Source organism: Mus musculus, chromosome 2, assembly GCF_000001635.26.
Source record: "Mus musculus strain C57BL/6J chromosome 2, GRCm38.p6 C57BL/6J".
NCBI classification, from domain to species: Eukaryota; Metazoa; Chordata; class Mammalia; order Rodentia; family Muridae; genus Mus; species Mus musculus.
The window spans coordinates 115,359,419-115,431,507 of record NC_000068.7 but is presented as its reverse complement, the minus strand read 5'-3'; the positions used below and the strand labels follow the sequence as shown (position 1 = coordinate 115,431,507).

The following is a 72,089-nucleotide window of genomic DNA, read 5'->3' as shown; positions in this document are numbered from 1 at the left end:
AGAACTGATTTGTCAGCTAACAAGCCAACTGGTCAACCATTATTGTATCTAGAGATTTGAGTCTAAACACAGTGTGTCTCATTTCCAAAATGTAGAAAAGAGTGCAAACATTAACTCAGCAATCCATTGCCTTAAAACAATTGGAACTCATTTTGTGCTGTAAATGAGTTGAGAGAGCTTTTGTGTTTGAACCAAATTGATTCTCATCAGCTAAGCACAGACAGTGGGTTCACACAAAGGACTGGAACAGTGGTCTTTGTCTTTTGAAAGATGGAAGAATTGTCAATAAAGTTTTTCCTCATCTGTAACTCAGAAAGGTCAGCTAAAGTCCCAAGCCATGCAATGCCAATGTAGGTGTCAAAAAACATACTCCTCAACAATTAAAGACATTTTCCAGATAATTGAATATTTATGGGGCAGTGAGGGAGTATTTCCATATTTAAAATGCCATTGTAGAAGTAGGCATCTTTGATTAAAGCAGTCACTACTGTTTTAAAGAATTTTAGTGTTTAATTTTGTTAAAAGTTTTCCATTTACTCACGTTGGAGCCAATAGAGCAAGTTCCCATTTTTACCTGTATGGCATAAAGGTTCATTGTCAAATTATATTGACCTGAATAGTCAGTTGCTTTTGGTTAAGTGAAGCAAAGGTATATAAAAATAGCTTCTCTCCACAAGAGTGTATTTAAATAATGCCAGCAGGGGAAAACCAACATTCTGAAGTTGATTCCAAAGGTCATTGACTTTCTGTCTTCAAAACTTAGGGTATATTCAAAGCAGAAGGCAGAGGACAAAATAGTGATGTGATGGATGAGATTTCTCTGTTATTTAATTAATCTGTTTATTTCACTCATCTATATGACTTAAAGTGCTATACGTAAAAGAAAAGGAGATTTTAAGGTAAGGACATTGCTGCCATTTGAGTAATAAGTTAATGAAAATCAGGAAGATTTATTATTATTTTTTAAATATTTCTTTATTTCATGTGCATTTGTGTGTATGTGTGTGGGCTGCCAAGTGCCACAGCATGGCTCATGGAGGTCAGAGAACAATGTGCCCTAGTTGGCTTCTCTGTAAACTCTGGGACTATGGGGGAAGAACTTCATGTGTTCAGACTTGAGGGAAAACAGGCTTATTTGCTACCAGGCTTTAATTTATTTTTGTTTTTTAAATTAACTTTAAAAAAATCTGAGGCTTTTGCTGGTTAATTTTAATTTGTTAACTTGACATAAAGTCATGTTGCAAGAGGGAATCTTAAGTGAGAAACACCTCCATAGTTCTGGCCTGTGGGCAAATCTATAGGGCATTTTCTTGATTGATGTTTGATATGGAGCTGCTCCATTCATTATGGAAAAAGCCACCCTTGTGCAGTCTGTCCTGGGTCTCGGCTCATTCAGTTCCTACCTCCAGGTTCTTGCCTTGAGTTCCTGCCCTGACTTCTCTTTGTGATGGGCTGTGATAGAAATGTGCAATTCAAAATCAAACCTTTCTTCCCCAAGTACCTTTTGGTCATGATGTTTTACCACAATAATAGTAACTCTAACCAAGACAGATGCTTTGTCTATGTACCATGTGTATGCCTAGTGTCCATTGAGGCAAAATGGAAGATTAAGATAATTTACATTGATTTAGGATAGTGGTTCTTTACTTCATTGCTTAAAGATAAGGGATGCTGGAAAGATTGCCTTAGCAGCCCTCTCTAATAGGACTTGTTTTGAATTTGGAAATGTTTACTCTTGTTTTCAATGCTGCCTCTAGGGAAGAACTGGACTTGACAATCTGTGTAATACTGAGCAGGAGAACTCTTTCCTTTTAGAGTCTTTAGTTAATATTTAGCTGATGGTGGCAAATTGTTTCTTTTGTTTTACTGTTTACTGAACTCAAGAAGAAAACATGGGGTTATTTATTGCCCATGTCAAGTGTACAAATAACCTATTTGGAAGGCAATAAGAGATTGCGCAAATAAAATAAGAATGCTATTTTAAAATGTAATATTCTGAAACATACCTGATTACATACTTATGATCCTGGATAGATTGAACCAATAAAGTCCAAGAAGCATTTTATTTGTACTGTGTATGTGTGCAGCAAACCCTGAGCGATCATTTTAAGAGGCATGTGGTATACTGCCAGTTTTACTCTTATCTCTGGGGTTCTCCGGAGGAGATGTGGCAATAAAAGACACTCCTCCTCAGATTTGTATTCATAATTCCATGATGTTTGTGCCTTTGAGGGAATTTATTGCTTGCTTCAGAAAACCCATCTTATTTCTCTGTCCACACTCCTTTGTGATAGGGTCTTACTGTATAGCCTTTGCTAGTTTGGAATTCTCTATGTAGACCAGGCTGGCCAACCCATTTCTGCCTCCTGAGTGCTTGGGATTAAAGGTGTGTGCCACCACACTCTGCTGACTTGTTTTTTTAATTAAAAAATATTACAAGTTGTTTGTGTGTGTGTGTGTGTTATCTGTTACATCTACAGATTCATGTATTTTCTCCTTTTTTTTCTAGTTTCCCTCTTTCTTCAACTGGTCTTCTAGGGAACTTCAGTTATAGATGAACTTTCCTGTTTTATCTTCCCTCTACTCTTTATCTGTATAAGGTAAATATGATGGAAGGTTTAAGCCAGCAGTGAGTGTATGTATTTCTCCATTTCTCTCCTCTTTGATGTCTCCATTTCAAAGCCATCATTGGGAGTCTTTGTGACTGTGTGCAAGTGGATGTATGCATGGGTGCATGCTTGTGCAAGCATATGTGTTCCCAAGTGTTGTGTGTACCATGGTGCTTGTGGGCAGTCTAAGAACAACCTCAGGGTGCGTCCTCTGGTTTCACTTTGTTTGGGACAAATCTCCTGTGCTGCCTGTCCCAGGTTAAATGGCCCTGGGCTTGACTGATCATGCCTCTAGCTTCTGTCTTCCCACTGCGGACTCTAGGATTACAGGCACATGAACTGCCCCTGGCTTCCAGTGTAGGTTCTGAGCATCTGAACTTGGCTCATCAGGCTTACAAGGCAAGCAGTTACCTACCAAACCATCTCACCAGCCCTAAAGCCATAGTTTTTTGAGCTATTTGTCTTGTGACTAATAGTTGACTCTGGAACATATATGGTGATTTGCCTTCATTTGTCCAGTGTAAAGTGGCACTTGGTATGGCTTTTGTGAGCTGTGCCTGAGCATATTTCAAATTTTTAGCTGGTGAACTAAGGGGCCAATTTTCTCTGCATGAATTTGAGATCTGTTTCTGTTCAAAGGTAAAGTGATAGATAGTTGAATTTCACTCTATTCCTGTTAACTCCCTGGCTTTGATATAGAAATGAGATATCTCTGGACTTCTGCTTGGGGTGGAAAAGATATGCAGCTCTTCTAGGAGAGCAGTGTTCAACATTACGATTTTCCCTTCTCATTCTTGGTCTTTGCTTCTGTAGCTCCTCATTCACAGAGACACTATGCCTAAGGACCTTGGTTTTCTAAATGCACAGTGGCCTTTCCTTCTACCACATCAAGTGTTTATATGATAATAATATTCTTAACTATGACTCTACTAGTTTACAGATCTTTTGTTTGTTTGTTTGTTTGTTTTTTAGACAGGGCTTCCCTGTGTAGCCCTGGCTGTCCTGGAACTCACTCTGTAGACCAGGCTGGCCTTGAACTCAGAAATTTGCCCGCCTCTGCCTCCCAAGTGCTTGAATTAAAGGCATGTACCACCATGCCCGGCTTCGTTTATAGATCTTTATTTGTGAACCATGATGACCATGATTTGGTTTTTCCTATAGTGGTCAGTGGTATGGCCAGAATCCAGAATCAGCTGGGAGATGAGCCTCTGGAGATGCCTAAGGGATTATTTTGATTATGCTAGTTGATGTAAGAAATAATGGCTATCTTGTCTTAATTCTATCTATCTATCTATCTATCTATCATCTATCTATCTATCTATCTATCTATCTATCTATCTATCTATTCATCCATCTTCTATCATCGATCTAAGTATTTCTCCTATACTATCTTCCTATCACCTATATCTATCATCTGTCTATTTATTTAGGGTGTGTGCAGTGTGTGCGTGTTCATATGTGTCAACACATATGACAGCACAAATGGATGTTAGAGGCCAATTTCAGTTGTTGCTTCTCTATTTACGCCTTTTGAATCTTGATTACGGAAAGAAGAGTATCAGTCTTGGTACCTTTATAGACTGAGATACCTCAATGGCCTACAACATCCATCTCAATTGCAGATGGGCACTCCCTGGCAGGTCATCCTGGACAGTGTAAAATGAAGAAAGCATATTGGACACTCACATTCATTTACTGCTCTTTATTTCTATTAGTGGATGTGAAATGGTTGGATGCTTCAGTCTCCTGCTTTATTTTCTTTCCTGCCATGATAGACTGTACTCTTGACCTGGGAGCTAAAACCAACCTTTCTCCCAGAACTGTTTTTGTCAAGCAACTGAAAAAGGAACTGAAATAAACTAAGATATTTGCTAAGTTCTAAACATCATTGTAAATGCTATACATATGTATGTATTTAAATCAATCTTCAAAATAATCATAAAAAATAGGTATCCCTATCTTCTAGACTTGCAGAAGAAACTCCACTCAGATGCATGTAACAGTATCTATATACAATATAGTGACAATCATGATCACTTACTGAATTCCAATAGATAGTAGGAATTATCTAGGAGCTATTCTACTGCTCACTTTTATGTGACTATTTACTGGCTTGTTTGAAACTGGATTTAAGGAAGCTTAGCTTAAGTGCTGTCTGATTTTCATAGCCTCTGAAAATGGAACTCTTGTTTAAAGAGTGAAATCTCTTTATAAAATTTTATTTCTCCATTTAAAATCTCTCTGTATAAACCATCCAGGAAATCCTTGTCCACCTATGGGGAAGTCCTTTTTCTGCCTATCTTTGCCTTATTTGGTTTACCATAATTCCTCATCATTGCCAGAAACCGATCTTTGTTGTATCTGCTTCATTTATATATTTACTTGTTTAGTAAATGTTATTCTCTGAACAAAACTAGAAAACACAGTTGCTAGACTTTCGATTTCTCTCTCTTGCCTTATGATTCCTGGAGGGAGACTACATTTTATGTTTTCCCAGTTCTGTGCCATTTGTGTTTGCTTTGTTTTTGTTTATTTCTGTTGTTGTTGTTTTCTTCTAAAGCATTGATGCCTTTGTTAAGGTTTCTATTGCTCTGATGAAACACCATGGCCAAAAAAGCAAGTTGGGAAGGAAAGGGTTTATTTGGCTTATACTTTCGTCCAGATCATAGTTCTTTATTGACAGAAGTCAGGGTAGGAAGTCAAATAGGGCAGGAACCTAAACAGGAGCTGATGCAGAGGTCATGGAGGGATGCTGCTTACTTGGTTTGCTCAGCTTGCCTTCTTATAGAAACCAGGACCACCAGCCCAGGGATGGCACCATGGGCTGGATCCTTCTTCACTGATCACCAATTGAAAAAATGCCCTCTAGCTGGATCTAATGGAGCTTTTCCTCTCTGATGACTCTGGCTTGTCTAAATGTGATATAAAGCCGTCAATTGACAGGTTTTGACTACAATAAAAAGGACTTGTTTAAAGAAATAAGTTCCTTAATCAGAAGAGTTTTGTCTTCACTTCCTAAGTACTAGACAGTATACTTGTCTTTGAGTAGATTGGCCAGTCATGTAGACCAAGAAATGGCTATTTTCATCTCAGAACAAGGTTTGTGAAGACAGCCTGCCTGTCTAAGGTATTTCCCCCTCCAGCCTTAGAACCTAAATCTCTTGTTTTGACTACATATATGCGGCACGTCTATAAGAGTGAGAGTGAGGCAGCTGTGAGGAAACTAACAGGAAAAGTCATAATAGGTGAGTGCAGAAAGTGGTGTTGTGACTTCAAATTGTGTCAAATCAAATACAAACACATGTGATGAGATACATTCGGTCTCTCCTAAGCCTTGTATGTTGATTGACAGCTCTGTTCCATGGGATGACACACTGATTTGTATTTGTTGATTTATTGATAAATCAGCAAAGTTAAATTACACTTATACAAATAGACATGTAATATTGTACCTTTTTTTGTTACAAGGCACTTAGATATAATGTCATCACATTGAGCACCTGAATCTAGCCATCACCTCCTAAAATTGAAGTGGGGTTTTGTTTATTACCTCATAAATATTGCAAAAGGATACATGGATTAATATAAGAAAGTGAAATAATGGTGGACTTATTTTTTTCCAGAATTAGCAAACCCAGGTCACTGACCTAATTTGTCCACTAATTCTTTTGTTTGTTTGTTTGTTTTTTGTTTTTGTTTTTTGTTTTTTGTTTTTTTGTTTTTTTTTTGAAACAGGGTTTCTCTGTATAGCCCTGGCTTCCCTGGAACTCACTTTGTAGACCAGGCTGGCTTCGAATTCAGAAATCTGCCTGCCTCTGCCTTCCCGAGTGCTGGGATTAAAGGCGTGAGCCACCACACCCAGCAAATTTTTATTTATTTTTTTATATATTTGATTATATCTAAATACACTGTAGCTCTTTGCAGAGGCACCAGGAAAGGGTGTCAGATCTCATTATGGATGGTTGTGAGTCACCATGTGGTTGCTGGGATTTGAACTCAGGACCCTCAGAAGAGTAGTCAGTGCTCTTAACTGCTGAACCATCTCTCCAGCCCTAGTCCACTAATTCTTATTCTTCTCAGCCATGTCTCTGTGGCTCTGAAATCTTTGTTCTTTTTAGAACATGTGATTTTTTTTCTTCCTTCTTTCTGCCTTGCCTTAGTCCTTTTTTCTTCTGTATCTAAATGGATCATTAGGAATTAAAAGGAAATTCATAGCAAAAAACCCTAAATATAAACTATAAAGGCAAGGCAGTGCTTGCTTCAAAATGTTGATGCTAAATAATGCTAACTAGAATTAATAAAAGTATAGTACATTAACATGAAAAGTAGGTTATACATGTAATGAGACCAGAAACTCTTTCAAATAAAGGTATTCCTTTCAAACCCAAAATGTCCTAGAAGTTGTGTTCTGGTGACAAGGGAAGCAAACAAAAAGATATGAGTAGACAGATGGATAGAGAGCTGTGAGCAGGCAGGGAACAGGAGCAGAGGTTGTACACGAAGGAAGAAGGTCATAAGAGGATCCTGTGCAGACATGGTCCAAGGAGAGAGATGGAGCAACAGGACATCAGTGGACCAGAGTAAAACCAAGGCCAGGCAGCTGAGACTACCTTTACCCAGGCAGCAACCCTCTTTACTGTGGTGTATCATGGAACTTTTGAGTCAATACTTAACTTTAAAAATATTTTATGGTACTTAAAAGCACTTCTGAAAGCATTGGTCTAGTGGACATAGTATTTGGTAGTGCGGGTCCTAAATTCTACCACCTGTCCCAGTCCAATCTGTAGGACTTGGGAGGGGGGGGGGACCTTGAAGTCTTCTGTCTTTATTTTCTTATCTGTCAAGCTGAGACTAACACACCTCTATTTTTTTTAAGATTTATTTATTTATTTCATGTATGTGAGTACACTGTTGCTATCTTTTGACACACCAGAAGAAGATATCAGATGCCTATTAAAGATGGTTGTGAGCCAATATGTGGTTGCTGGGAATTGAACTCAGGACCTCTGGAAGAGCAATCAGTGCTCTTAACCACTGAGCCATCTCTCTAGCTCACACACCTCTATTAGTGCTTGTTTCTCTAGATCATTCTGATAAAGATAGTGGGAGATGATCCTTTGGATTACAGCTGTGATCACAAAGTCAAACCCTATGCTTTTGCCCAGAAATTCCTTAGTGGCACCTGGAATAACCTGAGAACCCTACAAAATCACCTGGATCAAGGCTTAGAAATAGGTCTGAACTTACCCACTGCTGTGGCTTACCTCAAGAGAGTTGTGGTGTGTAGTCCTCAGATGCTGTGCAGCTCAGAGCATAGAAGCCAGACGAGGCTAGGTTCCCCTAGGACAGAGTGAGCAGCGTTGCTTAGAAAATGTCTTGTGTCTATTATATCCCTTCCAGTCTTCTGATTTATCCCTTTAATTAATCCAGTGTTCCTCATGCTTTTTGGTCCCAGAGACATTTTACACTCTTGAAAATTGCTGAAAACCCATGGAGCTTTGACTTTTGTAGGTTATAGCTATTGATGTTTACTGTATCAGATATTAAAACTGAGAAATTAAAGATATTTATTCATTAAGTCGTTTAAAAATAACACTAACAAGTTTATTGTAGTTAAAATAAGTATTTCTCAAAAGGAAGGATTATGTTCCCAAGTGAATGTTTTATAAAACAACAAAAAAGAAGGATACTTAGGTTTTTATAGTTTGGGAAATCGTTTTCCATTCTTTATGACTGTTTCCCAAAGAGTCTGTTGAGAAAAATGTTGAGGCACCAAGTTTTATCTCAGAGCACTTTATAGCACAGAATATATGACTTTCACATTTGGAAATTGGACTAATACCAAATCTTTACCAGCCATGTCTTTGATGTAGTAATGTGTTATATTTTAAGCTTGATGAAGAAAGCCAGGAAAATTTGACTTTGACATATTTGTCTCACCAATGACTTTCTAAGGAGCATGAACTCTGTCTAGAGTAACCCCAGGCTGAACTGTAGAGTTGGGGATACTTGATCACTTTGCTCACCCTGTGAAAATAGAAATTTCAACAATTTTCTCTCAGTATCATGGATAGCTGTAAAAATAAAATAAAAATTTTTAATAAGGAAGCTTTACCTTTGCCATGGAATAATTTAGGTTGTACTCCAAGAAAAATAGTTACATAGCTTTGGGATAGGTTTCTAAAAGTGTTCAGTGTTTGTCAAAACTGTAAGTGGAATATTCTAGAAGTTTATGATAAAGCTATCAAAATTTAAATCTCTGAAAGCATTTTTTTCATGGGAGCTGATTTTATTTTTGAATCCAAAGTAATAGAGATCTTAAAGCTATGTATCTTTATTATTGTGAAATTGTCTTAATATAGTATGAGTATAGAAAAGTATACTTTTGAATAATAAACAAGAATATATTTATGATTATCATTTCAGAGCACTTATTGTGTTATACATAATATTTAATCTTATAAATATATATTCATGTAGTGAGAGGTTTTTTACTACAATGTATTTCTTTTAAAATCAAAGGCTATCCTACCAAGCTCATGAGTTATGTAGAGACCTGGTTCATCATTGATGCTTCATATTTTAAAATACAAATAACTGTGTACTGATATTCTAATATGCTCCCACCAAAGTAATCACTTTTTAATTTATGGTGAATCTAAATTTGAATCATTATTTTTCCCTTGAACTGTGTGCTAGTTATAAATTATTCCAAAGACAGTGGGAAACGTCAACAAATCTTACATGACAGTGTAGCTCATTTAGTGTCTTAAATCAATAATGTTTTGTGCTGGGAGCTGGGAAACAAGAATATTTAGCTAAACTAAGGAATGGGAAGAGCACAGATTTTCTATTTTCTGGGGTAATTGTCTAGGAAATTCAAAGTTATTTCTATCAGGATCCAGTTTGGAAGGTCTGTCATGAATGGTTCCTTGAGACAAGACCTCTGCTTTGCAGTTCCTGTCAAAGACTGTAGAACAGCCTCGTGCAAACAGGGAAGACACCCCCCTTCCCCCCCAGCCCCCAATCAAATGCAGGAGACTAAGCATAGAAGCAATGTAGATGTAACATTAAGTAGACTTTTGGTGGAGAGTTAGTTACTGGCTTTATGGAAATAATGAATGAATTGCACAAAGGGAGAAGGGCCCATGTCAGAGGCTGTCACAACCTAATACTTCCCACTTCCTCGTTTGTCTTGCCCTCATGCACAGTGTGCATCTACTGTCCCAGCCCACTTGCTGGTATGTTTAGGGAGATGAGAGAACTCAAGCACTGGACTCTGACTATGAGTCTAGGTCTAAGATCTTGTTAAGATCCTAAATCAAAGAGAAAATCTGAGATGTTCTGAGCCACCTTCTTTTTTCCTCTGAAAGGCAGTGAAAAAAGAGTTTAGAAAATGATCAAGCCAAAAGATGGCCTAGTCGGCCATCACTGGAAAGAGAGGCCCATTGGACACGCAAACTTTATATGCCCCAGTACAGGGGAACACCAGGGCCAAAAAGGGGGAGTGGGTGGGTAGGGGAGTGGGGGTGGGTGGGTATGGGGGACTTTTGGTATAGCACTGGAAATGTAAATGAGCTAAATACCTAATAAAATGGAAAAAATGGAAAAAAAAAGAAAATGATCAAGCAAGAAAGCATACTTTAATTAATAGCTATACTTTCACTTCATTCTTTTTCTTTTTTTTTTTTTCCTTTTGGTAAAAACTAACAGTTCTTTTAGCTTTTTCTCATAGTCTGTGTGTGTTCAACCCAGTCACTACTACTGGAATTATGTGTGTTTTATGTTGTGCTTATGATGCCCAAAGCCAAAACCAGTACTGAAAAGAATGGTAATACAAATGGGTAATGCATATTATGTACACATTTATATAAACCAACTGTAAGAAAGGAAGATGCCCTCTTGCTGAGAGGAGATCATTCACACACTTCCCTGGTCATAGAGACTCTTTTCTCTTCTTAGTGTTCTCTCTGACCAAAAGACACATTGGACAGATGCATAATGGATAGAACTCAAAGTTTGTTTGAGAAATGCATAAATTTATATAAATATATAAAGCTAGGTATAGCCTGCACATTTTGGGGGGATATGCTCAAGATAGGAAATTAGGGTTTACAAATATGTCCCAGGAAAGAATGATCTTTTTTTTCTCTTCTATTAAGTCATAGCATAATGTCTCTTTAGGGGAACAAAATCAATAGACTGTCTCTCTGTCTCTCTCCTCATTACAATGTAGGAATGTATATATATAAATTCAAGATTATTTCTTGAATTGAGCTATATAGTTGGATTTAGAGATTCCAAGAATAGCTATCTGTACCCTAGAAAGGCAGAGAATCCACAACTTCTCAGTCCAAGAAGCTGAGTACCTAAGAAGAACGGAGAAGATCATGGAGGCCAAGTTTGATGTTGAAGGCCTGGAAGGGTACTGGGAATGTTCTGCTGTGAGCCAATTGACTGAAGAAGCTCAAATCTGATATTCCTGAAACATCCGCAGCGCCTGTGGGCCAACCTCTTGGTAAGATTAGAGCGTGCAAATGATAGCTGACTCCATCTTCCACCTTGATTCTAGCCAGAACCCCAGCCTAGTGCATGAGGTCTACTTTTAGGGGCAGTGGTCTTTCTTCCTAAGTTACTGACTTACAGCTAATCTTCTCTGGAAACACTTTCATAGACACACAGATATGTAATTTACCAACCACAAGTTTTCTCAACCCAGTAAAGTTTGTAGGAAATATTAACCCTTATATGTAATATTAAAAATATACCAATCTGTAATGTTGAGCTCAGAAATGGAATTGAAGCAGATACAGTATTTTATAACAGCTGTTATTTATTAAGATGCACACATTCATTTCCTCTGATGATCTTTGGTAATAATGCGCATAAACTCCCTTTGTGAGTAGTAGTTCTTCTGTGACTATGATGTCTCATTTTTCTTCCAGTCTTCAAAGCCAAGAATCACAGGGCTGCTTAACTGAGTGTTCAAGGCCTTTGTGTACTAGAGGGTTTTCCTCATTAGGAATGAGAATGATAATAGTGGGATGTCTCTACAGGTCTAGTCCTTTATTTGGAAGAACAGACATGAATTTCACAGATATTTTCAGTAAGATTATTGTTTACCATAATAACTTTTTGATGTCACTAACATAAAATGTTCTGATTGATGCCATGAGATCATGACAATGTTGTAACAAGCAGGCGCCCTTTGGGAGAATATTGATTTAAAGCAGCCAACACTATGGATCCAATGCAAGGTACTCACATTTCAGATAGCAGTTATGCTCAAACATTCCCTAAAAAAACATGTCATATCTCACTCTCCTGTCATCCTCATGTGCAACCATACATTTCTTCTCTAAAACTAGATGCTGAAGATAACGTTGTAAACACAATGCAGTCATATAAATATAATTTATAAGTACTTTGGAAAGGATGGTCCTGAATTAATTTGATTAAAGCAATAAATTGTTCTTTATCTGTTTCCTTGTGACTGCTCAGGAATAGAGACTTGTAGAGTTAAACTCATGCTAATATGATGCAAAAGAAGATCTCCCCTCCTGAGAGCCTGTGTAGCTTATAGAGTGATAGTTAATATTTTGTATAATATTTATTTAACTAAAATGGCTGATTAGACAGTGAGCGGAATAGAGGTTAACGATCTTTGTTATTAGTATTATAAAAAAATTAAAAAAAAGAGTAAAATCGGGTTAATGACGTATGCCATTGTTATTATGGAGATTAAAAACATGTGTTTGTGGGGGGCAGTGAAAAAAATGGGCAGCAAGCTGTGAGTAATTAGCAAAATTATATCATTGTCTAACCTTGTAATTAATTGCTTTGTTTAGCTGTAGTACTTTTTAATGTTGGTCTTCATGGGCTGCATGAAAATATAAAATCTGTACATACTTCTAGATCTATGCAATGCAAAAAAAAATGTTTATGATTTGGTATACCTGCTAATGAACTCACCAGCTGATACCAGAGAAAATGCCAGGGAAGAGATAAGCCAGCTCCAGAATGTCTGGACTCTGAGGAGTCAGTGGAGACCCTGGAGACCTTTTGGGCTTTGGGAGCGATGGAAGCGTTATGCATCAGATGGGAAGAGTAAGTCTCGGTATTTTATAGCACTGTCAGGTCACTAGAGTTAAAGGAAGGCATTTTATGGCTCAAAATAGAAGCAGGGCAATTGAATATACTTACAATGAAGAAATGGTCAACGTTCATCCTTGCCCAGTTCACACCTGATTTAAACATCACATTTTGCCTCATCTAATATACAAATCCTATGTTTTAACAAAATAAAATTAATACAACAGTAACATAACAAATATACCTTATGACTCTTTCTATGATTTCTTTTTATGTGCTCTGTGGATTATTCAGTCAAGTATTCAGTCAAGAACAAAACAAAACAAAAATCAAAGCTTGGTTTCCTCTCTTTTTTTTTTTTTCTTTGTTTTTTTTAGGATTGCCACATTTAGGAAATGCAAGAGCAGGGTGTTTGGCTAAATCTGAATTTCAGAAAACTGTGAATAATATTTCCACGAAAAACTTGGTGCCTATTTATACTTTGAAAGTAGTGTGTTGTTTACTTGAAATTCAGAAGTGATGGGAAATTCAGATGCATCTTAGCTGGTTTCCCTAATTTTTAAAAAATTTCTAGGCATTGTTGCTGTAGTCTCAGCTTGCATATTCAGACATTATGTTTGAAATAAAATATTCTCAAAGATGTAAAATGCAAAGATTTCTCCCAGGCAGTTAAATTCAAATTTGGAATAGTTTTCTAAAGGGCACCATGATTTGTGTATGTTGGGTTCATAAGAACATTTGCACTTATTTGTAAATATGATGTGTTCTTTTATTTTTGTTGGCTAATGTGAATTTGTAAACGAAGGCTCTTTTCTCTAAGTTTTTCCCTCATGTCCCTGTTCTTTTAGCTAGACTCGGGTAGCAGGAGAGTTTGATGGATTGAGGTAAACAAGGCAGCGCTCACACAATGGTGAGAGTTATTTATCTGTTGCTGACTTAGCTCACCTTCCAGCATTCCTCTGCCCTGCATCCATATCTCTGTCCTGGAAATGACAAATGATGTCCTCGGAGTTATTGATTCTAATTACTCACAGAGGACATTTCTAATGCACACACTTCCCATTCTCTTAATTAAGAAAGAAGTCATAGGGATCTGCCTTTTTATTTGTGGTGGGTATGTGAATTCAACTCTGTGCTGAAGGGGCAGGAATCATTTCAGTATTGTGACAGAACCCTCTTCGTGCCCATTTCCTTTGCAGCCATGATGGTGAAAGGCGACTTTCTTATCAACTCCATTGACCGTTAGTGCAATGCAGATTGGACACTGCTAGTCAGTGAGTACATCTGTCTGTTTGTCACACTCACCCTCTTACACAAAATAGGCTTTTCATTTTTTAAATTCCGCTTAAAGGCATATTGAGTCATTCTATTATAATATTATTTAGCATGTGAAGTGTATTGGTAAACATAAAGTATGGATTGAAAATAAGAGGTTCTCTAAGATTAGGTAATTTATTTCAGTTCTGACAATATTTCCTTAAGAATTTTTTTTTTAAAGTAAATGTGTTGAATTTTGTAAATCATTATCTTTTTTTTTTAATTGAAGCTGTCTAAAGCGAAGAGCCCTTCACTTTGAAAAATACTACTTTTAAGTTGTTCCTTAGATTTCAATAATTTTCCTGTATCTACATTTTTTATTTTCTCTTGGGAACCAGGTCTCATTCTATAGCCTAGGCTGATCTAAAACCCACTATGTTGTAACCATGGGCCTTTCCATGCCTACCAGTCACCAAATAATGACACAGAGACCATATTTATTTATAAGCCTTTGGCCTTATAGCTAGGCATTGTTTTCTACTAGCTTATAACTTAATTATCCTGTTTATACTAATCTAAGTTCTGCCACATGGCTGGTTAGTTATCTCTCCTTCTTTCCCCACTTGCTTCTTCCTCCATGTCCAGTTGGTTGAATCCCCCTCACCTCACTCCTTCCCAGAATTCCTCCCTCTCCCTTCCTCCCTGTCTCCCTCTTCCTCCCTTCCTCCCTCTCTCCCTCCATCTCTCCTTCCTCCCCCTCTTCCTCTTTCTCTTGGCAAGTCTTGACTTGCTATTCTGCTTCTTTTTCTATAAACCATAGGCTTTTTATTTTAACCAATCAAAATGTGATAGAGAACATTATTTACAAAATATTATTAGGTCAGGAGATGCTTAACAATACCAAGATCCAGCCTGTAATCGGATCTCTTCTGGCTCAGACAACAGCATTTGAATAAAAGGAGGTTAATCTTTACATAGTGCACAAAAACATCACTCCAACACTATGTAGCTTAAGCTGGTCTTCAACTTATGGCAGTCCTACTGCTTCTGTCTCCTGAGTACTGAGATTTCAGGTGGGAGCTTCTACACCTGGCTTCTGTAGACACTGTATGTAGAGAAAGATATATAGGCTCTCATTGTCCTTCTTTTAAAAATTCTTGAGATCTTTTCTCAATCCACTACATTCCATATGTTTGAAGGCAATAGTGAAACAATCCAACTTGATTATGATCCTATTTGGACTTAGATAGATGAAGGGGTAATGTCTTAGTAATGACACATTTCAGGCAAATTAACTGAGGCCTGATATTGGGTAAATTCTCACTATTTTTTTTTATTAAACTAATAAAATTTATTTTAAAATATACAACTCAGTATTGCCTTTTTGTAAAGACATCAAAAGAATTTATAATAGTTAAATGTCTCTAAAATATACATGATATTTTCTGAAGCTAAAAGTAATACGCACTCAATCAGATTTTAAAATCTATTTGGAACATAAAACATGATAGAAGTAGAAAAAAATCTCTTATGAAGTCCTCTATGAAAGGAAATTGTGACAAGTTCCTGATTAGACAAAAACCATTCCATCTTCAAGGGAGAATATGCAGTGTAACTGTGTCTTCATAGAATGAATTGGGTAATGTTCCTTCTGTTTCTATTTTGTAGAATAATTTGAAGAGTATTGGTATTAGATCTTTAAAGGTCTGATGGAATTCTTCACTAAACCCATCTGGTCCTGGGTTTTTTTTTTTTTTAACTTTTTATTTTATTTTATTTTATTTTATTTTATTTATTTATTTATTTATTTTTGTTGGGAGACTTTTAATGACTGTGTCGATTTATTTAGGAGTTATGGGACTATTTAGATAGTTTATCTGATCCTGATTTAACTTTGGTATTTGGTATCTGTCTAGAAAATTGTCCATTTCATCCAGATTTCCAGTTTTGTTCAATAGAGGCTTTTGTTGTAGGATCTGATAATTTTTCTTGTATTTCCCCAGCTTCTGTTGTTATATCTCCCTTTTCATTTCTGATTTTGTTAATTTGCATACTGTCCCTGTGCCCTCTGGTTAGTCTGGCTAAGGATTTATCTATCTTGTTGATTTTCTCAAACAACCAGCTCCTTCCTGGTTTGGTTGATTTTGTGTGTGTGTGTGTGTGTGTGTGTAGTTCTTTTTGTTTCTATTTGGTTGATTTCAGCCCTGAGTTTGATTATTTCCTGCTGTCTACTCCTCTTGGGTGTATTTGCTTCTTTTTGTTATAGAGCTTTCAGGTGTGCTGTGAAGCTGCTAGTGTGAGCTCTCTCCAGTTTCTTTATGAAGGCACTCAGAGCTATGAGCTTTCCTCTTAGCACTGCTTTCATTGTGTCACATACACTTTTTATGTTGTGCCTTCATTTTCATTACACTCTAAAGAGTCTTTAATTTCTTTCTTTACTTCTTCGTTGACCAAGTTATCATTGAGTAGAGTGTTGCTCAGCTTCCATGTATATATGGGCTTTCTGTTGTTTTTGTTGCTATTGAAGACCAGCCTTAGTCCGTGGTGATCTGTTAGGATGCATGGGATTATTTTAATCTTCTTGTATCTGTTGAAGCTTGTTTTGTGACCAATTATATCGTCAATTTTGGAGAAGCTAACATGAGGTTCTGAGAAGGTATATCCTTTTGTTGTAGGATAAAATGTTCTGTAGATATCTGTTAAATCCATTTGTTTCATAATTTCTGTTAGTTTCAATGTGTCTCTGTTTAGTTTGTGTTTCCATGATAATTGATGAGAGTGGGATGTTGAAGTGAGGTGCAATGTGTGCTTTGAGCTTTAGTAAAGTTCCTTTTATAAATGCAGGTAGCCTTGCATTTGGAGCATGAATTGAGAGTTCTTTTTGGTAGATTTTTCCTTTGATGAGTATGAAATGTCCTTCCTTATCCTTTTTGATAACTTTTGGTTGAAAGTTGATTTTATTCAATATTAGGATGGCTACTCTAGCTTGTTTCTTGGGACCATTTGCTTGGAAAATTGTTTTCCAGCCCTTAACTCTGAGGTAGTGTCTGCCTTTGACACTGAGGTACATTTCCTGTATGCAGCAAAATGCTGGGTTCTGTTCATGTATCCAGTCTGTTATTCTGTGTCTTTTTATTGGGGAATTGAATCCATTGATGTTAAGAGCTATTAAAGAATAGTGACTGTTGCTTCCTGTTATTTGTAATGCTAATTATATGTTTGTGTGCCTATCTTCTTTTGGATTTGTTGAAAGATCCTTTGCAGGGCTGGATTTGTGAAAAGATATTGTGTAAATTTGTTTTTGTCATGGAATATCTTGGTTTCTTCATCTATGGTAATTGAGAGTTTTGCTAGATATAGTAGCCTGAGTTGGCATTTGTGTTCTCTTAGGGTCTGTATAACATCTGCCCAGGATTGTCTAGCTTTCACAATCTCTGGTGTGAAGTCTGATGTAATTCTGATACATCTGCCCTTATATGTTACTTTTCCCCTTACTGCTTTTAATATTCTTTCTTTGTTTTGTGCATTTTGACACTATGTGACTGGAGGAATTTCTTTTCTAGTCCAATCTATTTGGAGTTTCGTAGGCTTTTTGTATGTTCATGGGCATCTCTTTGTTTAGGTTAGGGAAGTTTTCTTCTATAATTTTGTTGAAGATATTTACTGGCCCTTTAAGTTGGGAATCTTCACTCTCTTCTATACCCATTATTCTTAGGTTTGGTCTTCTCATTGTGTCCTGGATTTCCTGGATGTTTTGGGCTATGAGCTTTTTTACATTTTGCATTTTCTTTGACTGTTGTGTCAGTGTTTTCTATGGTAACTTCTGTACTCAAGTTTCTCTCTTCTATCTCTTGTATTCTGTTGGTAATGGTTGCATCTATGACTCCTGACCTTTCCTAGGTTTTCTTTTTTCTTTTTTTTTTTTTTATTGTTATGTCTCCCCCCCCCCTTTTTTTTTGTTTTTTTGAGACAGGGTTTCTCTGTGTAGCCCTGGCTGTCTTGGAATTCACTCTGTAGACCAGGCTGGCCTCGAACTCTGAAATTCACTTGCCTCTGTCTCCTGAGTGCTGGGATTAAAGGCAGGTGCCACCACTCCTGACTTTAAATCATTTTTTATTGAATATTTTCTTTATTTACATTTCAAATGTTATCCCCTTTCCTGGTTTCCCCTCTGAAAAACTATCCCTCCCCCTTTCCCCCTCCCCCTGCTCACCAGTCCACCCACTCCTGCTTCCTAGCCCTGGCATTCCCCCACACTGGGGCATAGAGCCTTCCTAGGACAAAGGGCCTCTCCTCCCATTGATGACTGACTAGGCCATCCTCTGCTGCATATGCAGCTGGAGCTATGAGTCCCACCATGTGTGCTCTTTGGTTGGTGGTTTAGTCCCTGGGAGCTCTGGGCGTACTGGTTAGTTCATATTGTTGTTCCTCCTATGGGGCTGCAAACTCCTTCAGCTCCTTGGGACCTTTCTCTAGCTCCTTTACTGGGGACCTGTGGTCAGTCCAATGAATGGCTGTGAGCATCCACTTCTGTATTTGTGAGGCACTGGCAGAGCCTCTCAGAAGAGAGCTATATCAGAATCCTGTCATCAAGTGACATCCTGTCACTTGTTGGCATCCACAACAGTGTCTGGGTTTTGTGATTGTAAATGGGATGGTGATTTCTTTATTGTTTCTGTTTCCATTTTTAGATCCTGAAAGGTTTTGTTTAATTCTTTCACCTGTTTGGTTGAGTGTTGCTGTATTTCTTTAAGGGATTTTTGTGTTTCCTCTTTAAGGGCTTCTAGCTGTTTACCTGTGTTCTCTGGTATTTCTTTAAGGAAGTTATTTATGTTCTTCTTAAAGTCCTCTATCATCATCATTAGATGTGGTTTTAAATCAGAGTCTTGCTTTTCTGTTGTGTTCGGCTATACAGGACTTGCTGTGGTGGGAGAACTGGGTTCTGATGATACCTTGTAGCCTTGGTTTCTGTTGCTTATGATCTTGCCCTTGCTTCTCACCATCTGGTTATCTCTGGTGTTAGCTGGTCTTGCTGTCTCTGACTGTGGCTTTTTCCTCCTATAAGCCTGTGTGTCAGCACTTCTGGGAGACCAGTTCTCTCAGGGAGGAATTTGTGTATGAAGAGTTGTGGCACAGGGTCAGCTATGAGGTGCAGATGAAAACTGGAAGGGTCCTGTCCTCTGCTGTTCCTTGTTTCCTGTGTCTTGAGGGCTCTGGGAAGGTCCCTCTTGGGCCAGGGATTTGATCAGAAGTAGAGGTCTCACCTGTGCTCTCAGGTGTGTCAGCACTCTTGGGAAACCAGCTCTCTCCTAGCAGGATCTGGGTATGGAGAGCTGTGCCACAGAGTCAGCTCAGGGCACAGACAGAAACTGGAAGGATCCTGTCCCAGATTGCTCCTTGGTTCCTGTGTCCTGGGGGTTCTGTGCGGGTTTTTTGGATCAGAAGTGGTGGTCCTACCTATGATCACAGGTGTGTTGGCACTCCTGGGAGAAATATGGGTGGGAAGTTGTAATCACATGACATGGTGCTTTGCCATACCCTGACATGTGGCTGAGTGATACTGAGATTCTTAACTTTAGTTCTCATGAAGTCACTTTTAAAAGTGGAGGACATTTGGGGGACTGGAGAGATGGCTCAGTGGGTAAGAGGGCTTACCGTGCAAGCATGAACATTTCTGTTCTAATCCCCAGCAGAAACAAGAAAGTTGTACAGAGTCTTCCACAGCGATCACAGAAGAGCTGGGAGTACTGAGGTCTGGCTGCTAGTCAGCTCCAGGTGCAGTGAGAGACTGTGTCTCAGAGAAAAAGGACCAGGAGTGAGAGCAGGCCACCAAGCATCCAACAGCCATGTGGCTGCATGGACACATGCACTTACACATACATGTGCACAGAGACCCCCCCCCCCCACACACAGAAACACACACAGAAACACAGACACACACACAGATACACACACAGAAACACACATACACACACAAACATACACACAGAAACACACAGAAACACTGACACACACAGACAAACACACAGATACACAGACACACACTCATAAACACATAAACATAGACACACACAGACACACATATAAACACACACACACATAAGCACATAGACACAAAAACACACATACATACACACAGAAACACAGACACACACACACACTCAGAGTACATAAAAAAAAAGCAAGCAAAGTTAACTGTTTTAAACAGTATTATCCAAAAACTGTGTTAGCCTGAAATGCCTGCTTCATGTTTTCTAATAATTTCCAGGTTTATCAAGTTTACCACGTTATGAATTGAGATACATTTGACACTCTGCTAAGCCATGGAGAATTGGTGGAAAATGCTACCAGAGTATTGCAACATGCTTCATTAAAACAACAACAACAACAACAAAAACAAACTCTCTGGAAATTTGGGCAGTGGTATATAGAAATAACACTAACCACAGCAAAGGGACTTTCATTTTCTGTATAAAAATGTGAAAAAAGAGAAGGGGAATTACAACATTTTCTTAAATTCTCTGTAGCTTGTAATGTGCATTACGTTGAACAACGAGAAACCATTTTTTGGTGTGGCAAAAGAGTTTTAATATTGGCAATTTCATACAGTTTAGAATGTAAAAAAAAAATGATACTCTTTTCCTGAGGGAAATTAAACCCAAATTATACTTGGATTATCTATGAAGACATGCAATATATCTGTTAGAGAGCCTTTCCCGTTGTCTGTTGCCACAGATGACTTCTTGAAGGAACTCACTCCTTGGGCCATTTCCCAGCAGTCTCTGCAATGACCTTTTATAGCAAGCAAGTGAAAATGGTGTAGACACCGTGTGGCTAGATATAGCACAGTCCTGTGCTATGCAAGCCAACACTTTGCTCTGACTGAGGGAGACACCTGTAATGAGAGGCTTGGAGGAGATGGATCACTAGTCTCCCATCCATGGCAGTCAAGTGGACAGAAGTGTATCAGCATGGCTGGAAGCACTCATCATTTGGCTCAGCTTGTAGAAGGCAGACAAGCATGAGGTGTGCATGTGCAAGTTGTCCTCTTTCAAAGGTCAGCTTGTGACATTGCTAGTATATGCCAGGATCTTGTCTACCCAAGATTCATTTTAGTTTTTCAGATGTCATTGCTTGCTTATCATGTTAAGCAGTGACATTGGAAGATAGCAGAAAAATGAGAGATTTCAGCTGTATGAAGATTTTGCTGAACTTCTAGATAGCCGGTATAGTTCAAAGATGTGTCTAATGTTGTTAATACAGTTTTTCTTTCCTCTCCAGCAAATGTTTATCCCTTAATGAACTCTGTATGAACTTACTTGTTCTGGAGTCCTGAGGATACTTCATGTAACAGGTACTCTACCACTGAGCTCTACAGGTCTCCCCAAGCCTCCCTTTGCTCCTCTCTTAAGAATAATTTTATTTTGGAGACTGAATAACAGCTATGAATGTGATGAACTATATATGATATATTGTACATAAATACAACATAATACTAGATTTATAAAGGACTTATAACATTTATTTATAATGTTTATTAACATTTGGAAAGGATAATATTTTCTACTAATTCTGTTTTCAGGGATGGCACTCAGGAATTTTTTTCCAGTGAGTTGACATATCACACTCGCAGAAGACATGAATATGATTGTTAAAACAAAACAAAATCCCAGCCATGAGCACATTGGGAGTACACAAAAACTAATTTCCATAATGATATCACAAAAATATTTGACAGTGATAGAGATGATTTTAAGTTTGTTTAGTAAATACCCCTACTATCTTGAGAGTTTTCTTTCCAAACTTAGGTATAATCCAGTCTTAGAGTTAACATTTTTCAAAATTGATTCTATTTACATATAATTAATAACTCTTATATTAGATATTTTGTATACAAATTCCATAGTATAGTTGTATGCAATTAAGTTTATGTTATTAAAATATATGATTATGGAGTTGTTAATAACTATGGTTAGATTCTTTAACTGAATCCATTCAGCTATTTAACAGTCTTTGAAACTTGTAACACATTTTAGCCAGTGTAGTTTTCATGAAGTTGATAACATAATGCACCACTGATGAATGCTAATTCCAAGTAAATTTATCTACAAATACAAAATACAAGTTGTCTGTATATACATACATACATACATACATACATATACACTATACATATTTATGCATATGTGTGTATATACACATGTGTGTATATACATACATACACACATATATATATGTATATATACATACATACATACATACCACATACATATATATGTATATATTATACCCATGTACAATATATTAAACATTAAATGGTGTATTATGGGTGAATATTTGATAGCAACATATATTCATTAAATATATTCTATATTCTAATGAAATTTTATGTGACAGAATAGTTAGGTTCATTTGTAATTGTTATATAGTAAGCATAGTAGTTATGCTACCAGAGGACAACATGAGATAGGTTGGTACATGTATACACTCTAAAACATTTACTCAGGTTAAACATAGCCATCTCCTTAAACTTTTACCACTTCCTATGTGAAAACTTGCTGAATGCTTTCTCCTAGGGTGTTTTTTTGTTTGTTTGTTTTTGTTTTTTGTTTTTCTTTTTGAGACAGATGTCTCATTATGTATTCTTGGCTGGCCTGGAACTCTATAACTAGACCAGAGTGGAACTCACAGAGATCTGCCTGCTTCTGTCTCTGCTGGTAATAAATGTGTGTGCTTCCATGCCTGTCTCTTCTCCTAGTCTTAAGTGCAGTGCCCAGTACTGTATAGCCATTTTGCTGTGATGTAGCACACCATATCTGGCTCCTATGTGAGACTTCATGCCCACTTTCAGCTAGCTTTTCTCCAACCATTTCCTTGACTCTTCTCAGTCTTTGGTCCCCACCATTGTGCTTTTAGCTTACATGACATCAAACATTTTAGATTTCATACATGAATCAAATCATGTGGCATTTGCTTTTCTGAGTCTGGCTCATTTCATTTACCATAATAATATCCAATTCTAACCATATTGTCCAAAATAATGTGGTTTAATTGTTTCACAACTGAAGGTAATTTCATGTGTACCTGTACCTGTACCACATTTTCCTACCCCCATCCCTCTTTCTTCCCCACATCTTCTATTTCTCCAATTCTTCTACAATGGATAAGGTCTCCTTATGTAGTTCAGTCTCCCTTAGAATACACCAGATAGACCAAGCTGGTCTTGAACCCACAGCGATCCTTCTGTTTCAGGTTCCCAAGTGCTGGAATTACAGATGTGAGACACCACATCTGGCTATACCAGATTTAAAAAAAAGTTCATCCATTATTTGATTTTATTTCAGGCTCCTGTGGATAATGCTGCAGTAAACATGGAGCTCACCAGTCTCTTTAAGCTGATGTCATTTCCTTTGGCTGCACACCCATACAGTGGCTGGATTACAGGGTACCACCACCTTCACTTTTACAAGGGAACGCGCATACTATTTTGCAATGGTCACACTAAGCCACATTTCCACCAAAAGTGCGTAATGGTCTTCTTCCTTGGGGTCCTCAAGAGTGTTTCTTACCTTTAATCTGTTTGAAAAATAGCCATTCTTATTGTGATGGAAATATTTTAAAAGTGCAACATGTTATAGTTATCAAAGTGTTTTGAGCAGAAAGAGCTAAACTACCTCCATTAATTATCCCAACATTTAGAAATATTATAATGCCATTTTTCATTCATTTCTGAGCAAAAATAGAGGAATAGTTATTCACCTGGAAATTCTATTTCAATAGATATCAGCATAGCGAACTATATCTTAAAATCCAATCTTCCTTTGGTAATTATATAAAATTTAAATTTTAGGAAGGAATACATTTACTCATTAAATTTTTTGACAATGGTCTTAATGTCATCAAAATAAACAGAAGCAAGAGATTTTATAGACATATATTCATTGTGCTAATAAAATAAAAACAATTTAATTGCTGATTTTCATGAAAAGGGTTTCTTGGGGGAAATGTACCAAAAGAAGGGATTTGTTTTTCAGTTCATTTTAGAAATAACTTCTGAAACATTAGATTTTATATAAAAGTATACAGAAAAATGTTGAGCTGCTGTATCGGTACACTGTAAGCTCTTTGTTGCCCATTTTTTATTGCTTTGTACAAAAGATACTTGCATAATTTGAATATAGCCAGAGCATAATATGGAAATTATATTGAAATATGTTTGAGAAGTTTATATATTTATTTACATGGTAGGGGCAAATTATCAGATCATGCTTTCAAAGGAGGCGATTAGTTCTTCCTTTAGCTATTTAATAACTCTAACTCACGGACCCACTTGTTTGTGTTCATTGACAGTGACAACCGTAAACATCTTCAAGTTTCACCAGTGCTGAGTCAGTGTGACTGCTGATTGCCAAGTGACACAGACTCCTTTCTCTGCAGCAGCTTTATACCCGTGTCAGCAGTCATGAAGCCATAGCCTGTAATGTCTTTAGTGGAGAGCAATGCTACTAGGAGATTACTTCTTATGTAGATTTCTAGTTTATATCAACATGCGTGATCGAGTAGCATCTCAGAGATCCAGGGCTAGGATTGTGGTTTTTGGTATCAGTTATTGAATATATATGCATGAAAATGCAGCCTTCATTAGGCTTTAAAAACGCAATTTCCATTTGCTTGTCTATGTTAAAACTTCCTTTTGCATTACTTACAAGTGGAAGACAGTTTTAAAGATTTATTTATTTTAATTTATGGGTACATGCATTTGTCTGTGTGTTTATGTGCAAGTGTGTGCTGGTGGGTATAGAGAACACAACAGTGACTAAGATCCCCTAGTGCTTGGTCTCCTAGCACAGGCCTATAATCAGAGCTACTGGGGAGACTGAGGCCAGAGGATCTCAAATTCAAAGCCAGCCTAAGCAACTTACAGAGGCATTTTCCCCCCTTCAGAATAAAATAAAAAGTGGGCTGGGAACATAGCCCAGCAGGAGAATACTTAACTAGCATTCTGAAGGCCTGAGTTTGATCTTCTGTACTGCTCCATAGATGAACAAAGGGATATCTTAGTAGAGAGAAATAAAATAAGAGAAATTAGGGAAAATGTTAGAAAAAAATTCTAAGATTTTATAAGGTCATTACAACAAATGCAAATATGTCAAATTCTTTAGTAACACAATGAAAATAAAAAGAAAATAAGCTACATTTAGAAATGAGCAGTGCTGATAAAATATAATGACAAATTCAAGATAAAATGTTAAGAAAAGAGATCTACAAGACACCTTTAAAATGAAGCATTTCATGGTCATAATAAAAGAGAATGAAATAGGTCTTAAAGTAAAAACATCACTAGAAAGAAAGACGGTAACAAGTTGTTTCCCATCTCTGGGCAATGTGTCTGGCCTGTTACAACTTGATCTCTAGGACACATTAGGGCTTCACATAAATCAATGGTAAGAGAGTTTGGAATTTGTGCATAGATAGATGAGCCCACTGATCAATCAAAACAGACAGCTCAGAAACAGACCTGGTGTATTTGGTTTGACATAGGACAGAGCTGGTAGTGGAAAAATGATGTCTGAGTAAGTAGCAGGACACTGTATTTATACCTCCATAAAGTTCCTTTCTATATGGCTTAAAATTCATTTCTATATGGCTTAAAAATTTGAACACAATGCTTCAAACACTAAGCACAGATCATGAGAAAGCATTTTATGTGCTTAAGGAAGGGGTTGGCTTCTTAATACATATTTAAAAAGAATATTATTATTGTGTGTGGTGTGATGTGTGTGTGTGGACATGAGCATGCTGCAGTGTGAGCATGGAAGTCAGAGATCGGCTCCATGGAGTCAGATCTCTTCTTCCACCTTTGTGCCGATGCTGAGGGTTGGACTCAGGGAGTTAGGTTAGATCAGGAAATGCTTTGCTCACTAGGCTGTTTTAGCATCCCCTATTAATAGGTTTTCAAAAGAGTGAAAAAGATGAAAAAAGAGAAACAATGATAGTTTGTCCAAATTAAAATGATGAGATTTGACTCTATCAGAAAGAAGAAAGGCAAAAAACCCGACTGATGTATCGATGTTATCAATGCTCCTTCTATGCTGTTTTAATATAGGTTCATTTTGGTTCTATTTTTGTTAAGTTCAAATCCAGGGCAGCAGGAACAGTTAGTTGCCTAAATATAAATCTGTGTGGAAAAACCCATGAAGATAAGAAGAGAATATGTACGATAGTGTTTTGTTTTTCCTGGTAGGAGATAGGAATTGCCAGCAAGACCCAGTGGGTGGATTCAGAAACAGTAACTCTACTACTGTGGTAGGGAATGACCACTGGGAACACTGGAATTTGTTGTATTGCTACTCTTTCAACTTCCTCTGTGTGACAAAATATTTTTTTAAAAAAGATAAAAATTTAAACTATGATGAATTTAATATGTTGATATATATAAACTATGTTCTTATTGAAGCACTGGCGTACATGAAACTAAACTCATTTATTTAAAAAGAACTAAAAAAGTTAAAATTAAGATATCAACAGACTAGGCAGATCTTTGGGATGTAAGACATCAGTAGGTGCTGATCTCACATATGTGAGGAACTGTGTTTGAGTCTCAGCAGTGAGAAAAGCAACCTTAATTAAGAATTTGGATTAATTTTTATGTTAATAAGAAAATATAAACATATTTATTTATCATTGGTTGGTACACAATGAATTAGAGGCTTCTAATAAATACTTCTGGCTGACTATTATTTTCTCTATATAGAGCTTCAAAATACAAAATATCTGGAGATGAATATGTAAAAGATGGTCTAACACAAAATATCAATAATGGGAAAAAGATTACATAAACAAAGCAACATCCTAAATATTTGGTTTCAGATCAAGTAGGACTGACTAACCAGGTGACATATTTACTCTGTCTTGTGTGTAGTCACTAGATCTCTGTGCAGGCCACTTTGTACAACGTAGCTATCATATTTGAAAAGGACAAGGACCTTCTCAGTCACTTTAAACCACAGTGACCATGTGTTAAGGCACAATTTGAATCATGGTGGCACATTTATTTTGACAAAACCTTTCACCAACACTTGATAGGAAAGGAAACATTCTTATAACAATGTAGGATAAGATGCATAGATTTCTCCCTTATTTGCCTTCCATACCTGGAAATGAGTAAGAAAGTTTTTAAAATAGACTTGATGTATCACTTTTCCTCAAATTAAGAGAAATAGTAAAAAACAAAAAACAAACAAAAAAAAACTACTGTTAGTGTTTGAGCATGCTAGATAGTTTCATTTCATGTCATCAGTAGTCTAAAAATCTTCATTAGATCAGAGTTCCATGCGTGTTTTAATCATATTCTCTCCTTGCTGAGCTCTTCCCTGACTCATTATCCCTTTCCCACTTACCCAATTGTGTGTGTGTATGTGTGTGTGTGTGTGTTATAATTGCTCAAGACCAATTTATGCGACTCAAAATATTCTGGGATGCTGGTCTTTCACTCAAAAGCAGTCAGGTTACCAGGGGCTACACTCAGCTTGGGGCAGGATTGAGTCTTCAGCTCTCCTCTTTCTGGTAGGCTTTTGTCTGGCATGGGTTCTTCTGAACACATTGTGCTCCTTCAGTCCTCCAATGCTCTCAACTCTCAGTTTTGCACAAGTCCTCATCAACGTAAAGTGTGACGCAAAAGAGTCACGCCCATAGCTTAAGATTTCCATGTATTATTCTTCTTCAGACAATAAGCCAAATCGTAGCTTGGTTCTTATGGTTATTCTTTTATGATACTAAGACTTTAGCAAATTCTACAATTACATTTGAGATTGGTGATTTCTATTTCATACCATAGCAACATTTTTGAATGACCTGTATTACTCAGAAGGTCTGCTTTATTGCCCACAGAATGAATTTATTTGTCATCCAAATATTATATTGTTAAATTTACAACAAGCACTTTCACAAAAGAACAGAAAAACCACTGCCTCTCCCCACATTGCCCTTTCACACTAGTGATTCTATTATTCCATCAAGCCAGATGAATTTTAAACTTAAATTTTACTGGCATGCTAAGTTCTGTGGCAAGGTATTTTTCCCCCTCAAGGCAGGGAGATAAAAACGAGATAGGCATCTCCCTGGTGGAAAGTGGTCTTCAGAAGGTCAGTTCCTAAAGTTAGCAAGTGGTCTGGCAAGTGCTCACAAGCTCAAACCACACCCTCCAAAACTCAGCCTTTCTTGAGGTTTTCCTATTCATTTCAAAATTTACCTTTTTCTTACCCATTTGTTTCTAATCTTTTAGTTATATTTATGAGTGTTCTTTTTCTTTGGGAAGTAGATTTCCACTACCCTTTATTAGTCTTATTATTAGTATATCTTGATTATGCAGAGCAAAGGGCTTCCTTGTGGCATTTTACCCATTCATATAATGTAACTCCGTTGAATTAAGCTGGTCGGTGGCTCTTCCTCAGTCCCTGATCCGAATGTGGGTCTTTAGCACTAGTGGGTCTCTTATTCCTTCAAGCTGGATTCATTTTATACTTCATATTTCTTCAGAAGTTTCTCACTTAATTTTTATAGTACATATATATAAATGAATTGTGGTGCCAAGTTGTGCTTTAATATATACATTTTTCCTATTTTCTTAAGACTGTAAATCAATATGAATCTTCACTATGTTTTACATCTATGGTTAGATAATAAGTATAAACATATCTGCATCCATCATCTATGCATATGTGGGATCATTTATTACAACACTATAAAACAGAATTTACTCAGCACAACATGAAGTATTAGGACACTTAACTCTGAAACATTATCCAAGAAAAAGCTTACTAGATTTTTTTTCCTTTAAATTCTACCATTAAAGACCAACAAAAGTGGGTATCCATAAATACATCAAAAAGTTGTAAATTTGTCATTGCTTGAGATAATTACACGTTTCAGATGCATCCCATCCCAACATTTGGCTGCTGAAATGCAACCCTGTAATCTATTTTCTGACTTCAGTGAGGTACAGTTTAAAATCAGGGTCACAAGAAGGTGAGGACAGACAGTAATACACTTGTTGACCCTTCACAAGAATTCCAGATAAAACCCCAGAAGTTGAGTCAGAGATAATCACAATAACAAACGCTCCATCTATCTACCTGTCAGCCTCTTCCTCTCAGGGAGGGACAAAAGGTCACTAAAATAGCCTTTTTTAAAATTCCCATGAAAACATTTTTACCTTTTTTTTTTTTAAAGAAAAAGGGGGGACATTGAGAAATGGTACTATGAGTTCAGTAGGGCTACTGGAACTTTTTGTCATTGAATTTATGTTTATTCTAAAAAGCCCAAACACTAAGGTATTCCCCCACCTCTTCCAGGCAGAAGATTTTGAAGAAACTTAACAAGGAGAATAAGAAGGAAGGGAAATGGTTGACCTCATGTGGATGATCAAGCAAACTTACAGATAAGCCTTCAAACGCCAATTTCCAGCCTTTTGGTAACTAAGAAATGTAGAGCATGGTAAAATCACACTTTCTTTGCCTATCTTTTTTGTTTCAATAATAAATAAAATAGTATTAAAATGCTGCCAGATCCATTATACTTTTCCTACTAAAATACTGGCCAATTATTACTGATTTTTAAGGAGCCCATGAGCCATGGAAAACGTTGTAATTATTATAGCCTTTTAAAACTTTGTTCAGGTCTGTGTTATTAGCATGGTTTAGATTTCCTGTGCAACTATGTTGCTAATAATAGTCAAACATTGAAGAAAGGAGCCTGGGTTGCTATTTCTCATAACTTGCCTCTCCAGATTATGGCTTAAAGGACAGATATTGTAGACCTCTCTTCTTCATCTGTTTTTTATGACGTTTAACATAGGAATGATTCTTAAATGGAGGATTTGGAGGGGGGCAGTGGGATGGCTCAGTGGTTAACGGAAAGGTCTGGACTTCCAGAGGACAGTGTGCCTATTCCCATCACCCACATGGCAGCTAACAGCCATCTATAACTCTAGTTCCAGAGTACCTGAAAAGTACTGATAACATCTCTGGTCTCCATGGGCACTGCATGCATGTGGTGCACAGCCTTAGAGGCAAGTCAGTCATATATATATATATATATATATATATATAACATTTTTGTTAATTAAAATAAAATTTAAAAGGGAACCTATTAAAGGGGAAGGTGGGCAATACAATTAAAATCTATGACATATGTGTATAAATGTGTTTTAAAAACTCATCACTAAGTACAAGGAATACATACCAAGAAAATTTATATATAAAGGGGGAATGTTCAGTATACAGGAATGAAATTAGGTATTGGCAATGTTTAATATTTCTTTAGAAGAAAATACCAAAATAAATCAATTTACTTTGGCCAGCAAATGACTGTCTATTTTAAAGTATTTAATTATAATTAAGAGGCTTAGTAGAAAAATGATCCAAGTTTTTCAGATTAAGTATGAGTTAAAAAACATCTTGGGTTGCTTTTTATTAAAATATATTAACTTATACATATACACATTTCTCTTTTTGTAGTTAATTATTGGTAAAATCACTATAATCGATTATATTTATTATCTCAAAACTCCTAAGAAGTAATAATGTTTGAGAAAAAAGTGAAATAATCTCATTTTCATTATATGATTCACACCACAGAAAATTTGCCTCTAGAACCAGCGAGTATTTTTTTTTTAAATAACAGGTCATGTAGGTTGCCATTTTCCTGAAGGTTGTGAGGTGAGTGGTATTAGCTCTTGCTGATGCAGGATGGAAGAGAAGCTGAGGTTCCCTGAGCTGTTGCTACCAGGACATCCCTCACTATACGGAAGCCGCTGAGGGTCTGGAGTCTTAGTGATTTGTTTGCTATGTATCTCTATCACCTAGAGCAGCACTTCGTAATATATTTTCATATTTGGAAAATAAAAGAATATTTGAGGGTCTGAATGCCAACACTGAATCAGAGCAGACTTACCTGGTGCCTGGCTAGGGCTGTAGGAAAGGCTGATGTTCATTAAACCACACGTGATCAAATAGAAATGAAAAAGCGATGCTGCACCAGTAAAGGATGCTACAGCAATGTGATCACAGAATCAATGAGGACTTGTAAAGAAGCAAATTTTCCAGCTTCTACCAAGTAGCCAGTCAGTGCGCATGGGCGCGGAGCGTGTCAGTTTACATGGAAACTTATCTGCCAATTTGCGACAATGTTCTTGCTTGGTTTAGGAATTTGCCCCGGGTTTTGCTTTTCCTTTTGTTTTCCCTGTAAACAATATGGAACCTTGATTGGTATTGGTTGTTCAGTACATTCTAACCAACTGTCATGTTCAGAAAGTGTTGCTTCCTGGCTTGCGACAGGCATGCTCTTTTTGATTGCCATATGAATCATCAGGTTAAAACCACAATTAAAAAAAAATAAAGCCAATGTCTTCACGCATTTCCTCATATCTCTTAAAATAAAGTAAATACATCCTTTTACTAAAACAAATGGAATTTCTTATCCAAATTCCTGTGTTTTATTTTGGAAACTTGAACCCAAAATAAGACATCTCTTGGGTGTCATCTCTTGGATTCTGTTTGGAGTCAGATTTTTTTTCTGGTTCATGTTTATGTCCTTGTTGGTTTGTGTGGCGCCCTTAATTTCTTGTTGCATCTCACAAGAGGCAGGTTCCATCTTTCACCCTTTTTACTTTTTTATTAATTTTTATGTGGCATTCAGATGAGGAAGGATGCTGTATTGCTTTGACTGTCTGCCATGATATAAAATGTAGTAAAATGTACAGCTGGTGAGAGTCTATTTAGAATTTTTTAATGAAATATAAAGAAAAAGACCAGGTGCTTAATTTTTACATGCTGCATTTCATTTTAAAAATTCATGGTATCTTTTTGAATATTTTTTACTCAGGCAGATGTTCTGAACATTGGAGACAGGCATTTCCTCTATTTTCTTTTTTTGCATCAAGCTTTCGCACAAAGAAAATGGCTGCATGGCTGTATTATTTGTGAGTCAGGATTCCAACAATAATTATTCTCAGATAATTGCAGAATGACTCATGGCAAGACTTTCAATGATGTGTACCTTGCTTTTCTAGTTCAGAACGGGAGAATAATGGTTGTTTAACATAATGGAGAGAACTTTGGGCTATTTGAGATGAAATACCTGTCACAGGGAATGTGTGGAGTCTTTAAATAATAGAGAAACCAATTTATGTTATTTGTCAGAGGATGAGTCACTGATTTAAGAACGATGTGTCATAGATTTCAGGATGGTGAAATTTCCAAATATCAAAATTGCTTATTCTTTTAGCTTGATATAAATTATGAGCAATTCAGCCTGAATTGCTTGGTATTAGGTGATTAGAAGGTAAAAATGTCTAAGCTTTGTCCCCCATAACGTGTTATAAATATATCAAATTCTCAACGAATATTCTATCCTGTAGAGAAATCAAAGCCAAAGCCGTTCCTCTCACAGTGCCGTGTACCTGATCCTTCTGCAGGTCCATGTGCTTCAGAGCCGATTTGCTCGCTTGGCTAATGAGTGGCTATGCAAAGGACATCAGGATAGATCTCGTGAGTGATTATCATTATCAGTAATGATGGGGATGGATTCATTGTGAATTAAGTTACTTCCTGTATTTAATAATCTTCATCTTTCAAAGTTATATCATTCTGGGAAGAAAAATTACTAATGGTTTTCCATTTGACAAATCATCCTTTACCATTAAATCGTGATGTATAAGAACCTTTTAAAAAGAAGTATTTGCTCTCGGCTGTTTGTTCTCTGCACATTGACCCCAATAACAGGGTGAATATATCTGCCTGGGGTAAAAGGGTTCCCCTGGGCTTTGTTCTACCTGTTTCTCATTAATCGATTCATGAAGAAGTTAGGGGGAAAAATACCTCTCAAAAATGGAAAGCGAAAGAAAGGAAAGAAAGCCCATTGTTTTGAATGACAGTACATGTTCACTATTCATAAATTTACTCTTGTTTTCCTGATATACCCAAAAAGGGCAGTTTTCCTGTTGAGGTTAATTTGGGATACATTCTAAAAAACAAGGTTGAAATATGTTATTAGTGACAGTCGTTTGTTTTTCACTATATTTAGATCCTCCCTGTATTCTTTAGTCATAAATTGATCAAGATTATGATCTCAACCTGGTATACTGTAAGGCTCCTGAGAGGGAATAAAAGAAACCTCAAACTCAACCAAACAATGAAAACAAACACAAAGGCAGGGGTGTTCTATTTGTTCTCCTTTATGGTTTTATGGCCAAGAATGACTCCACATGATAGGCCCCTCTGACTAGCTCCCCTGATCATAAATTGTACCCCCACAATAGTTGGGTGTATAATAAAAAAATCATGCTCATAAAAAGCTACTGAAGTGTGTAGGTGGACAGATAGGAATGAAATCTGTACCTTTGGGAACATTCAATTTGTGTACCAAATAGCATTTATTTGTTTGATCATTTCAACATGATCCCAGGAAGGATAGCATATTCCTTCAAATTACTCACTCTTAAAATAAGGTAGAAACCTTGTTGGCGTTTTCCATCACTACTTACATCTTTCATATTTCAGTGGTCAAGCCGAGGTTCTGGATGGAAAGGATGGATGAGTAGAGCAGGCCCTTGGCTGTTCTTGATGTTAGCAGCAGGCACACTCACTGTAGAACTCGGTGACAGAAGCAGGGGGGGATACTGCGCATGGATGGAACAATGCATCTTCAAGAATCAAGGAACAAATAGTGGGAAAAAGTAAGACCAAAGAAATTCTCAAATTTTACTCTCTCCTTGATAAAGAGCAAAGACATGAGGAAGGGTATTATTTAAAATGCAAAAGCGCACCATTTTAGGGATGATTAAGAAATATCTACAAAATTGCAAACTTATGAATTCTTCCATATCAAAAAATTTAGAAGACTTTGTTTTATTACATTAAAACTAATACAAAGCATGAAATAGGCATGATCATGTTTGTATATTCAGAGAACAGAGGGAGAATAGAAAGACAGGAGCAAGAAACTAAGGCTAATCTATCTACGTATCTATCTCTCTATCTCTCTATCTCTCTATCTCTCTATCTATCTATCTATCTATCTATCTATCTATCTATCTATCTATCTATCTATCTATGTCCCCTGGCCATATTTCTTTATATTTTTGCCTACTGTTGTTATGAGCACATGGCTTTTGCTTTTAAAATCAAGGGCAAATAATTTTATCTCAATTGAATTCAACAAATGTGTGTGCAACGTGTATTGAAATGTATGTGCTAGTGAATGCTTTCTCGAAAAAAAAAAAAAAAAAAAAGACAGCGATTGGTTCTGAGCTGAGTTCTCTTCCAAGTTCAGGATCCCCAGCCCTTCCCAGTCTTAATAACTAGGAGGCTGAGCACGGAGACGCCAGCCTACGATGCATTCTCCAGGTTTTCCATCTCTGCTGTTTTTCTTACTTCTTGCTACTGATGACCTTTCTGGATCTCTATTTCTAACATTGGCACCAAAATATTGTGTCTCCCATCAACTTGTGTGTAAGCGTGAATCAGTTAACACCTGTAAATCACTCTGTGACTTTCAGGGAGAAGTGTGATGTAAATACAAGGTAATTGGAAAAGCAAAACAAAACAAAAGCCAGAAGCTAATTTCGTTTAAAAAGCATTGATATATTTAGGGAGCACAATGCTGGCTTTGTCTAGCCGAGACGTCAATATTTTAGAAACAGAAGGTTCAGTGTATCTGAAGCAGCCAAAACAGGTAGGTGAGCTCTTTCCTAGAGAGGCAGTGAGAGGGAAGCATAGTGATTCTACAGTAAAGAGACATAGAGCTTAGAAAGACGGAAGACAGCTGATGGCTCAGAAGTGCCTATTCTTTATAGTCAAATCTTAAAACTGTATGCTTACAAATATTGCCTTATGCGTTTTGATGGTCTGCAAATCCGAGTTTTTAGGAATTGGGTCATTATATTCTTGTAAAGTTTTATAAAAATCAATGAGTCTTGTGTATTATTTTAGAGCAGAAAAATACCTTATAGAATATTTGGTGTTTAATAAGGATAGAGCTTATGGTTTCCTTTGTTATTAACATAATTTCTGTTTTTGAAATGTCCATTGCACATTAAAATTATCTGCAAGTGAAATGTGATATATTGTGAAATGTTCTCCACTAAGATTCTCTTTGAAAAGGCCATCACACTAGAAAGTACAAAAATATCATCTTAATCACAAACTATATCTTTGACTTGAAGAGATAGCTCTAAGTGCCTATTCACAACATGAAGGCCTGGTTTTGGATCCCAAGTACTCATGGGAATCCAGCCTAAGTGGTCCACTGTCACCTGTAATCAAGGGAGGAAAGGAGACAGGTAGCAAAGAATGATACCTGAACTAGATATCTAGTCTCCAGGTATACCAACACACACACACACACACACACACACACACACACACACACACACACACTGAGAGAGAGAGAAGGGGAGGGGAGGGGAGGGGAGGGGAGGGGAGAAGAGAAGAGAGATATACAAGTATACCAACACACATGTACACACCAACACATGTACACACTTATACACAAACATATCCCTCATACAAACACACACAGTCAGAGAGAGTAAGCGAGCAATATAAGTACACTGAACATGTATACACATGCTCACACACACACTCATATACACACTCTCACAAACACAAATACATACACACTCTCACTCTTACACAGACACAAATCACCCCCCTCTCTCTTTCACACACACACACACACACACACATACACACACACATACACTTTTTCTTGTTTTGTAACTGAGGTTTCTCTTAATCCCAACATTTCTCTTCCTCAAAGTCGCCCTTGATAAGTGTTATTCATGAACTGGAATAAGAAAGGAGGAAAGGATGGTGGAAATGTAGGGAATTGGACTTTCCCAGTTATGATGAAAATATCTGTTCATAAAAAGAACGGGGCAATCAAAGAAGGATAGTTGACATAGCAAAAGGCTTTAGGGACATAGGGAAGAATCGGTCTAAGGAGGGCTTTGACTTTCCAGAAATTCCAGTAGCAGCATTGGCAGTGAGTAATTTAACTTGCTTATAGCCTGTGTTTTATTGTTCCAGTCCATGCAAACCATAATGAAATTTCCAGCCTGCAATAGCTAGAGTCGAATGCCATGCTTTGTGAAGACGAGGAGAGAAAAGAGTAACTTTAGGAAGCAGATGAGAGTCGGGTTCTAGAGCATCACACAGAATGAGAGTTCAGAGGTGGGGGGGGGAGGAAAGGAGAGCAGGCCCCCATCCCTGGGATTCCCGGCATCAGAAGAATGAATGCAAATTCCTTAGCAGTGAAGATGTTGAGTTGTTGTGTTTGTTATTGTTTGACAATGATCATTGCTGTCCATGAGGAAGGTGAACTACACTAAATTCCTTACAGTAGACTTCCACTTAGGTCATGTGCATCTGTTATTTTATCTAAAAAGGATTCCCTTGCTTTTCCTGAATGCATTCCTGCATCAACCAAGGGGCTATGCTGGGCATAGAGTTTTGGAGGTCGATCTCAGCCATGGGCAATATTAGAAAAACAGCCTTACAGATGAGTTCAAATAAGGAGAACTTTCTCTTAGGCTTTGTGATATTGTACTTATGTCCTTATTAAGAGGTAGAGGCTGCAGGTTTCATCAACTGTGTCTCATTCTCACTAAATGACAGGTGACCTGGGTTTACCTCTATCATTCAGTTTTCTGAGTTCATATCTACTTTGGACTCTGTGCAATGTACTCTTGCTATTAATTCATTTTCAAAGGACACTTTTTTTTCGTACTAGATTCTTTCCAGAGGTCCAAGCTCTGAAAATCTCAACTATTCCCTTTCAAAAACTTAGAAGCATTTTTCTTAACATATTTTCTTCTTGTATTGAACATCTCAACCAGTTTCTGAATTAGCACAACCAATAGAAACAGTCAATCACTAAGTTACCTCCGTAACACATATTCTCAGTCTCTTTCCGTCCATCTTTTTAATTCAGTAGATTCTCACCACCTACCCCCACCTTCTTGCTTCAGTGTAATAAACCATTTCCTTGTAGGATCACTGCTTCTTAGGCAATAAAACAACCGTGTGCAAAATGACATTTTAGATGTGAGTTTGAAAGATCTGTCTCTCATTAGGACCCCATAATGTGAGTAACTCCTTGGGTAGTTAGCACAGCAGGGAGCCTGTTTTATAACGGCATATTTGAAAGATATATTTATTGTTCTGCCACCAGAAAAAGCTCAGAAGAGAAGGAAAAATAAGTTAAACTTGAGTCATGGAGTAGACTCCCTTGGGTCCATTTGGGGCCATCAAAAATCTGACCCCTCTTCCCAAACGAAAGCAAAACTTCCAGGAATCCTTAGTCAGCTTATAAACAAAGACGGGCCCATACAGAAGTAATGAAATTTCCAACTGTGGAGAAAAGCACTCATTTATTTTGTTTTTAAATCAAGGAATGATTGATGTGGCTGCAATTTGATGTTTGCTTTTAAAGAGATTCTTTATTTCACTTAACTACCCGCCTGGATTCCCTCCGGCTATAAAACAGCCAGGCGTTGCTCACCTCACGGAGCTTCCAGGCTGGGCGATGCTCACCTCACTGAACTGCCAGGCCTGGGTTTAGAGAGGCAATGGCTTCTGGTCTTGGGATTTTTTCCTCCCCAGTAATTCTACGTTTGTTATAGGAATAAAGATCATGACATAGGCTGGTTCACTTTAGCTCCTCTGCCGCTAAGGTTTTTGGTTTTTCCTTCGGCATATTTACTTAGGCAAATGCTTCCAACCCATGGAGTTTTATGTTAGAAATCACCAAATTCAAGGAAAATATAAATGGCAAAGTGAGTTTGTTTCAGGATTTCTTAAAAGTGCCACTAAAGAATTTATATGCGGATACAAAACTGGTTTGGCACCTGTGGGGGTTTTTATATTTTGATGCTATATTATTGTAATTATTTATGTATGTTGGTTGTTTAAAGTAAAATAGCCTTCACTCTGACATCTCCACACATTTGTATACATGCTTAGATCATGTCCCCAGTGCAGTCTACCTCGTCGTCCCTTCTTCCCTCCCTGCTCTTCCCACTCTCTTTTCTCCAGCAGCCTCCTTCTCCTCTCAGGTCACTTTTCCACCACACAGTGAGAGAAAGCTATGAGGCTGGCTTTGCTTTGATTTTAGTTTACTCTTTTATTTTATTATTTTATTTGCTTACCACCACAATGTTATTTAATTCTTGCTGTTCCCAAGGTTTGTTTGTTTCTCTGTTGTGTTTTCCCAACAAAATGGTTTTTCTTTGTCATGCAAGTTTGGGAGGCCTGTACACAAGAGGTAAGTAGTGCGGAGAATCTTCTGATTTCCTTCTAGAATGTTTGCATAAAGATTTGTTTGTAAATTAAAAAAAAATTTGTTTATATATTGTTCTCTCTCTGTCTCTCTCTCTTTCTGTCTTTCTGTCGTCTCTCTGTTTCTCTTTGTCTCTGTCTTTACAACGCCCCCGACGCCGCCCCCCCCCCCCCCGTGTGTGTGTGCCAAAGCATGTGTATAGAGACTGGAGGGCTTTTGAGAGTCTGTTTCTCCTCCTTCCACCATGTGAGAAGTGAGTCCCATGGACTGCAGTCAAATTATCAGGTTTGGTGGCAAGTGCCTTTACCTACACACTCCTCTCGAAGGCCCTGTTGCGATCTTTTTTTAAAACTACCCATTGACACCTCAACAGCCAGGGAGGTAGAAGGTGGCACTCTTTGTTAGATTATCGACTCTATGTTTTATGATTTCATCTGTTCCAGAACTTTAGGAAGATGTCAGAAGTTACAATGGAGGTTTTGTCAGAGCTGAGGAGTGGTGTGTCCCCATTGCTTGTTCCCCCTTGGAAAGCTCCCAGAGGAACCATGGTCTGAAGGGTCTTCTGTGAGATTAATGAATGATGACAAGTCTATGTAAGGTAGCCAAGTCCCGCCCCAGTGTTTCATAATGACACACAGAGGTCCTTAGTACTACATGGCTCTCTGTAATAGGATCCAAATACAAATGCCAAGTGTCAGCCACCAAGCAGGTTCAAAAGTTTGCTCTAATCTATGGCAATATGGTTTTGTTACCTGGGACCTTTCCTTGAGGGGTGGCTCCATTGCTTTACTTCTCTGTGAACTCGCTTGTCGCTGAGTTCTACTTAAAACCATTTATGACTCCAGCAGATGGTTCTGATTTAGAAAGAGTGCTTTTTGAGCCATTTCTTTCTAACTTCCTTCCCCCTGGCCTCTGCCTCCCGGCTCTTCTCAGGAGCTAATTCCAGTCAGGTTGGAAATTACAAGCATGTCGTTTAGTGCCGGGAACGATGTGCTGACTGATGAGTAGAGGTAGGGTCTGAACTGGGGTCTCTGGGAGCAGCCTTCAATAGATTAGAGTATCACCCTACTGAGAAATGGACCACGCAGAAGCCTGATTTTCCTTCAGTCCAATTTAATTTTTCAGGGCCTGTAACTAAGACTGGCAGTTCTGAGCCCCTCGTTCCTCGAGCACAATTTATCAGCGCAAGGTCAGAGACTTCTTTTGGGCCTGTTTCTCATGAGCAGTGATAATTATGCATGTAGACAGCCTTACTCATATTATGTAATGTGCTGAATGACACAGGGAGGATGGTTTTGATTTAGACGCAGAAGCACCGTCACCAGACCCCAAAGTGTCCAACATCCGAGCAACCCAGGGATCACCTCTGATGTTCTGGATGAGATCCATCAACACACCCCCAACGAGGACACCTCCTTCTCTTTATGACTATCGATGGCTTTCAGCCTGACAATGCAGAAATGTGCCATTGACGTAGGCCACATTTGAGGGAGAGCGCCTTCTGGGCTTTCTCAGTCATCAGCTGGAGGGTGGCAGGAAATGTCTCCAGATAATGCATTCCTCTAATTACTTTTCTCAGATACCCTGCATCTCAGCTATTAATCAGGGAAGCTCCCATTTTTCCTTTTGGGAAGATTCACTTATTTGGCCCTCTCTTTGGCTTTGGGAATGAATGAGCTAGGCTCAGATCCTTACAAGTGTAAACAGCCCAGAGCTTCCTATCATTGGTTTCCATGGTATTTAGCATCACTTGAAAGAGAAGAGTTTCTAAGCAATGAGTGATACTGAAGGCAGAGCATTGGTGGATTTCTGGGCTAGGATTCACTATTAGACTCAGAATACTGGAGTGACACACAGCACTTATCCTTAAGAGGTAATGAAAGGAGTCTAGGATAATTTGGAGTTATCTACCACTTGAGAGATAATTAAATGCAATTAAACAGGTATTCAAAGGGTTCTGTGGGAAGAGAAGCACTGATGGACATTTGGGTGATATATGACTTAGGTCAAATTCAGTGCCATCCAGAAATATTACTTTTCTGTTTTATTTCCTTCATTTTTTTTTCAGGCAAGATTTTACTATGTAGTTTTTGCTATGTCCTAGAATTTCTTATGTAGATGAAACTGACCTTGACTTCACAGAGCTCTGTCTGCCTGTCTCTGACTCCTAAGTGCTGGGATAAAGGCATCTACCACCCAATTCAGACATATTTCTTGGCAGGCTCCACACTGAACAAACTAGTCTAAAACAGCCTTCTTAAAGTCCTACTTTCCTTAAGGGCTGCTGTTACAACTTTGTCGTTGTTGTTGTTGAAAATAAAAGAAAGAAACTAACAAAGAGCCTGCATGTCTTTATTGAATGATGTATTAACAACAGTAGATTCAGAAAATGTGCATCTACCATACTTTGCTGTGTTGGAGCACTGATTTGTAAAAACAAGCATCTTAGACATTTGTTATTTTTATATCGTTTGCCAGCTCCCCCTTCTTTAATTACATCCCAGGATTACTTATTTTCATGTGTGGCTGAAGATAAATATGTTTCATTTGAAAACTTTTCCTCAGTCACAAAGAGAAAAGGGGAACCCAGTTGGAATTGTGTGTACATGTGTGTGTGTGTGTATGTGTGTGTGTGTTTGTGGGAGAGAGAGAGAGAGAGAGAGAGAGAGAGAGAGAGAGAGAGAGAGAGAGAGAGAGCTCCACCTGTATTTTTTTGTTCCCCTTTATGTGACTTCAGTCTAATCAGATCCCTTTAGTCAGTGGATGCCAGCAACAACCAATTTACTGAAGTTTGTAGTGGGATCCTTTGTGCACATGGGTGGGACACTATTTATGCATGGTCTCCTGCACAGGTGGCAGTCTGCGTGTGAGGAATCAAGTCCTAACACCTGAAAAACCCGGACTTTCTAAAATATGTTTGATATATAATTTTAAGCATTATTTGAATACCAGATATAAATAAAATATTATATTCATTAAATGTTTTTGGTTGCTTTACTATTTTTGTATTTATTTGAGTTTATGTTTCTTGGTTAATATAGTTAATTTTACCATTACATTCCACTTAGTATGTAATGTGCTGAATGACACAGGGGGGATGGTTTTGATTTAGATGCAGAAGCACCGTCACCAGATACTGAACACGCTAAGAAGAACAAATTCATTGGGCCATATATCCTTCCTTCCTTCCTTCCTTCCTTCCTTCCTTCCTTCCTTCCTTCCTTCCTTCCTTCCTTCCTCCCTCCCTCCCTCCCTCCCTCCCTCCCTTCCTTCCTTTTCTTCCTTCTTTCTTTTTTCTTGTGTGTGTGTGTGTGTGTGTGTGTGTTTGGGAGCACAGATGCCATAATACATGTGTGGAAGTCAGAGGACAACTTGCTGGAGTCTGTCCTCTCCTTCTACTGTGTGGATTCAGAAAGTCAAACCCAGTTCTCCAGCCACAGCAGCATGAGCCGGCTGTACTCTGTGAGCCATCTTGTTAGACTCCACTTGATTTGTCATATCCTTAGAATATTAAAAGTCTCACATATCTATGCACAGCTAGATCTAAAAGCCCATTTTGGTTTTGCTTGTTTTGTAAATATCTTTTGATTATGTATTTAAGGCAAGGAAAGTAATTTCATAAATACTCTTCAGAAAAGCAGCATACATTAAAAACACAAGATTGCATAGAGGAATTCTAGCGGACCTCCCCCTGCCATGTTTTAGAAGGAACTCTGAGTTCACACACATGAGGAGTAAAATGTGGTTAGTCTTGACAACACTGTTTTATTCTTTTGTCTTTAAGCCTTTCCCTTCCCCTCCTTCAACTTTTGTTCACAGTCAAATCGGAAGATAGCATTCAGTCCCAAACCCTCTGTGATAAGACAATAGATACCCGTGCAGTTCATTGCAGGCTTTCCAACTGAGGTCACCATTGCTATATTTCTATGCCCAAATGATTTGGAAATGATCTTTTTCAGTAATATGTGATTTAAACATCAGTCAATTTCTATTCCTACCCTACCCACAGCTGACCACATGTTAGCATCTGTAGAGTTTTGGTTCTTGTGCCCCTTAGTGGAGGATGGGGCCCTCCATTTACCACATGTGTCAGTAAGCAGGCAGACTCAGGAAAAAGTTATGTGAGAATTCCTCCGAGACAGCAAAGTGTGTGTGTGTGTGTGTGTGTTTGTGTGTGTGTGTGTGTGTGAAAATTTAGGCCCAAAGGATGTGGGATTTCTTTTCTTTTCAGGGAAAAATGGTTTCCTTTTCCTTCCTTTCTTCTCTTCTCTTCTCTTCTCTTCCCTTCCCTTTCCTTCCTTCCTTCCTTCCTTCCTTCCTTCCTTCCTTCCTTCCTTCCTTCCTTCCTTCCTTCCTCCCTCCCTCCCTCCCTCCCTCCCTCCCTCCCTCCCTCCCTCCCTCCCTCCCTCCCTCCTTCCTTCCTTCCTTCCTTCCTTCCTTCCTTCCTTCCTTCCTTCCTTCCTCCTTTTTCTCTTCTGAGCTGGTACAATTTGTATTGCATAAAATCTGTAAGGCTCTACATTAGCTTGGCAGGATGATGAAGCAGTGTTTCCTAAGAAAACAAATGGTCACCAACTGGAGATTTTTGGCATTAATTATTCTAGCTCTGAGAGCCAGATGCCTCTTAGAAACTTCATTATTATTAGGTATATGTGCTTAATATCATTTAAATTATTGTCTGATTCATACCACCACCAACTGTAGTTTTTTTTTTTTTTCCTTTCTCAATCTCAGTGCTTTTCAAGACTATAACCTCTGAGGTTCAAAAGGAATTCCTGTAGACTTGATACAGAACACAAGCAATTTAGCATGACATCAAAATGTCCTCCTTCCATGTGTGTATGAGTGAGTGTGTAAGTGTGTGTGAGTGTGTGAGTATGTGTGTGTGTTTGTATCAAATGCCAATCGCAGTTGTCTTTCCCAAGGCGTCATTCATTTATCTTAATGTTTTCTTAGGCAGGGTCTCACACTGGTACTGGGGTCTGAGCAATAAACTCAGGAAGACTGGTCAGTGAGCCTCACTAGGGGTCTGCCTATCTCTGCCTCTCCAGCACGGACTGGGATTGCAAACATGTGCCTACCTCCATGCCAGCCTTTTCCCATGGGTGCTGGGAATTGAATTCAAGTCCTCACGCTTGCCTGGCAAGCACTTTATGGACTGAGCTATTTTCCCACCTTGCCAAATAGCCCGTTTCAATCCATTGGTAGCAAGTGTTTCCCTTTTTCTTTATCTCAGTTTTAGACAGGGTCTCTCTGTGAAGCACTCTTAGTCCTCTTGTCTCTGTCTCCAGAGCACTGGGAACACAGGTATGCTCACTAAGGAAAAGAACTTTGATGGAGATGCGCATAAGCACAAGCTCACGGAGAAGCTTCTGGATGGCTCACGGCTCAGTCTTCACAAAGACGATAGGAGGCCACCAGGACCCTTGGAAACTTAGAGGGCTGTGAATGTCCTCCCAAACCATCTGCACTTTTGCTCCTGGTCCTACCTTCACACCAGTCACCTATTACACAAGGGCAGGAGGATGATTAGTGTCGGGAAAGCTCTTAGGGACTTTGTCTAATCAGGGGACAGTTTACCGAAGCTCTGACCTTCCCTCACTTTTCTGGTGATACTTCTGCGGTTGATAACGTAGGCAATATTCAGATTCCCCCCCCCCCCCCCCACACACACACAGCTCTGCCTGCAGGTAACGTGCACCACCTTTGCTGGGCTTAAGCTAGATTTTCTACGGTACAGCTGATTTAAAGGGGTCAAGAGCCTTCCAAATTTGGCCTTATCCTCCATGAGAAAGTTGCCCAGAAGGAAACTTGTGAGCAGGATTCTCTTACAAGGGGCACTGCACGCGCGCGCGTGTGTATGTGTGTGTGTGTGTGTGCGTCCACATATGGGGGCCAGGGATTGATAGAGGCCCTCTTCCTAAATTCTTTTTCCATGTTATTTTCTCAGATAGCTGCTCTTGTTGAACCTGGAACTATGAGCTAGACTGTCCAGCCAGGAAGCCTCGAGGATCCCTTTGCTTCTAATTCCCCAGTGCTGGGAACATAGGCTTGCCACATCTGGTTCTTACATGGGTTCTTCGCATCCAAGCTCAGGGTCCTATGTTTATGCAAGCAAGCACTTTAACCACTGAACCATCCTTCCAGCGGGGGATTTAAACAGTGATCATCGTGCTTAGAGAAGTGACATTTCTCAAAGCACACCAGAGTTTACGCTGGTGTCATCTGAGTCCTTCCTTTCACTCCCATCTTGGTGTGGCCCATCTTCTGTATCTTGCTAATGCTTTCTTCTCAGGCATCAGGCTCCCAGATGGTACTCTGGTCATAAGTCCATGTGTGGTGGCTATGAAATCCTCTCCTCCTTATCACTTGAGACTTCAGCTAATGCAGTCACAACCCTTGCTGTCTATGGTAACACAGGCATTTGGGATATAGTGTTCCACCATTATGAAAGATATTAATGTTCACGTATGTACTGAATAATGTACTTTTTTAGAAAATTCCCAACAACAAGCATAAACAGACTAACCATTGATTTAAAAATAATTGTGGGAGGAGGTGGAGTTAACATTTATCTGGTAAAATTCCAGTGGGTAGAGCACTTGATCCCGGTGGTTAATTTTATATCAGATTTCAGCCAGCCGGCAGTTCCTCCTGTCTGCCGGTAGACTACTCTCTCTGTCACTTGGTATTAGATGTACTACACGCCAAGCAGTAATTATCTTTGACACATAATTATTATGGTTTTGATGACAAGAAAGACTTTTCTTTCAGTGCTTTCATAACATATATCCCTGAAAGTCCAGGCTTGTAAAATGTGGCTAAAAATTAAAAGCTCTTGGATTCAGATTGAATTTTAAGGGAGGGCATAAAACAGAAGTTGTGTGATTGAAGAAACAGTTTGGAGAACACCAAGGAGGAAAAGAGGGAAAGGTGTGGGCTCTTTCAATATTTCACAGATTATCCCACCTATGACATTGCTGCCAGAAACAAAGATACCTAGGGTCATTTATGTGCTAGGAAAAGCTGACTGCTACATCATACTTGGTACTGAGAGGGGAAAAGGTACCTTGGAAATAAGTGAGTAAGTCTTAGGTTAAAAGACATAAATTATTCCCAGCAAGGACACGGGCACCCCAGGGCTGACTCCTGATCTTACCACCTGGGCGTTTTCAGTGTTGAGCTTGGAGACAGCCCCAGCTGCAGGCCCAGACGAACAGTTTAACAATTCTTCGCCCCAACCAAAGATTTTTTTCTTTTATTTTAATGCTCCCAATCTGGCATGTCGAATCTCTGAAGCCTGGGGGCTTTGTTGCATTTAAATGCCTACAGCTGTTTTCTTAGTGAGTCTGGGTCACCCTGCCGTGGCCCCAAAGCTTGGACAAGGCTTACTTGAAAGCTCCCTAGAACTTCTGCTTAGGGGCATCTGGGGACAGTGGGAAGCAGTAGAAGGCAGGCTGGAAACTAGGGGCTGAGAGGAGAATAGGAGCATGCTGCAGAGGCTCGCCGAAGCTCCGCAGTATAATACACGGATGCAATAATTTAACTCTAGGAAACTGATGTTATCTAGGACCCGATTTGATTTTAGAACAAGAGGAAATCGATTGGGCTGACCACTGGAGACTGGGCTGAGACTACGATTGCTTTCCTTCTCCCACTAGAAAATAAAAAAATCTGGGCACCAGGGAGTCGCCTGTGTCCCCCAAGGTTCCTCCCTCTCTTGCAGTCTTCTCAGCTGTAACTCAAATAATAATAATCAAGTGTACTGACTTGAGAGAAGGTCTAACTTTAGCTCGCTTTGTTATTGAGTGGTGAGGGTGGAGGAGGGGAGGAGGTGGAGGCTGCCCTCAATGACTAATGCTGGCTTGCAAGCTCTTAGCCATATTTAGTAACGTGGGGTATAAAAATAAGCTTTTGGTTCTTTTTTTTTTTTTTAAGTTGACTTCTGTTTCCTTTCTTCTATTCCCTCTCCCAAAGATGGATTTAACTAATTACACTCCCAGCTCAATGCTGATAGACACGTATTTATTATCAGCGCTTTAAGCCCTGGAATTCTCTTTTTCATCCACGAGGCCACAGACATATACATTCTGCTCCAGTCCCTGTGAGCTGTCAGAGTTAGAGTCCAGCCAGAGCACTGCGATATGATAAAGTTTTCAGGCCCTGTTTAGTTAAGACTGAAGATCTGGTACCCAGCCAATATTCACCACTCGGGGCTCTTTTCACAGTCCAAAATGATTTGGCTTAAACGTTTCCAACTGTGATGAGGTCCCATTTCAGTGATTACGCAGTCATTCACTTTTCCACATCAACATCAAAGTCATTAACAGCCGAGTATTATTGCATTGGCTGGAATTCAGTTAAGGACTAGAGGGAAGTTGCTCTTTATTAAGATAAATCATCCCTCGGTTATGTCACCCATGAAATAATCAATTACTGTGTTGGTTAATTTCCGTCCTCTTTGATCTGTGAATTAAATTCAACAGATCATTGTTTCACACAACTACCCCTCAAAAGATTTTTTTTTTTAAGGGAAAAGTGCACACATGTGTCCTGATGGCTGTGGTCTTGCAAGAACGATAAACAATGCAGTGATGCTGAGGGCTCACGCCCTCCATCACTCATTTCCACAGTTATCTTTGCAGTGTTCCAAGGATGGGGCGTCACCCAGAGCTAGCTGGGTGATCCTGTCTCCAAATTCTTGAATGCTCTGTTAGGTAATAAAATGTTGAGCAGAGCTAACCTTAATACTTTAGGGACCACGAGCTTGTGTTAAATCTGAAGTGGGATATCCTTGTCTGGGCTCCAGGATGAATGAGCAGTGATCTTTGCAAGGGTACTCACTTCTAAATGTGAGGCATCCTTTAGGCGGATCCCTCTCATAAATACAAAACACCCTTTGTGCCGTAATTCATGGTTCTTGTAGGGAAAGAAGTTGAATGGGGTGTTTTATTTTCCTTGCTTTGGTGATTCCTCTGAGAAATACTCTTGTACTGGGATGATTTAAAAATATATATTTTATAATGAAATATTTCAAACATGCAGACAAGTATAGAGAATAATATATAATAAAAATCCATGGACCTATAACACAACTTTATCAAATCTTAACATTGTACTTCAGATGTGTGTGTTTTTTTAAAGAAATAAATTTACAGATACAGCTGAGGATGTCTAAGAAATTCTGCTCCCGTCTTTTCTGTCCTCCTTCTCTGCAATGGAACAGCTATCATGAATTCATGCACATAAATATTTTATTTCATGCTTTATATTTTGCTGCATATATTTCACAACTATATACAGCAATACTATTTTATAAATGTTTCACACTTTATTTGTTTGTTTTTTCTTTTTTCTTTTTTTCAGATGGGGCATATACCGAGACAGGATCTCACGTAGCCCAGGCTGGTCATCTTAACTTTTCTTCTTTCAGCTACCACTTGGACATTACTGGCACATGGCAAGCATGCTCATCTTTACAACACATCGGAGATCAATCCTTCCCCATCTTGCTTGTTTTGTTTCATTATATGTTGGGAGTTGCCAATAGTAGTGCAAAGAGAGCTTGGTCATGGTTCTAATAACTGCAAAAAGATTTAAGTTGTGGTTGTGTAGTATTTCACCACATGGTTACATTTGAACCAGGTAGACATGTATCTTTCTTTGTTCCTTAGTATAAATGTTCCCCCTGGGTCACATAAAAATAAACAAATAAAGGTTCCTGAGGAAGGATTTCTGAGTCATGGGTCAGGTGTAGTTTTGTCTTTGCTAGATATTGCCAAATTGCCAACTTTTATTTACATCAGGATCGCTGTCTCTCCAGACATCCCATGCTAGGGTGATTGAGAATAATGTTCTTCTAAACCTCCGACCTATGCAGGAACCCTCTGGCTTCCACGCGCTCATTCTTCACATTGAAAAGAAAGCAGAAAATTGGTGGCAACGCGACTCCAATGAAGGTCAGCACTGCCTAGATAATTATCTCTTAGCTCTTTCACTCCGACTTTGGAGATCTGGCTCGAGAGATATGAACAGTCAAGCTATTGAGGGCCAGGCTGTGGTTTAAAATGTGTGACCAGATTATCTTAGAGAGCAGAAAAGGCAATAAAGGAGAAATTTCCAGGTACTTTAGACCCCAAACAATAATTTCTTCAAGTACTTTTAATAAATGTAAGGGTCCACTCGTACTCCAGCCCAAACTTACATAAAGCCAACAAAACTATCCTTTTAAAAATTCAATTCATTAAAATCAAGTAGCATTTATTGAACCCTCAAGTGAGAACAGAGTTGTGTGTCATTGTGCTCTTGTGCTCCAGGTTATCATGAAACCCTCTATCAGAAAAGCTGTAATAGGAAGAAATGAAGGGACTCAGAAATAGGAAGAAGCCAAAATGTGCTTAGGAGATGATTTTCACTCTCTGTGATTAATCCCCAGTTAATATTGCTTGTCTTCTCCCAGTAGGTAGAACATATTCCACGTGAGACGAAGATTGTACTTGCAACCATTCCCCTCCCAGAGCCAGACTAATTAGAGTTTATGCAAGAGGACGTGGGCTACATCTGAGGATACATTCCCCACTGTAAAGGTATTCAGTCATAGAGAGTATACATATGCTGTAAAACAGCCAGAATTAAATCATGACCATATTATTATCATGGTGCTTCCTTCATTTTTACGCATGAGGCTCAAGGATTTTTTCCCCACATACTTTGCTATTTCTAGGTGGATGTTAGGTGCCACATCAAATGTGTTTTTCCCTCTTCCAATTAGGAGAGAGATGACTACATAGATTTCTCTGTTGCTCAAGCCCCATCTTTCCCAAACTCAACTCTGAGCTTCTGGGTCTACATCATCCACAGCGTCAGTCTTTTGTTTCTTTGTCAGTAAGAAGCATTGGGAGACAGCTATATCAGGGTCCTTTCAGCAAAATCTTGCTGGCATATGCAATAGTGTCTGGGTTTGGTGGCTGATTATGGGATGGATCCTCGGGTGGGGTAGTCTCTGGATAGTCCATCCTTTCATCTTAGCTCCACAGAAGTGGATGCTCATAGTCATCTATAAGATGGAACAACAGGGCCCCAATGGAGAAGCTAGAGAAAGCACCCAAGGAGCTGAAGGAGTCTGCAACCCTATAGGTGGAACAACAATATGAACTAACCAGTACCCCCCCTCCCCCCAGAGTTCGTGTCTCTAGCTGCATATGTAGCAGAAGATGGCCTAGTCGGCCATCACTGGGAAGAGAGGCCCCTTGGGATTGCAAACTTTATATGCCTCAGTACAGGGGAACACCAGGGCCAAGAAGTGGGAGTGGGTGGGTAGGAGAGCGGGGGGGGGGGGGTTAAGGGACTTTGGGGATAGCATTTGAAATGTATATAAAGAAAATAACTAATTAAAAAAAAGAAACTTGGATCACACCAAGAGGGGAGGTGAAAAGAGAAGGAAAATTGTGGTCAGGGTGTATTGTATGAGAGAAGACTCTATTTTCAATAAAATAAAACAAAACAAAACAAAAAAGAAGCACTTGGAAAAGAGGAGTGTGGGGAGCATTAGGGATACCCCACCTTTCTTCTTTCCTTCCTTAACTCTCTTTCACTATGGAAACAAGTTGTTAAAAGTATCTCATATTGTATGACATCAGATGGGTAAGAACGAAGACAACTGGAAGAAGTTAGGGCTTAAATAGGTATGCCTTGTAGTTTTTGAGTGGCAATGTTTTTACCTTTGACACTGTCAATATTTTTGTATTAATAAGAAAGTGAAACATGTCTTAGAAATGTATCCAAGCCTCAGCTTTTCCACATGCAAAATGGAAATAATAACTCATAGCAACTCGTGTTGTAAGGACTGTGGAGATAATTTCACAAGCTAACAAATAGGAAGTAGTTGGCACAGGTTCTGACATACTACCTGTCACAACTGAGATAGTTTCCCATTGTTGTTTGGATATAAAGTGTCCTCAAAAGTCATGTGACAAAGGTGGATTTGCCAGCCTGTGGTGCTGATGGGAACTAGGAGAGCCATCAGGAGAAGGGGCCAGGTGGAAGGTGTTGGACTACATGGTCTTGAAGGCAATGTAGAGACCCCCACTTGGTTCTCCATTTTCCCCTTTGCTTCTTGTGTGGCAGGCAGCTTTGATCCACATTGCTTTTCCAACCATGCTGTGCAGTTTAGCCATAGACCCAAAAGCAACACAGTCAACTACGCATACACTCACTTCTCTGAAAGTATCCCTCAAAACAAACCTTTCTTCCTTGTATCTTAATATTCTCAGTCATTCTGTCTCAGCAAGGGAAAGCTGAAATACACACTAGCTTTCTCATGTTTATTTCCTGCCACTTACTGTATTTTCTAAGAGATCTTCAAATACTGATTTGCAGTTTTTAAAAAATAATGGAAAAAGTTTTTTTTTCTTTCTGTACAATAAAGTCAAAGTATTATATTTGCTACTTTTCCTGTGAACACCTGCGGGTAGAATAATAACTTCTACAAACTGTCATTTGTTTTTGTATTTTCCAGTTGAGCACCCGGAAGCCATAGAATCTCAGCTTGAATTCTGGATCCATGTCTTCTTAAAAACAGAACCTTAGATTGAATCTTGTCTCATCTGCAAGGATTAGCATGAGGAACGCTTTAAAAGCCCTGGTAAGACATTTACTTCAGCACTAAATCAATGTGAGCCTGGATGATGTATTATGGTCATCACTGTTTTCCTTAGTTACTCTTCGACTCCTCGGAAGTACGTACAGAAGACAGTGAAATGGTGAGAGTTCTACCAAATGAGTAAAACCTTTCTGAAGAGCACTCAAGGGCCATTCCAGGACCCCGCATGTTACGGCCCCTGTGTGTTTATCTCATTCTTCTATGCTTTTTTGCCGCCAGCTCCGGAACAGTATCTCTCTGGATGGTCTTGTGTTTAGATTTGACTTCATTCCGAGGACCCTTCAAGACAGAAGTGTAGCATTTGTTTATGAGCAGGTGATGGCAGCTTTGAGGGATACACCGAGGGAGTTTAGAAGACTGGAGTCACGAAACAAAGAGTTTGGGATTATCATTTTCTCACCAGTCAACCAACTGATAAGAGAAGGGAGGAATGTGACAAGTAAGAAGAGCCCTTGCGGGAGGGGAGGTCTTTCTTGATTTTGTGGTCTGTTTCTCACAGAAGCAGAAGGAACTTAAATGTCAAGGTGGTACTGGAAGTGGAACTTCCTTCCCTTGTCACATGAGAGTGTATAAAGAAAGGAGCAACGAGTGCAGGGCAAAACACACCACATCTTTTTGTGTCAAGAAAGATTGGTCTTTCCTTGATTTGGGACTAATTCTTAGATGTGAAAATACTACATGGAATCACTACTGGAAAAGCAAAAGATTGGGAAAAAAATACAAGTACTAATTATGGAATCTTGCACACCACAGACATATGGACACATCTTTTATAAACTAAGATAAAAAGATAACAAGTCTCCTGTTTTTTAAGTGTTTTAAGTCCATATGTAATCTTTATCCCCCCCCCCTTTTTTGTAAGAATAGGAAAACATACATTCCTCCTTAGGTAATATAAACATTGGGGAATTTCTACTTTAACATCTAAGGCCCACAGCTTCAAGATCAAGAAAACTAAAGAGTAAACCAAAATATAAACACAGGTATGGAGACAAACCTCTTATATTTTTATAATGCAACTCAGTTTTACTAATGTCCTTTACTTTCTCCTATGCCAAGATTCTATTAAATTACAGTACAGGGGAAGATATTGATTAAGACTGGATTCTTTTAATATTTCAATGAGTAAGTCATTATTTCAAAGATGGTAATTCCTGATGACATTTTCTCATTTCTACCTATTATTGTATTTAGACAGTGAAGATCATTTAATGCTAAATAAAGTCCTAGGCTAGTTACATTTATTGTTAAATGACTACCTCTATTGATCTTTAAAATTTATAAAAATTGTATATCAAGCTATCAAGTAGCTGGATTTTCAGGAAATTCTTCTTATTAAAAGTTCATGTTTGATAAGGCACTCTCTTCACATTGCTAACATTAAGCATAATTTCTAGGCAGGAGACAATTACATTAATGAATGATTCTTGTGTTATCAAATCCCATGGAAGCCATTTCTGCAAAATGAACTGGAAAATCTGCTCTGTATTTAGAAGACGTGGCCGTTCCCATCCCGACAAAGAAGGCCAACTTTTGTATTACCATTGCGTTACCAATGGACGATTCTGGCCTGGAGTTCTACCATCAGAAAATGTTCTAATAAATCCAAGCCCCAAATAAGTTCTCGTCCAGTGGAGCAGTTCATTATTCATTGGGTAGGATATAAAGAAAAGCTTAATATTTTCCTGATGATTCTCTGCCTTGTAAATTTTATTCTTTCTCATTCAGGTAAAAAAAAAAATCCAACTCTCTTAGTAGTGTTATTTCTAAATTAGAAAAATTTCTTCTTTAATTTAACCATGTATAAAATTTTCAAGCTTTAATGATTTTTACTCACCAATAAATATATTTTAAGTAGTTGAGAAGATTTTTTTTTTTGCTCTTACCACATAATCCATCACAAGAGGTTTAAATATTTGTGTCTCCCTAAGTTTTATTTATACCAAACACTCATTACTTGGATCAGTGTAAAGTATTTTTTTCTGTACTTTGGAATATCTTTCTTACAAGAGTGGATAGAAGGATGATTCAGATTACAGCCATCAATGAGAAATGCTAGCCTGAGGATAACTCTGTCACCCACATGTTTTGTAAGTAATGTTAGGTCCAGAGCAAGGAACCCAGATTGCTAACAGCAGACCTAGAATTAGTAGGCAGATACTTGACTATGAAATTGTTGCTCTGTCTCTTCTTACTGTAACCCTGTCCCCATCTTCTTACTTTTCTGAAATCTTGCCTAGAATTTTTGCAAGCATGCTATGACCTAAGGGCACTGCTAGTCACTAAAGCTCTGGGGAGCTGTATCCTGAAGTGACACAGCAGAGCTTACTCTGCTCTAAGATGCTACCAGCTTTGGGGGCATAGAAGGAATGAGAATTGAAGTAAGAGAGTAAGATCAGCAGACAAATATCTCCTCTACATTCTGATGGGATTGAATGATGTCAGGCAAAGCAATGGCCCTGGGGGATTCACAGTCAGGGTGGCTGGAAAAATCAGAAAGATTCATTTACATAGTTTGGGGAAGGGATTTTAAAATCATGAAAGTCAGCCATCAATGGGAGGAGAGGCCCTTGGTCTTGCAAAGATCATATACCCCAGTACAGGGGAATGCTAGGGCCAGGAAGCAGGAGTGGGTGGATTGGAGAGCAGTGCAGAGGGATGGTATAGGGGACTTTCAGGATAGCATTTGAAATGTAAGTAAAGAAAATATCTAATAAAAAATGAGCTAATTCTTTTAATAAAAAATAATGGTTATATGATGATTTGAAAAAAAAAGGAAGTAGAAGTCATAACAAAAATGAAGGATGAACTTGTAGCATGGACAGAGAATAAGTAGAAATTTCTTCAAAACCATAAAACAGTAAGTGAGGGGCCAACATACCATCTCAGCATTACTACTAACAGACATGCAAATAGAAACACAGAGATGAGGATGCAGGGAAGTGACATAGTTTTCACTAAGCATGACCAATGTGCATCCTCACAAAGAAACAAATAAAGGAAAAACATTTTAAATATCACTTGAACACCATCTCTCCCATTTAAACAGCTAAAGAGAATCAAATGTTGAAAATATCCTAAATGAAGAACTGCGAGACACTTAGTACATAGGCTGTTCCACTGAGAGGGATGACGTCATCAAAGACTAGCTAGACAATGTTATCACAGAGAGATTTACACATCTATCCCCGAGGTCTCAAAATACTCCTCATTTGGGGCCCTACAATTCTTTCTCTTGTAATGAACCCTGAGGTAAAAACAACCAGATATAAAAGTTTAAAGCTGAAAAAAATTACACATGAGGAATATTTGTTGAATAAATTTAATATGTATATAATGTTCAAATGTATATAATTTTCAATATAATTATCACCACATATATAATTTATAAAATACAAATAATATTTTAACACATTGTTAAATTGTTGAGCTTAATTGAGAAAAGGTGAATGTGAGTCTTCAACATCTGTTTATTTTATATATATTTATATTCTTTAATATTTTAATGTGTTTTGATGTATTATATTTTATGGGGAAGACAGTTCTGAGTGAATAGAAATCCTCTCCATCCATGTGGAAGACTTAGTTAGAGAAGAGGAGGTTAGGGAATCCAGCAAGGACAGGAAACATTGAGAATCATGACAGTGGTGGTGGTGGTGGTGGTGATGGTGGTGGTGGTGGTGGTGGTGGTGGTGGTTGTGATGCTAGTGGTGGTGGTGGTGGTGGTGGTGGTGCTGATACTGGTGACAATGATGATGGTGGGGATCATGGTAATGGTGATGATGATTTGAGACAGATTGATGGAGCCAGATCACTTCCAGTCTATTAGGACATGGTAACAACCTGTCATTCTATATTGATTCACCCTCTTCCTGTCTTTCCTACAATAGTTAAATGCACCAGGACAAGTATTTGTTTTGTAATTGTGTTTTTATCATTAGAATCTTACAGCTCAGTATAAGAGCCAGTAGCCACAAAAGAATATAAGCACTTCAGAAGTAGTTGATAGGAGTTGTAAAATAGGATGTGTCTTAAGGAACATTTGTTTTTGTTGGACACTGAAACAATAATAATTGGACATAGAGAACTGAACTAAATGCTATATCAATATTAACTGTACTAACTTCTCACTTTAAAAATACAACTAACCTTATATTCAATATACATTTAACTTAAATTGAAATTAAATAGACATTTAACAAATATCTGAAACAATTTATGTGGCTCACACAATATTACTATTGAAATCACAGTAGCTGGTATTCATTGCTTGCTGAATAAATGAATAAGAAGATGGGGCAGATCTTTTTTATTTCTTGTGATTTCCAGATTTTATTTTTGATGCCAAGACAGAGGGACTTCTTCTGAAAGAGTTGGTTTCTGGTGCATAGTTATTGAAGTAGCTTCTCCCAGACCATTGCTTTCCCTGGAGTACTTCTGAGAGGCCCTACTCAGTGTCTGGTAGGCATGCACTTGGCTGCAGAGAGCTCTGGGTTGAGGTAGAAACTTTTGCTGTTGCTGGTATAGTAGTCAAAGACTTGGATTTGACAGAATCAACAGCTACTCTCATGGTTTGCAATTATATATCCAACATCTTTATCTTGCATACAAGTAGAGGCCAGTACTCTGTTCATTGGGAGACAAGTATGCATAGAGCAGGATTCTAAGGGGGCCGATCTTCAAATTCTTAGTGGTTTAAGAGAGATGCTTCTTTTTATGAGTCTGTAAGTGTAAGAGATGAAGTTCCTAATTATGCATTTACCTGTAAGGGTTTCATACACATCTGTGTTGTCCAGACATATATTTATAGAAATGATCTTTTCCTATCTATAGAAATGTAGATGAGTAAATTTTCAAGAATTTATAGGCAGCCATAGAAAAGTGTTTTCTACGTGGATGACAGACACAGAGGATGAATCCTGCTTCAGGCAATAGCAAGCAAGTTAAACCATCTCTGATTGACTTTTATTAACTCTGATTTGTAAGGCTGATAGGCTCAGGCTTGTAGCTGATGGACAGGTTTTTGTCACTCAGCCAAGATATGAATCCTAGAGAAATGCCAAGAAGAAGAGACGGCGTTGTTCTCCCAATCCATTGTGCTTTGAGCATTTGCTACTTTGTTTTTTTCTGTTTTCCATACCCAAGCTGAAATGTTTTTACCAATTATTTTGTCATTCTTTATAAAACTTAGTTTAATCAGACGCGGAGTCTGATCTTTGTGCTTTAGGCTATGGCTGTAAATAGCAACGATGTGGAAATGCTATTTGTTTGAGCAGCTGAACACATTGGTTAAGAGAGCAGGCACAAGAATACGAACAAACACATGCTTTTTTTTTTCGACTCCTAGCTTCCCCCAAAGGCTATTTGTTTATTGAAAAATTTCCTTTAGGTATCCTTTAAAATGCCTTTCATAGTCTAGTTAGGTATAAACTCAAAAGCCCTTTATATAAATAACATATTCCTTTCTGTTCATTGGATAGGCAGTAGGCACAGTTACACAGCTTGCTTCTGATAGCTCCGAAGTACTGTCTTATCCACTGACTCTTGTGGAACATTTACTGGAATGTTGCTTGAGGATCCTTTGAAGACACTGCATTTAAACTTCTCAAACATGCTGCATGGGCTATTATTCCAGGTAGAAATGCATTTCCAAAGTTTTTTTTTTTTCAGTTTTTTTTTTTTTTTTTTCAGTTTTCAGACAGTAACAGAATTGAGTCTCTAAATTGCTCAGTGCTTTTGGTCTTAGCTATAAGTGGGCAACCCAAGTTTCCCTGCTATGTTCTACTCATTAAAATCTGCTCTCTGAAATGACCCAATGGTCACCTTGTCAGTCAAATATAAAGGCTGATGAGGTTTAGTGGGCTTCCTGTTTCCTTTGAGACTTCTCTGGCCCTTGAGTTATTTAGAAGTTTGTTTTTCTAGATTTTCTAGGTGTGTTATTGAATCCTAACAACAGTGTTCTGAATGCAGAACATACTCTTATCATTTTGGTTCTTCTCAATTAAACCACTTTGGTTTAATGGTTTAGCCAATGATCTGTGTTGGTAAAATATCCAATGTAGCTTGCCTTTTTTTTCTACTTTGTGGGGTTTTGTCAGTTCTTCTGTCCACTAGTAACATCTTCTCTGGCTTAACTCAGCTTCTTCTGGAACATTGTTCCCTTATTTTAGCTCTGCTCAATCTTCTCTTCTCTTCTCTTCTCTTCTCTTCTCTTCTCTTCTCTTCTCTTCTCTTCTCTTCTCTTCTCTTCTCTTCTCTTCTCTTCTCTTCTCTTCTCCTCTCCTCCCCTCCCCTCCCCTCCCCTCCCCTCCCCTCCTCTTCTCTTCTCTCCTCTTCTCCTCTCTTCTCCTTCCCTTTTCCCCTCCCCTCCCTTTCGCTCTCACCCCCTCCCCTATCTTCCCTTCTGCTCCCCTTGTCTCCTCTTCTCCTCTCTTGCCTATTCAAACTTGTCTCTTCCTGCATCAACTGTCTTCTCTGACCCCACTCTCTGACCCCACTTTTCTGCTACCTGGACTTTCCTACTTTTCTGCCAGCTGAATATTCCTCTGACCTACTCCAATTCTAGTCAACTCCTATCTCAGCTTCTGCTGGCTTTTTATATCCTTTCCTGTTCCCAGAATTCCAAAAGTCAACTGACACTGAAGAGTCTAAGGTCTTGTAAAGAACAAGAAACACAAAATAAATCACACTACAGTCCCATTTGTGCTTGGTAAAAATGTATGTTTTTCTCCTATTGTAAACAGTGTTCTGTAAAATTTTATCAGGACTTTTTGTTTTTTTGGTTTTTTGTTTTTTTTTGATATTCTTGTTGGAAGGATGGGGAAGCTCCTAATTGTAATTGCTGGACTGTATATTTCTTCATTTCAGTTTCTCACTCAATATTTGTTGACATCCAAGTGGGGCAAGGAAGGTCTCCTCATCATTCCTGGGTGGGGGTGAAGATGAAATACACAGCTCCTAGCTCTTCTTCCACTGGTACCAGGCACAGATGACATTGCTACCACTAAGAGGTGAGGAGCGTTCTGGATCTCTGGTAAGCTCTCTCTGACTCTGCCATACCCAACTAGCTGGAGGAGTGACTGGTATGCACTATATACTGGAGAACTAGGTACGGAGAGGTGAAGTTCTAGATTGCCACGTGATATCCAATGGGTGTACTGCATTAGTATTCAGAAGGGATGATAAACTGTTTAGTCTATCCTGATATGATCCTGGCAAGAGATGGTATCATTGTAAGGATGCTGGGATGGCCAACTTTCATTCAGCTTTTTCCTACCGAAGCTTTTGGAAACACAGGTGATCTCTGTAGACTTGGACTGGAATGAATCATGTTTCAGTATTTCTGTCTTGCTGTGTCTTCACCTCCCCATGGGAATTATGGGGCAATAGGAATTCTTTCTCATTCACAATAAGAATGGACGATGGCATGATCATTTTGGAAGAAACTTCAGCAGTTTCATGTAAAACAGCACATTTCTTTTTTGAAATCACTAAAACAATGGAAATTTATTTCCCGAAACAAGAAATCAGAAGTGAAATACTTCAACAGTGAGCGTGTTCAGCAATAGGATGAAGTCACAAAGGTCCCTCAAGGGTGTTTCTGCCTACAAAATTACAGAGTTCCCCTATAGAGTTCCAAAGTGCCACAGTCATTCACCAGCTTCTTAACATTTTTACTGATTTAGTAGGTTTCACACCCTTTTTATTGACAATAGATTTTTCTCTCATATAATATATGCTGATTACAGTTTCATCCCCTTATGTTCTTCTCAGTTCCTTCTCACCTCCCCCTCTCATTCAGGTGTACTCCTTTTCTGTTATTAGAAAACAAACAGGCTTCTAGGGAATATGATATGATATGATATGATATGATATGATATGGTATGATATGATATGATATGATATGATATAAAGTAACACTTTGGAATAGGACAAAACAAAGAGAAGGAAAAGAGCCCAAGGAAAAAAAAAGCACAAAATTCAGAGACTCCCTTGTTCACACACTCAAGAATCCCATAAAAAACTCAAAACTTAAAGCCATAATATATACCCAAAGGAAACTCTTTCAGCTCCCATTTCTGTGCAGGGGTTGGGGGAGATAGGGCCCTGAGCCCTGAGGGGAGGGATTTGATGGAGACACACAATTTAGGACTCTTCGTTCCTAGGTCTCTTACTCTCTGCCTAGTGTCTGGCTGTGGGTCTCTGTATTTGTTCCCCTCTGCTGCAGGAGGAAGCTCCTCTGTTGACAGCTGAGCAAGGCATCGATCTATGAAAACTCGGGGTGCTCTTAATCATGCAGTGCAGAAGCAACATCCTTTGGTATTTACCCAAAGAAGATCAACAATTCTGCCCACAAAGAAACCTGCACAGGAACGTAGCAGGTTTGTTCATTAATTGCTCCAATTTGTAAACAACTAAGATGTCCTTAGGTGGGTGAATAGATTAATAATCTATGGTACACCCAGGCACTGGAAATGAAATACTATTAATCTCTAGAAAGAAATGAGATCCATGAAAAGACAAGGAGGAATCTTACCACGCAAATTACTAAGTGGAAGATTCCAGCTGGGAAAGAGCACTTATTGAATAATTCCAACTGTATTAAGTTCAGTAAAAGGCAAAAGCATGCAGACAGTACAAGTTCATCACTACCAAGGTTTGCTAAGGGGAAAAGGATAGCTCAGCATAGACGATTTGTAGGACAGTGAACTTATTTATAGATAGGTATAATGATGGATATGTTTCCCAATTGAAAACCATTATCTTGATAGATAGCAAGGAATCTTTCTTACTCTTCATTTTTAATCATTTAGGTGATGTTTAAAACTGGAAATAGGTAAACACATTACAACTATTTACATCTTTTCGTTTTTATTTTTCTTTTTTGTTTTGTTTAGTTGTGTTTTAAGATCTGCTTTTGTCTGATGCATCCAACTGCTTGCCAGAGGAGGACCTCAGGGTATTCCATCCATGGAGTCTTGGCTGTGTCACTTAATAGCCAGTTCAGCTTGTCCCTGCAGGATTTGGATAACTGTAAGAAGCAACTGTCTTTCCATCCATGTTTCTCACTCTGAAATTTCTTAGATGTCGTTCTTGAAAGTTGGAGTTGGGAGGAAACAAACTTGGGTAATATTATCTGTGGGTAGTGCCCCAAGTATAAACAAAGCTGTCTTCAAGGGTCTACACCTAATACTCCTACCGGAAGCATGGTGATAATAAGCCAGATGCAGACATTTCCTTCAACATTCCCCAGACGATGTGGCTCCTCGCACCAGATTAGAATGTAGTCTGTACAGAGAGGCATGTTAGAGCCTTTCTCTCGGGAGGAAAAACAGTTTTCAGTCTGAGACTGACCCTGTAACTGTAGTCAAAATCCAGTGTTACATCATCCTCGAAATATTCTATTTAATACAGAGGCAGGTTATAGGCAGACAAAAAAAAATCACTGTTTTCAAGTGACATTTGATGTTTTTATTTTCTCTCTAGCCTCATTTGATATATATATATATATATATATATATATATATATATATATATATATATATATATATTTAAAGGTCAGAGAGGCCTTCAAAGGGTAAAACAAATAAAAAATTTAAATATTTTTATCTATGTTATCTGATTTTCCTTTTAAGGCAATGGCTTCATGTTGTCTAGTCTTGAACTCTGAATTTCACAATGTCACTCAAAGTGTTTTTCAAGATCATCCTCTATGATTATGGTAGCATCATGACTCTATCTTTGATAAAAATGAAAAAAATTTTCCTAACATTTAGAGAAGATTTGTGTGTTTTCCATGTTTCCATTATAAATCTATTTGTCATCAAGCAGAATCGTGATTGGCCTTAGAGTTGATTCTGAAAGACATCAATGAAAGGAAATCTCCACTGAAGACTTGAAACTAAGTGTACCCCATAATAGCAACTGTTAGGAGAGCAACAAACAGGATGCATGACTGAAATCATCTGCTAAGTGGCATTTAGTGCTGACTAATAGACCAAAATACCATTTGTTACTTATTGTCACTTGGTGTTATTTATTGTCACTTGGTGTTTGGCACTCTATGAAGCTTTGTGACTCCCTAGGGTGGGAGGATATACAGGAATAATCAGTGGTGGTCTGCAACTATATGCCATGCATGTCAAGTGTGGGTCAAGTATCACACATTTCTTCTTGTGTTAAGTTGCTTACTGTGCAATGAGATGGTGAGTATTAGCTGGGAACTTCCTTAGGAGAGCAGCTACCAGGAAAAACACCTTGACCCTTAGAGCTGGCTCATGCTGCTGATAACTTGCATGTGAGAGCACCGTGATACTGCTGACCCTACTTTTACCATCGGACTCTCTGAGTTTGATTTAGAGAGTAGAAATCCAAACACATAGGAAAGAGCACATAGCAAGGAGAAATAAGCAATGAGTCCACATAACTCCGTCATTGGAGATCAGGTACCTTGAATTAGGTTACCAGCTGATTCCTGAGACACAGGTGCTTGCAGTAAGAAGCCCTGTATTTTAAATGTGGTTCTTAGACATTTGGATGTATAGTAGCTAGGAAAAATTAAAGCCGGACACAGTCTTTCTATTTATAGTGTACAGTTTAGATGGGAGTAACAACAGAAACCCACAATTCTATACTTAAAAACAAGTGGATGAAAATTAAAGTAATGGAAGCTAGCATGTGGGCTATTTCCTCAGAAGAGACATGAGGTTCCCAGTATGCTTGTCTCATCTCCTAGACTTAATACACTTGGTTGATGTTCAGAAGTCTCGGGCTTCTTTTGGGCACAGAAAGGGAAATTTTGGTGCCATGAAACATCAAGGAAGGAAGCCATAATGATCTTCCCACACTGTGTTCTTTGTTTCTGCAAGATCAGCTGACTGAATATAAAGTTTGTAGTTGCATTGTTCCAAGATACTGTGTTATAGGACTTCTCATTGAGATTAATTGTACATGAAAACACTTCTTGCAAACCACTGCAAACCCCTAGATCATGAAAAGTTTGAGAATTACTGAAATACAAAGTGTGTACCCCCTCCATCGTGCTTCACATCTAGCTCAGCTTGGGTAAGGATACCAAACTGATGGGTTTCTTTTAGACTTTGTCTGTTTCTAATCAGATTCACTTTTGATTTTCTGTGAGATCCTCTTAGGGATGGTCTTAATTAATTAATTGATTAATTAATTTTGGTGAGATTGGGAAGGTTACATAGTTCTGGTAATATCCATATTTTCAATCCTACACCTTAAAAGCAAACATTTAAGCACATATGAGGGTTTGTAAAAGTTTGAATACTCTGTTAGATGCAATTCAAATTTTGCCACATAACGTCTTGAACTGAATAGAATTTCATGGAAATGGGGTTTATTACAAAATAAGAAAAGTTAAGTCTTCGCAGTCCCTGGATATTTTTTGTGGCCTAATGAATTTCACGAGTCATTCCAAGGTTTGTCCATACACTCCAACACTAATGGAGTTAGTCTTTCTTTGAGTTTTCACTATTGGAGTCTCTTTTGGTCCTAGAGATGTATATGTTTAACAAACATGCCTTAGATAAAGTATCTTCTTCTAATGAGTATGAGACAAGCCTGGTATGAAATTAACCCTCACCAGCTGGGATAAATCATTAGATGATTTTAGGATTAACAGGATATCTTTGGTTATTAGATAATTCCTTTGTGCTATTAATTGGTAACTTATGGATGAATATCCAACAGGCACTTCATTATATTTCCTGATAAAAGACTCACTTGAAATCTTTTAAGGCAAATAATCACAATTGAGTACAAAACAGCACAATTAAGAACTGTGCCCCATGTATCTAGTGATCAGGTGTCTGCAGGTAAAAGGCCGCAGTGGGGGCCTCTGGATAGCTGACAGAGAGAGGATTAAGCTGGCAATACTGGTGGCTTCTCATTGGGCTGCAGGATTTGCCTCTCTGGCTTCCTCTTTTCTCAGGACTTCTGCCTCATGGCCATTCAACAGTTCATTAGCATGAGGATGAGAAGTGTGCAGGCTGAGGCATCCCCTGCCCTGCCCGCCCCACATTACTCCTGTCAGCAGTTCTGGTAAAAGGACATGTGGGGGAGAAGATTGAAACTAATGGCTGCAGTGAGACTGAGGGATTACCTGTGGTTTTCATTAGTTCCCCTCACTTGTTAACAAGTGAAGCCAGAGCTGAGCGCAGTATTATTTTCTTTATTTACCGGAATATGCAACGTGCTGAGTCCCACATAAAACCCCTAGCTTGCTATTTATGCCTTCCAACTAACTGGAACCTAAGGGAAACTAAGTATGGTCAGTAAGGATAACTTAGTTCTGTAAAGCTAGGGATGTTTCTCAATGCACACAAATACAGGTAGGTTTAATACACACACACACACACACACACACACACACACACACAGACACAGACACACACACACACACACACAGAGACACACACCACACACACAGACACACACCACTTATAATCAATTCCTTCGAAAGACTCAATTCACGTGGGATTTTTCTGTGTTCTTTTATTTTGAACACAAATGATTATTTGTGGAAGACACGTTAGTCTGAAACTGAATCAATTGGGTAATCAAAGGGGGACAAAGAAATTTAACACAGACTCAGTAAGGATTTCATGAAACACGACCTTAAAATTGCAAGTCTTTGATGTTATTAAATAAACATAGCCATTCAGCAAAAATAATCAGCTTCAGTGTAATGTGAATAAGTGCTTCGGGTAAAATAACAAGTGTCAGAATTACATGTGCATTGAAGTTGGACTATGTTCTCAACAGCTCAGACTGACAGACTTGGAGAGAGCTTGTCGGAAAGCTGTGTGAATGACTCAATGGCCTAGTGAATGGAATTTTTTCCTAAACATGGTGGTACATGCCAGTACTTCCAGCCTGAGAGCCTGAGGCAGGAGGATTCTCAGTTTGAGGCCCAGCCTGGGAACACAATAAGACTCTTGTCTTAAGAAAAATAAAATAAAATAAGATAAGGGGAATTCCACAATATTCTCAAGTAACGTATTTAATAAGACAAACCACTTGAAAGTGTAACTTAAATCAGCAAAATGTGAATTTCTGACAACTTAAAATTTCTAGAAACACTGTAGATGCATTCAACATATTAAAAGTAACTCTGGGATATTCTCATTAGACATTTAAAGTATAATCTTATATTTAAAGCTATTCTTATGTAATAGCATGTATTAGTTTCATAAATCATACTCAAATTTTATTGTGCTAGCAATTGTATCCACCTTTATCTCCACCCTTGTGGAGAGCAGGGTCACATTAACCAATGTCAAAAGGGCAATAGCATTTGGAAAGAATTTTATAAATTCATCGCAAGCATACTACATTTTAATAATACAGCCTTCAAAAATAGTATGGGCTATTTTTATGAAATTATGTATTTAATTAAAATTTTGTGAAATTATGTTTGTAATTAAAAGTGTAATTACATAATACATATCCATAATATCAATATATCAATCTATTTATTTATCTATCTATTTATATATATATATATATATATATATTTTACTGAGACAGACTGGGATTGGAAAGTTCTTGTGAGAGTCTGTGAAGATGTGTCTACTGGCCTCTTAGCAGCTGGATCTGACAGAAACCAAATCACTGACAATTTCATGTTAGCATTTTTAAAGTGACAAATTTCATTTGTAGAATGTAATGATGGTGCTAACAATTTATTTCAAATTTTTAAAATTAGGGTTTAGGAACTGATCATTAAATGAGGGCTGGGTGACACAATTTGTAAACACAGCAGTTCCCCTTCCGTCCTCACCCCTTCCCTTCCCTGCCCTCCCCTCCCCCCTCCCTCTGCGCTCCTATCTTTCCCTTTCTTTTTAGGCGCCAAGTTGATGTGTCCTTGGTACTTAGACATGATTTACTTTTGTTTCACACATCCTGAGCCACAGAGGTTGGATGCTCCAGTGATTCATTGAGTCCAGCCAATGAGGAGAACCTTCTTTACCTTGTATGTTTCTTCCGGTCATATACAAACACTTGTGTACTCCCCTCTTTTGGAATCTTGGCTCCATATTTTGTGAGAAAATGTTGCTCTTTCAGTTAGGTGGCCTTGGTGTTCAGAGCTTGTGGGCTTTTCACGGCTGATTTATGAGAATATGCCAGATACAGGAACTATGTACCTTGAACCAGGTTCCGGGTCTCCAGCTGAGGTCTCCCAAGGATTCCTTTTCTCTCTCTCTCTCTTTTTGTTTTTTGTTTTTGTTTCTGTTTGTTTGTTTGTTTTTGTTTTTTGTTTTTATTTTTTTGAGACAGGGTTTCTCTGTGTAGTCCTGGCTGTCCTGGAACTCACTTTGTAGACCAGGATTGCCTTGAACTCAGAAATCCACCTGCCTGTGCCTCTGCCACCCAAGTGCTGAGATTAAAGGAGTGTGTCACCACGCCCAACTTAAGGATTCCCTTTCTGAAACCAAAGCTTAGCCCAAAACTCTAGCACAGGTCAGATGACATCTTTCTTAGAAAGGACAGGAAACCAGTATTTTCATAGAGATGGCCTTTAAAAAATATTTGACCAGAGTCAAGTTGCTGTTTTTATATTTAAGGGAACAGTTTGAAAATCTGAACTGAAATTGGCAATTGGAGGTTGAAGGTGCCCTGGCAGCTGGAAGTCTAATGATGAATATTAATGGTAACATGAATTTACATTTCATGCACTGTAGAGACAATAGTTTAAATGTTGGAGGATGCTCAGTCTTAGAGGGAGAGGGAGGGGAGGAAACTGGGGAGTATGTAATTAGGAGACTTATATACCAGAAAATAACACAGGCTTGTGTGTGGGACAGCACATCCATCCCAAAGGCTGGGAACATGGAATTCCTATGTGCTCTTAATTGTGAGAATTTTTTTATTTTAGTTTGGGTTATGAGACATGTTATAGAAAAAGGTTCTATTTGAATATCAGAAAGATTGACCAAGCAGTATATGAAGTCAGCTGCCTGGGGATGCCAATGTTTTCAAGAAATAGTACTCTCAGGTGAGGATTGACTAAAGCTACTCACAAGTAATGAGCATCAATATGGGGCAGTATCCAAAAGACACATGTGCCCATGAATGTGGTCCAGAGAGCTAGGACTAAGGACATTACAAATGGTAAGCCTTCAGAATGTACAGAATGCCTGTACTTGTCTAGCATGAGTACCCAGATCTGAGAGCATGGTAGTGAAGGGCAGAGAGCCATTGCCTTTGAAATGGCAACTCAGAAATGATCAACTCCTTGTGGAGTGTGAGCCTTTGGTATTAGAGATTGGGTAGGCGAAGGAAATTAAATCTCAAGGAAAACTCTTTGGGGTAGTAAGGTGGTTTGTTGGTTGAGTGATACATTACTATATACCTGGTGAGCAACAACATGAATTTGGTTTGTCTTACAGTTGTTTTGGTCTAAGGTCTAATGGAGACATCACCGGTAAAAATTGCCATTCTGGCTGAGCTATAATTTTCAGCAGAGACACTCAGGGAATACCTCTTCCCTTGTTTTATCCAGCTGGTCCTGGTTGCCCATCCTTCTTGACTAACAGATTCTTCCTTTATCTTCAAAGCCAGCCACATCTCACCACTTTGTCTTCCTATCATTGTGGGGACAGATTCTATGTTTAAGGACTGGTGTGATTAAACTGAGCTTATGCGAATAATCCAGGGTAATCTCCATAGCTCAGTGAATGATCTTAATCACCTCCACAGAGTCTGATTTGTTGTGTGACAGAACAAATGCATGGGCTCTGAGAATTAGGATATGGACAGAATTGCAGGGTCACTATTCTGTCTACCGTGTTAATACATTATGTATTTCCTTGTATTAAATTCCATTTGCATACTCAGGAGATTTTATCTTAAAATCTATAGCAAATGAGTTTCTGGTCCTTAGTTTTGTTAATTTAACCATTTGTTCAAAAATTTTCCACATATCATACTTAATCTATTCAGGAAACAGATGGTGCCACAACTGAGGAAGCCTCCCTAATGTCACTTATGTCTAAGTGGGGCAACTGTAACCCACGGACTGAACCTACCTAGCTGCTTATGTTTACCAATGTTTCATTAGAAAACAGTGGCACACATTGATGTATACAATGTTGATGGCAGCTTCCATGCTGCAATAATACAGTATTAAGGACAATACTACAATAACAAGTAAGTCCTGGCTATGTAAAGTAACAGTGTGCTTAAGTAAGCCTGGCCTAAATAATGGGGAAATGTACTATACCACTTCCTGGAAGAAGGAAAATACATAAAGCAAACCCTAAATTCACCTGGCATCCCCATTGAGGGGCCCTTCATAATAGTGACAGGTAAAGGATAGCATAGTGTCAGTCGAGCTCATGACAAAGTAGAGATAAGAATTGAGAGACTGAGTGAGTTGATTTTAAAGGGAAAGGTATTGGAGAGATGAGTTGAATGAAGGGAAAGCTCATATATTAACATGGGAAAGTGTTTTGAGTTATTTCCCAAACATCAGATTGAATATAGTCAGGACAGGATGGTGAGGTTAGGGATGGTTTCTCAGGAGCTGAGAGATGAGCAAAGCTAGCAGATGTCTTGCAGATTTGGGAGATGGTGAATATCTATCTTGCTGATTAGACTAGACATTGGATGTAGGGTCAAAAGAGGTATAACTAGGCAGTGATGAGTGTGTTTTAGGGAAAAAAGCCTTATCCTGGGACTAAAGAATATCAAAAACTTAAGTTCTTACTAAACATAAAACATTTGAAAGGATTGAAACAATCTCCCAAAGACTTTGTTGCTTTATGGAATGGAAAAACATGACAGCATAATTCATGCTTCCTACAACATAATTAGCATACTGGTAGACCTGAAGAGAAATTAAGAAAGTATCACTAATGGTCAATAAGAGTCTAAAGTGATGCAGATGTTATAATGAGCATAAACCTTCTTTTAAGCAACTACTAAAAATGCATACAAAGAAGCAAAGGTAAGTACAACATGTTGAGTAAATATATAGACATTGAGCAGAAGGGTCATTTGTGAACTACAATCACATCAAAGAACTAAAGTTGATAATGTTGGAAATGAGATGTCATACAGACAGCAGGTTTGATGTAGAAAAATTCGACCAGAGAAGTGTAACATAATCTTTTGTCATAAGCTCAAATGAAGGGACATCAAAAAATAAATTAATAGAGGCTCTGTGACTTGTGAGACAATATTTAATACTTTAAGATAATCATTGCAGGAGTCCTATGAAGAGAAAAACACAGTGAAAATATTCAAAGAAAGAATGATTATGAAATCCACAACCTGGGAAAAACATGACACACAGGAAAAAGCCAAATTATACACAGGAAAATGACAATACATGAATTATATCTGAACTCTTATCAGAGTATATGTAGGTTATGAGACAACCGAAAGATATTTGAATGTGCTGCATGAAAACAAAACACTAAATCTCTCCCCAGGAAACAGTCTTCAAAGAGGAAGGCTAAATAAGGGTATTTTTGGATCAAAAGAATTGGAAAGAGTTCTTTGTCAGAAGCCTGGAAGTTTACATTATGCTGCACAAGTCTTCAGAAATAATACTAAATAGAAAATCAGATCTACAGCAAGGGGTGAAAATAATTGGCTATGGTAAATATCTGAGCAACTATTAAAAAAAAAAAAAAAACTTCTGATTTTTGAATTTTTAAAAAGAACAAACTGGGCCGGGTGGTGGTGGTGCACGCCTTTAATCCCAGCACTTGGGAGGCAGAGGCAGAGGCAGGTGGATTTCTGAGTTCGAGGCTAGCCTGGTCTACAAAGTGAGTTCCAGGACAGCCAGGGCTACACAGAGAAACCCTGTCTCGAAAAACCAAAAAAAAAAAAAAAAAAAAAAAAAAAAAAAAAAGATCAAAGTGATTAATTATTAATTAAAAACAAAACCAAAAACTACCCACTTCCTTTGATTGTAAAGTTAAAAGTGAGATATAAGCAAAGGTATCTCCAGGGAGGTGACATCTCTAGCAAGCACTAGCTTCACACAATTCTATAAAGTTCCTGAGCTTCATGTAAAGTGAAGCAATTCATTTTAACTAGTGTGTGATGAGTGCGTCTGCTTGGTTTTGGATATTAGCTATGAGAATCTGACAGATAAAATACATAGAAAGGCCTAAAAAGACAATTCATCTTAATACTGAACAGATATTGGATATCAAAGATGTAAAGAAATGGGAAACGAAAAGCTTGTGTGAAATAGGTAGAAAAGATGGCAACAGGACAATTCATTTAAAGCTAATTGTCCGTTGGATCTGGAAAGAGGGGTCAGTGGTTAGAAATGCTTACTGCTCATATACAGGACCTACTACAGTTCCTAGCATCCTTATTTGGAAGCTAACCACTTCCTGTCATTCCAGTTATATAATCCCTCTTCTGGCTTTCAAGGAAACCAACAAATATGTAGTGTAGATGAAGTCATGTAGGCACGCTCACACATGTAAATAAGTCTTTAAACTTAACCCTATCTTTATTAATGTAAACAGACTGAATAATTCTATACAAATTAAAAGACTTTGCAGTTAGACAAAACATGACTCAATACATTTTAATATAAAGGTATGTAAATGTGACACTAAAAGGTAAACATAGTATATTTCACAAAAATAAACTCAGGGAAGAATGGTGTGCCTGTAAGTATGGGGGTAGCTGATAGTTTTAAGAGACAGGGACTACCAAGAGTGAATTTATAACTTTAGAATGTAAATTTATATGTATCTAAGATTGTGAGATTGTTTTAGTCAAAGAAGTGTACCTTTCCCCTCGAGAAAAGTCAGAAAACAGGATAGTAATTTACATAAACCGGCATTAACAATATATCATTTGTTTCATTAATTTGTATTGAATATGTAAAGGAACATCTAAATAGTATAAAATGATTTGAACAAATTACAATATTATTCTATTGGTACAAGCTAGAACTGTTAAGCAGGTAGCTATATATTATAATGTATTAAACAAATTGCTTCATTAAAGAAATAAATCAAGCATATAACATGATTTTATACATAGGAAAATCTAAAGACTCCAAAAGGCAATTGTTAGGAATGATAAATAGTCAGCAAGTTTGCAAGATACAATGTCAACATACACAATTCAGTAGCACTTTTACAAACCAATAAAGAAATTGCTGAAAAAGCAATGAATGGAACAACCCCATTCATAATAGTTATATGAAGAAAAATACATAGGGACAAATTTAACCAATAAAGTAAGTAATCTCTGCAATGAAAATATAAACTAGCCATGAAAGAAATTGGAGAGGACAGAGAACAATAGAAAGTATTCACAGATGAAAATAACTGGCAGTGTTAAAACATCCACAGTGTCCAGAGTGGTTTGCACAGCTTCAATGCAATTCTTATTAAAATTTCAACGACATTCATTATAGGAACAAAAAAATAGTCTTGAAATTACCAAAGTACAACAAACCTTGAGCAGTCATAGCCAGAAATATTGTGAAACCTCACTTCAAAACACACTACAGAGTCAGAGTACAAGACATCTGCATGGCTTCAGTTTAGAAACAGGAACAGACTAATGGAAAACAAAAGGAATCCAGAAATAAATTCTTGCATCCATAGCCAAATGGTTTCCAGTAAGGTCAGCAAAGCACACGTTAGAGAAGACTCTTCAACATCAATTCTGGCAAAACTCATATTGTCTTAGCTACCTTTCTATTGCTATCTCCATCAAGGCAACTTGTAAAATAAATGTTTAATTTGGGCTCATGGGTTCAGAAGGTTAGAGTCCATGATGGCAGAACAGTTGCAAGCTCACATCTTGAGCTGCAAGAAAGAAGCAGAAGATAGAGAGAGACTGTGAATGGGGGAGTCTTTTGATTCATCGAAGCCCACTCCCAGTGACACACTTCCTCCAATAAGGTCATACCTCCTAATCTTTCACAAAAGTCCACCAACTGGGGAACAAATAGTATTCAAGCATGAGCCTATGGCAGCCACTTTCATTCCAATCACCTTAAGCATTAACATTCAGAAGACCAAACTGAAAGCAGATCTCTATTGCTCACCATGGTGGTGGTTGGTGGGGGGGCGGTAAAGAAAAATGTTGATCAGAACTTAAAAGTAAGACTTCTAACTAAGAAAATACTGGAATGAAACACAGAAGTACTGCAGGACACTTTGATCTGAATATATATTTTAAACAACAATTCATATTCAGAATATATAACAACTTAAGCTTACAAAAATAACAAAAATATTTCCAAACCCAAACCACAACAAAAACATTTTATTTAAAAATGAGCAATAAATCTCAAAACACCTTCAAAAGGTCAACAAATAGCCACCAGATATATGAATAAATGCCTACCTCTAACCAGCAGGGAAATGAAAAAGAACGCCTTAGGAGCTAAAATTCACTCCAGCTATGCTGGTCATTCTCAAAAGACAAAATGTAGCAAGTTCAAGGAGGGTATGGAGAAGAGAATGCTTCTGCTCTGTTGGGGGAAATTACCATAACCATTACAGGTAGGAAACAGTATGACAGCTCCCTAAATCACTAGAACTAGAACTACCATTTACCCATCCATGTAACTCCAGACTGTGTATCCAGAGGAAATGACATCAATGTCGCCGAGAAATATTTGTACTTGCGTATTTACTGTAGCACTTATTCATAATCCCCAGAGACCGACTAAGGGAAATAATAGAGAAATAACTGTGGTGTTTGTGTTCAGTGGAACATTCGGCCCCAAAAGGAACACAAGTCTATCCTTTCAAGTAACATAGAATTGGAAGACACTATGTTAAATGAAATAAGCCAGATACAGGAAGAAAAGTACTGTATTAGTTTTGCTCATATATAATGTACAACCTAAATGTTGGCCTTATGTGGGTAGATAGTAGAATAGTGATTACCAGAGCCTGGCCAAGTATAGAAGACAGAATAGAAATAGTTTGCATTGAAGCATAGGGTATTGTCGGAAAGGAGGATTAACTTCTAACGTCTTACATCATAGTATGATATCTGTGGTAGAAAGCAATTAACTGTGTATTTCAAAATGGCTACTAGAAAAATTTTAAATGTTTCTGACAAAAAATATAATTGTTTGAGGTGATGGATATGCCAGCCACCCT

At 38.2% G+C, this 72,089-nt stretch overlaps 3 long non-coding RNA genes across 3 annotated transcripts; all 3 read left to right on the top strand.

Moving 5' to 3' along the window:
- The first annotated feature begins 21,240 nt into the window (after window positions 1–21,240).
- On the top strand, window positions 21,241–29,430 carry Gm39910. Its single transcript, XR_866651.1, has 3 exons — window positions 21,241–21,312; window positions 23,303–23,481; window positions 29,312–29,430. It is a non-coding gene; the product is annotated as a predicted gene, 39910 (long non-coding RNA).
- Window positions 29,431–48,150: 18,720 nt separating this feature from the next.
- Window positions 48,151–51,415, top strand: Gm31413. The gene is made up of 3 exons (XR_374885.2): window positions 48,151–48,256; window positions 48,757–48,883; window positions 50,815–51,415. It is a non-coding gene; the product is annotated as a predicted gene, 31413 (long non-coding RNA).
- An 876-nt stretch (window positions 51,416–52,291) lies between these two features.
- Gm31351 lies at window positions 52,292–60,337 on the top strand. The gene is made up of 5 exons (XR_374884.2): window positions 52,292–52,613; window positions 56,439–56,593; window positions 57,826–57,968; window positions 59,186–59,339; window positions 59,856–60,337. It is a non-coding gene; the product is annotated as a predicted gene, 31351 (long non-coding RNA).
- The last annotated feature ends 11,752 nt before the right edge of the window (window positions 60,338–72,089 follow it).